Source organism: Aotus nancymaae, unplaced genomic scaffold, assembly GCF_030222135.1.
Source record: "Aotus nancymaae isolate 86718 unplaced genomic scaffold, 86718_ANA_hifiasm-v0.15.2.pri h1tg000032l_0, whole genome shotgun sequence".
NCBI lineage: Eukaryota > Metazoa > Chordata > Mammalia > Primates > Aotidae > Aotus > Aotus nancymaae.
Window position 1 is genome coordinate 16387140 of NW_026988445.1, and position 72089 is coordinate 16459228.

The 72089-nt window shown below is 41.4% G+C and overlaps 1 protein-coding gene, 2 long non-coding RNA genes and 2 pseudogenes across 4 annotated transcripts; 1 reads left to right on the forward strand and 4 right to left on the reverse strand.

Moving 5' to 3' along the window:
* Positions 1-20273: 20273 nt before the first annotated feature.
* LOC135277503 (uncharacterized) lies at positions 20274-34541 on the reverse strand. Of its 2 annotated transcripts, XR_010345108.1 has the most exons (5): positions 34353-34541; positions 33701-34232; positions 31796-31969; positions 24084-24315; positions 20274-20335 (listed from the first exon to the last, which is right to left on the reverse strand). It is a non-coding gene; the product is annotated as an uncharacterized LOC135277503 (long non-coding RNA). The 2 variants fall into 2 exon arrangements; XR_010345107.1 differs by having other exon boundaries at positions 33701-34541.
* Positions 24950-25788, reverse strand: LOC105722355 (methyltransferase N6AMT1). The gene has a single exon (XM_012459856.2). It carries the CDS (start codon positions 25786-25788, stop codon positions 25144-25146), a length of 645 nt encoding a protein of 214 aa, XP_012315279.2. The 3' UTR covers positions 24950-25143.
* Positions 30112-30756, forward strand: LOC105722356 (large ribosomal subunit protein uL22-like; annotated as a pseudogene).
* Positions 34542-54468: 19927 nt separating the features above from the next.
* Positions 54469-54611, reverse strand: LOC135277617 (U1 spliceosomal RNA; annotated as a pseudogene).
* A 5877-nt stretch (positions 54612-60488) lies between these two features.
* LOC105722052 (uncharacterized) lies at positions 60489-65856 on the reverse strand. The gene is made up of 2 exons (XR_001108481.2): positions 65635-65856; positions 60489-60668 (listed from the first exon to the last, which is right to left on the reverse strand). It is a non-coding gene; the product is annotated as an uncharacterized LOC105722052 (long non-coding RNA).
* Positions 65857-72089: the final 6233 nt, after the last annotated feature.

Consider the following 72089-nt stretch of genomic DNA (forward strand, 5'->3'; position numbering starts at 1 on the left):
GCCTCCAAATTTTTAAGGAGATTGATTTGAGTAATAACCCTGTCTCTTGCATAGTGTGGCCAGCCCTATATCAATTAAACTATTTACTGCAAGACCATGGTCTCAGTGAATTGATTTTGTCTGTGCAGAATTCAGGAAGACCTCGTTGGGTGATTATAGGATGTGGAGCAATAGGAATTCTAGAAAATTCTATGTGTTCTTACCATAGGATCTAGCAGTTGGCTCCTTGGTGTTTACCTAAATGGGTGGAAAACTATGTCCACACAAAAACCTGCACACAGATGTGTTGATGAAAAAAGTCAAACTCCGTAAAATATTTGAAAAAGACTTATTCTGAGCCAAATAGGAGGACCATGGCCCATGACACAGCCTCAGGAGATCCTGAGAACATGTGCCCAAGGTGGTTGAGTTACAGTTTGATTTTATACATTTTAGAGAGACAGAAGTTACAGACAAATACATAATATATTATGTACATGTAAGGTATACACTGGTTCAGTCAAGAAAGGTGGGACATCTCAAAGCAGGGGCTTCCAGACCATAGGGGGGATTTAAAGATTTCCTGATTGCTAATTAATTGAAAGAGTTAAGCTTTGTCTGAAGAGTTGAAGTAAGTATAAAGAAATGCTTGAGTTACACTAAGAGGGGTTGTGGAAGCCAAGGTTCTTGTTATGTAGATGAAGCCTCCAGGTAGCAGGCTTCAGATAGAATAAATGATAAATGTCTCACTGAATCTTAAAAGGTGTCAGACTCTTCAGAAAGACCTACTAAGGGAAGGAGATTCTCTACAGAATGCAAATTTCCCCCACAAGAGATGGCTTTGCAGGGCCATCTCAAAATACGTCAAAGAAAATACATTTTTGGGATAAAATACTTTTATTTTCTTCAGAGCCTTCTATCTGCCTTGTGATGCTACACCAGAGTCAGGTTGGAATTGGGTGTCTTATTGCTACAAAGGGTCTGTTTTGTCAGTCTTATTTCTATCTTGATGTTCTTTTGGATCCCTTGGCCGGGGGGAGTCCATTCAGTTGATTGAAGAGCTTAAAATTTTATTTTTGGGGCCGGGCGCGGTGGCTCAAGCCTGTAATCCCAGCACTTTGGGAGGCCGAGGCGGGTGGATCACGAGGTCAAGAGATCGAGACCATCCTGGTCAACATGGTGAAACCCCGTCTCTACTAACACAAAAAATTAGCTGGGCATGGTGGCGCGTGCCTGTAATCCCAGCTACTCAGGAGGCTGAGGCAGGAGAATTGCCTGAACCCAGGAGGCGGAGGTTGCGGTGAGCCGAGATCGCGCCATTGCACTCCAGCCTGGGTAACGAGCGAAACTCCGTCTCAAAAAAAAAAAAAAAAAAAAAAAAAAATTTTATTTTTGGTTTACATATTTTTATGGCAGCTTTTTTCATAATTGCCCAAATTTCTTGGAAGCAACCAAGAAATCCTTAAATAGGTAAATTGATAAACAGTGGCCCATATAGTGAAATATTATTCAGTGCTAAAAAGAAATGAACTATCAAGATGAAAAAAGATAGTCGCACAAAATTTGCACACAGGTTTTGGAGGAGGAGGAGGGGTTATATGAGAAATCTCTGTCATTTCCTTTTTTCTTTTTTTTTTGAGACAGAATTTTGATCTTGTTGCCTAGGCTGAAGTCAGCCTGATCAACATGGAGAAACCCTATCTCTCCTAAAAATACAAAATTAGCTGGGTGTGGTGGTGCATGCCTGTAATCCCAGCTACTCAAGAAGCTGAGGCAAGAGAATCGCTTGAACCCAGAAGGTGGAGGTTGCACTGAGAAATCTCTGTCATTTCTGCTCAATTTTGCTGTGAAACTAAAACTGCTCTATAAAATATATTTTAAAAATTAAAAATAAATTGAGGGAAAGTGGCAGAAGAAACCATGGGTACAGAAAAAATTATAGCCTAGTTATAGTGGGGCTGGGAGATAAGCCAAGTATTCAAGAGCTGGAGCAACAGAGAGACAGCAGGTGCCCCTGCCCAACGGTGAGGGCTGAGAGGGGCAGGCTGGTGGCCTGTCATTGGAGGGACAGGATCCCTGGCAGTAAAGAGATGTTAGAGTGACTTGTTTAGAGGATCACAAAAGAAGAACATGGGGATCTACCCCTAAGTGGATGTGGCACCTTGAAATTCCCTGGGGGTTTTGAGGAGGTAGATGTCCCTGTATGAACAAGGGGGTGCTTAAGCCAGTCAAATACAGGTATTGGAGGAAATGTGACTTTATTCTAAAGTCAGAGATGGCTGGGTCCTGTCATACCACAGATCCTTCTCATCAAAAGAGGGAAAAGAGACAGTGAAGGAAAGAGGAAGAGAATTCAGGAACATAAAAATGAATGGAATTAGGCCCTTAGAATTACAATGGGAAGCAGAGCAGAAGACAAGTAAGAAAAAGTGAGTGAAAAGGTAAGAGAATAACACTGGAAAAAAAATTTCTTTTCTGAGACAGGGTCTCACTCTGTTGCTCAGGCCGGGGTGGAGTGGCACAGTGGCACTATCATGGCTCACTGCAGCTTTGACCTCCTGGGCTCAAGCTAGGACCACAGGTGTGCACCACATCCAGCTAATTTTAAAAATATTTTTGTAGAGACTAGGTCTCCCTTCGTTGTCCTGGCTGGTCTTGAACTTCTGGGCTCAAGCGATCCTCCTACCTTGGCTTCCCAAATTCCTGGGATTACAAGCATGAGGCACTGTGCCCAGCCCAGGCGAAATCTTTTTAAAGTGATAGTGCTAGTCTTGGAACTTTTGAAAATAATAGATTCTATTAGTATAGAGATTTAATTCTCAAAGCAACCCTGTGAAATAAGAAAGTTATTACTGCATTTCATCAAATATAAAGTGCCAATAATTAAAAATGCACATTATTCTCTTGTGTCATAAGGACAGAAAAGTTTGCCAATTAAACTATGCCACTGTTCTGCTTCTCTATTGCTGCAAAGCAAACTATGCCAAAATGTAGTGGTGTAATGCAATCACTATAAGATGGCACCTCCTGGTTCTATGGGTGAACTAGACTCATCTGCGTGGCTCTCACTTGGGTCTCTCCTCTGGTTATAGTCAGATGTTAGCTGGGGTTGTGAGCATCTGAAGGATTGATGGGCTGTACACTCCCTCACATGCCTGGAACTGATGCAGGTTGTCCATGGGCAGCTCAGGTAGGGTTGCTGACCAGAGCAACTACAGATGGTCTCCATGGGTAGATTGGGCTTCCTCACAGCATGGTGGCTGTGTTCCCAGAGGAAGTGACCAAAGAGTGTTTATTTGAAAAGACCCAGGAAGAAGCTATAGGTCTTTTTTTTTTTTTTTGAGACGGAGTCTCGCTCTGTCCCCAGGCTGGAGTGCAATGGCGCGATCTCGGCTCACTACAACCTCCGCCACCTGGGTTCAAGCAATTCTCCTGCCTCAGCCTCCCGAGTAGCTGAGACTACAGGCACCCATCACCATGCCCAGCTAATTTTTGTATTTTTAGTAGAGATGGGGTTTCACTGTGTTGGCCAGGATGGGCTCTATGTCTTGATCTCAAGATCTACCCACCTCGGCCTCCCAAAGTGCTGGGATTACAGGTATAGGTTTATTATAATGTAGCCTCAAATGTCCCAGAGCAATACTTTTGCTGCCTTTTATTGGTCAAGCTCAGACTCAAAGAGAGGAAAGTCAGATTCTACCTCTTGATGTGAGAAGCAGTATGCACACTTAGGGAAGAAGGGGTTAGCCATCTCTGACTACCATAATTACTACCTTAAAAGACTGAGCCATAAAGTACATCCAGCCATCATACCACCTCTCATTGCTTCAAGACAGTTTTCAGCTGTTCAGAGGCATTTGGTAATTTCTCCTAATTTCCATTGCATTTTTTGATATATGAAAGGCAATACTTTTGTATAAGTCTCAGTACCAAATATAAGACAGCTTTATTTGCTTGCGTGTATCTTCATTTCTTAGGATCTGTAAAGTACCCTGTTGTTGCTTTGCAAGAAAATACGGAATTGTGAATAGTCCTCCAATGATGAATATTTGCTACACAGTATTAGTCAGAGGCCCATGAGGGAAGCAGAACCACTAAGTATAGAAGGACACCTCACGTGATTCTGGGAGGAGTTGAGGAAGTAAGGGACCAGAAAAAGGAACTGAGGAATCAGAGGAAATTCACTAAGTGGCCCACCTGAAATGCTAGCGCAGGGGACAAGTTCGAGCTTTTAAGGTGATTATAGATGGGAGCTGGTAGAGAAGCCTGTGGAAGCTATCACCTCTGCATAGGTATTGCTTCCGCAGGTCTGCAGCTAAGTGACTGGTGGTGGACTGGGCTGTTGTTGGTCAGAAAAGGGAACAGAAAGAAATTACAGATGCTTTGAATGAAGCAGCAGGCTGCTGTAAATTCCACAAAACAGGCAAAAAACTATGAGTATCTAAAATGTGAGAAGGGGAATACCTACCTCTGAACACACATTAGCAGTACGGAACCTGAAAAATCCAGATTATAGGAGAAGAATTTAACCTTACATAGAGCTGAAACAGATTTAGCATGAAATATAAAAGTAGAAGTAGCAGCAGGAAGAGCCCTGTAGGCACTCCCATTCTCCAGTTTGAGCCCAGGGAAGCCATCCCTGACAATCTCACAGGGGGCCTTAGGAAAGTCAGCTGGTAGAATTTGGGAGGGGCCACAGGGTGAAAGAAGCTTCCAACTGAACTTTGTAATAGTTTTGACTGGGCAAAAACTCTCTTGAGCAGAATCTGGGGGTAAATGGGAGCTGCTACAGAAAAGAGAGCAGGAGTTGTGCCAACAGTGTGGGCAGATGGGGAGGGGCATGGCCTGAAAGCCGTGCTTGCTTCCTCAGTGGGGAAACTTAACAGTCTGGGGCTAGGTCTGAGTCCATTGCTCAGGTTGTCTGGGGATAAACTCAGTGTTGGGGCACAGTAGAAGCAAGACTGGCTACACCAACTGTGTGGAAGCTGGGTGGGGCCTATTGCTACTGGTTCCCCCCACTTTCCTGGTGGCAGAGGCAGCCACAATTCTCTCTGGAACATAACCCCATTGGCCTGAGAACCACCCTCCACATTGGCAGCAACAAGCTCCATCTAAGGAGAGTCTGAGCTCAGACTTGTCTAACTCTGTCCCCACCTGATGGTATTTCTCTACCTGCCCCAGTTGCCAATCACAAAAGACATAAATTCTTTGGAGCTGTATGACCCCACCTATCACCTGAGAAACCCAAGTACTTATCCTGGCCAACTTAGGGCAGACTTATATCCCCTTTCTGCTATCACTATTGGTGCTCTCTTGAAAGTGCTACCTCCTGGCTGGAAGCCAACCAACTCAGGACATACAGCAACTCATGGCAGAACAACCCTGCTCCAAGGAAGGAGAAAACATCAGCTAATGCCACTGCCTGTCACATCCTGGTTAACCAGAGGACCTGAGTCTGTCCACAAGACAACTTCACTGCTAGCATCACCAGCATTCAAAAAGCCAGCACACTAAACATATCTACAACCAAGGACTCTCACAAGCTACTTCAATCCCCTGCCACCTCCACCAGAGTGGGTGCCAGTATCCACAGCTGGGAGATCTGAAGATGTATCGCTTTACAGGACTTTTTGCAGACATTCCCCAGCACCAACCTAGAGCCTGGTAGCCCTGTTGGGTGGCTAGACCCAGAAGACCAATTACAATTACTCCAGTCTGGCTTGCAGGAAGCCTTGTTTCTAGGGGAAGGGGCAGTGCACTGTATCAAGGGATCATGGGACAAAAAAATCTGAATAGCAGGACTTGAGTTCCAGATCTTTCTGCTGAAATAATTTATGCAAATGAGAAAGAATAAGAACATAATTCTGGTAACATGACAAAACAAGGTGTTATAATACCCCAAAAGACCACACTAGCTCCCCAGCAATAAATCCAAATCAAGAAGAATCTCTGAATTGCCAGATAAAGAATTCAGAAAGTTGATTATTAAGCTACTCAAGGAGATACCAGAGAAAGGTGAAAACCAACTTAAAGATATTTTAAAAATACAAGATATGGATGAAAAATGCTCCAGAGAAATATATAGCATAAAGAAAAAACAATTACAACTTCGGGAAATGAAAGACACACATAGAGAAACAAAATGTACTGGAAAGTTTCAACAATAGAATTGAACAAGTAGAAGAAAGAACTTCAGACCTCAAAGATAAGGCATTCAAATTAACCAAATCAGGCAAAAAAAAAAAAAAAAAAAAAAAGAAAAAGAAAAAGAAAAAAAGAAAACAAATGAACAAATCCTCTATGAAATCTGGGATTATGTTAAATGGCAAAACCTAAGAATAATTAGTGTTCCTGAGGAAGAAGAGAAATCTGAAAGTTTGGAAAACATATTCAAGGACATAATCAAGGACAGCATCCCTGACCTCACCAGAGATCTAGACATCCAAATGGAAGAAGCTTAAAGAACACTTAGGAAATACATCGCAAAAAGATCATCACCCAGGCACATAGTTATCAAGTTACCTAAAGTCAAGACAAAGGAAAGAATATCAAGAGTTGTGAAGCAAAAGCTTCAGGTAACCTATTAAGGAAAATCTAGCAGATTAACAGCAGATCTCTCAGCAGAAACCTGACAAGTTAGAAACAATGGGAGTCTTATCTTTAGCCTCCTCAAGCAAACTAATTGTCAGCCAAGAATTTTGTATCCAGTAAAACTAAGCTTCATAAATGAATGGGAGATGAAATCTTTTCAGACAAACAAATGCTGAGAGAATTCACCTATTCCAAGCCAGCACTACAAGAAATGCTAAAAGGAGTTCTAAATCTTAAAGCAAGATGTCAAAATACACCAAAATAGAACCTCCTTAAAGCATAAATCTCACAGGACCTATAAAACAATGACACAATGAAAAAAAAAAAAACAAAGTATTGAGGCAACAACAAGCATGATGAATACAACACTACCTCACATCTCAATACTAATGTTGAATGTAAATGGCCTAAATGTTTCACTTAAAAGATACAGAATTCCAGAAGGAATAAAAGTCCTCTAACCAAGTGTCTGCTGTCTTCAAAAGACTCACCTAACACATAAGGATTCACATAAACTTAAGGTCAAGAGGTGGACAAAGATATTCTATGCAAAAGGAAACCAAAAGTGAGCAGAAATAGCTATTCTCATATCAGAAAAACAGACTTTAAAGCAACAACAGTTTAAAAAGACAAAGAGGAACATTATACAATGATAAAAGGATTAGTCCAACAGGAAAATAACACAATCCTAAATGTTATGCACCTAACACTGGAGCTCTTAAAGTTATAAAACAATTATTACTAGACATAAGAAATGAGATAGGTGGCAACATAATAATTTTGGGGGATTTCAATACTCCACTGACAGCACTAGGCAGGTCATCAAGACAGAAAGTCAACAAACAATGGACTTAAACTATACCCTAGAACAAATGGACTTAACACATATTTACAGAACAGTCTACCAGCAACTGCAGAATATACATTCTTTTCATCAGCACATGAAAAATTATCCAAGATAGACCACATGATAGGCCATTAAAAAGTCTCAATAAATTTACAAAAATTGAAATTATATCAAGTATTCTCTCAGACCACAGTGGAAGAAAATTGGAAATTAGAACCCTCAAAACTACACAAATATATGGAAATTAAATAATCTGCCCCTGAATGATCTTTGGGTCAACAATAAAATCAAGATGGAAATTAAAAAATTCTTTGAACTGAACAATAATAGTGATACAATTTATCAAAACCTCTGGGACACAGCAAAAGTGGCACTAAGAGGAAAGTTTATGGCATTAAATGCCTACATCAATAAGTCTGAAAGAACACAAATAGACAATCTAAGCTCACATCTCAAGAACTAGAGAAACAAGAACAAAGCAAACCCAATCCCAGCAGAAGAAAAGAAATAATAAAGATCAGAACAAAACTAAATGAAATTGAAAACAAAACAAAATTACAAAAGATAAATGAAACAAAAAGCTGGTTCTTTGAAAAGATAAACAAAATTGATAGACCATTAGTGAGATTAGCCACAGAAAGAAGAGAGAAGATCCGAATAAGCCCATTTAGAAATGAAATGGGAAATATTACAACCAATACCACAGAAATACAAAAAATTATTCAAGGCTACTGTGAATACCTTTATGCACATTAATTAGAAAATCTAGAGGAGATGGATAAATCTTGGAAATATACAAACCACCTAGGTTAAACCAGGAAGAAATAGAAACTTTGAACAGACCCAAACAAGTAGTGAGACTGAAACAGTAATAAAAAAGTTGCCAACAAAAAAATCAGTCCAGGACCAGATGGATTAACAGCTGAACTCTATCAGGCATTCAAAGAAGAATTGGTACCAATCTTAATGAAACTATACCAAAAGATAGAGAAAGAGGGATTTTCCCCTAAATTATTCTATGAAATTAGTATCACCCTAATACCAAAATCAGGAAAGGACACAACAAAAAAAGAAAATGATAGATCAATATCCCTGATGAACACAGATATAAAAATCCTCAAGAAAATACTAGCCAACCAAATCCAACAGCATATCAAAAAGATAATACGCCATGATCAAGTGAGTTTCACACCCAGCATACAGGGATGGTTTAACATATACAAGTCAATAAATGTGATACACCACATAAACAGAATTAAAAAAAAAAAAAACCTATGATTATCTCAATAGATGCAGAAAAAGCATTTGACAAAATCCAGCATGCCTTTATATTAAAACCATTAGCAAAATAGGCATAGAAGGGACATACCTCAAGGTAATAAAAGCCATCTATGAAAAACACACAGCAAATATTACACTGAATGGGGAAAAGTTGAAAGCATTCCCCCTAGAATAAGATCAAGACTCTTTCACCACTTCTGTTCAACACAGTACTGGAAGTCCTAACCAGAACAATCAGACAAGAGAAAGAAAGAAAAGGCATCCAAATTGGTAAAGAGGAAGCCAAACTGTTGCTTTTTGCCAATGATATCATTATATACCTAGAAAACCCGAAAGACTCATCTGAAAAGCTCCTAGATCTGATAAATGAATTCAATGAAGGTTCAGGATACAAAATCAATGTACACAAATCAGTGGCACTGCATTATACCAACAATGACCAAGCTGAGAATCAAATAAAAAACTCAACTCCCTCTACAATAGCTGCAAAACAAACAAACAAAAAAACCAAACCAAACCAAAAATTTAGCAATATACCTAACCAAGGAGGTGAAACAACACAAATGGAAACACATTCCATGCTCATGGATGAGTAGAATCAATATTGTGAAAATGACTCTACTGCCAAAAGCAATCTACAAATCCAACAAGATTTCTATCAAAATACCATCATCATTTGTCACAGAACTAGAAAAAACAATCCTATAATTAATATGGAACCAAAAAAGAGCCCACATAGCCAAAGCAATACTAAGCAAAAAGAACCAATCTAGAGGCATCACATTACCTGACTTCAAACTATACTGCAAGACTGTAATTACCAAAACAGCATAGTACTAGTATAAAAATAGGCATGTAGGCCAATGGAACAGAATAGAGAACCCAGAAATAAAGCCAAACACAGCCAAGTGATCTTCAACAAAGCAAACAAAAACATAAAGTGGGGAAAGGACACCCTATTCAACAAACGGTGTGGGGATAATTGGCTATCCACATGTAGAAAAATGAAGCTGGATCCTCATCTCTTACCTTATACAAAAATCAATTTAAGATGGATCAAAGACTTAAATCTAAGACCCAAGACCATAAAAATCTAGAAGATAACTTTGGAAAAACTCTTCTAGACATTGACATAGACAGAGCTCATGAACAAGAATTTAAAAGCAAAGGCAACAAAAACAAAACTAAATAGATGAAACTTAATTAAACTAAAAAGATTCTGCACAGAAAAAAAAATCAGCAAACAGACAACCCACAGACTGAGAGAAAATAACTGCAAACTATGCATCCAACAAAGGACTAATATCCAGAATCTACAAGGAACTTAAATGAATCAGCAAGAAAAAGCAAATAATCCCATCCAAAAGTGCACAAACGATATGAATGGACAATTCTCCAAAGAAGATAGACAAATGGCCAATAAACAAATGAAAAAATGCTCAACATCACTAATTATCAGGGACATGCAAATCAAAACCACAATGAGATGCCACCTTACTCCTGCAAGAATGGCCATAATTAAAAAATCAAAAATAACAGGTGTTGGCATGAATGTGGTTAAAAGGGAACACTATTACACTGCTGTGGGAATGTAAACTAGTACAACCACTGCAGAAAACAGTATGGAGATTCCTTAAAGAACTAAAAGTAGAACTACCATTTGATCCAGCAATCCCATTACTGGGTATCTACCCAGAAGAAAAGCAGTTATCAGATGAAAAAGACACTCACACACACATGTTTATACCAACACAATTAGCAACTGCAAAAATATAAAACCAGTCTCAATGCCCATCAACCAATTCAACCAATGAGTGGATAAACAAAATGTGGTGCATATGTAGACCACGGACCACTCAACCATAAAAAGGGACGAAATAAAGGCATTCACAGCAACCTGGAGGGAGTTGGAGACCATTATTCTAAGTGAAGTAACTCAGGAATGAAAAATCAAACATTGTTATGTTCTCACTTATAACAGGGAGCTAAGCTATAAAACACAAAGGCATAAGAAAAGGCATAAGAATGATACAATGGTCTTTGGGGACTCCAGGGAAATGTGAGAGGGCAGTGAGGGATAAAACACTACACATTGGGTACAGTGTACACTGTTCAGGTGATGGTTGCACCAAAATCTCAGAAATCACCACTAAATAACTTTTCCATGAAACCAAACACCATCTGTTCCCCCAAAGCTATTGAAACAGAAAAAATAAAGAAAGAAGGGACACTGATACTTTAAAAAAAGAAAAAAGAACAAAGGGCTGATACCCAGAATTTACAACGAACTAAAACAGATTTACAAGAAAAAAACAAACAAGCCCATTCAAAAGTAGGCAAAGGATATGAACAGATACTTTACAAAAGGAGACATACATGAGGCCAACAAACATATGAAAAAATGCTCATCATCACTGGTCATTAGAGAAATGCAAATCAAAACTACATTGAGATACCATCTCATGCCAGTTAGAACAGCGATCATTAAAAAATCTGGAGACAACAGATGCTGGAGAGGATGTGGAGAAATAGGAACATTTTTACACTGTTGGTGGGAGTGTAAATTAGTTCAACCATTGTGGAAGACAGTATGGTGATTCCTCAAGGATCTAGAAATAGAAATTCCATTTGACCCAGCAATCCCATTACTGGGTATATATCCAAAGGATTATAAATCGTTCTACTATAAGGACACATGCACACGAATGTTCATTGCAGCACAGTTTACAATAGCAAAGACCTGGAACCAACACAAATGCCCATCGATGATAGACTAGACAGGGAAAATGTGACACATATACACCATGGAATATTATGCAGCCATCAAAAACGATGAGTTCGCGTCCTTTGTAGGGACATGGATGAACCTGGAAACCATCATTCTTAGCAAACTGACCCAAGAACACAAAATCAAACACTGCATGTTCTCACTCATAGACAGGTGTTGAACAATGAGAACACATGGACACAGGGAGGGGAGCACTACACACTGGGGTCTGTTGGGGGGAAATAGGGGAGGGACAGCGGGGGGTGGGGAGTTGGGGAGAGATAGCATGGGGAGAAATGCCACATATGGGTGAAGGGGAGGAAGGCAACAAATCACACTGCCACGTATGCACCTATGCAACAATCTTGCATGTTCTTCACATGTACCCCAAAACCTAAAATGCAATAAAAAAAAAGAAAAAAGAAAAAAGATGGGAAGGGAGCCATGAAAACAAAGAAGGAGATGGACTCTGCTGGCTCCTCTGCATCTGCCTTTCACTGCATCTGACCACATGGGCCATTTGAGAGTAATTTCATTTTCACCTTTTAAATGTCATAGAGGTACCATTTTTGGTCAGTTCTAACCTGAAACCTCATAGGGTTCAAGATTCTGAAGAAAATTCTTTCACCTTAAGTTAATACAGCCAACTGTGGCAAACACTGATATCAAATTTACATTCTACTACCATTAAACTTTTAGTTTAATGCTAAAGCATAGTGTAATCTTTTTGAAGATATTTTAAGTGGCAACTAATTTTAATATGGGTAATACCAACAATGTACATGACTCAACTGAAGTGATGACAATCTAAACAGCTGTGACCAAGTTTGCACGTCCACAGGTCATGACCACTATTCACAACTGGCTGGCAGTGTTTATAAGACGCCATCACCTGTAAGACACATCCCAACTACAAAGACATCAACATGTGAGAAATATACTTCCTTATTGATAGGGTTTGCATATTTGTCCCCTCCAAATCTCATGCTGAAATGTAAACCCCAGTGTTGGAAGTGGGGCCTACTGGGAGGTGATTGGATCATGGGAGCAGATCCTCGTGGATGGTTTAGCACCACCCTTTTGGTGATGAGTACCCGCTCAGTGAGTTCACGTGCTATCTGGTTGTTTAAAAGTGTGTGGCACCTCCCCCTTTGTTGTGCTCCCACTCTCGCCATGTGAGATGCCTGCTCCCTCTGCACCTTCCTCTGAGGTCCTCCCCAGAAGTGATACTAGCACCACACTCCTTGTACAGCCTGCAGAACCATGAGCCAATCAAACTTTTTTCATTTATAAATTATCCAGCTTCAGGTGTTTCTTTATAGCAATGGAAATAGCCTAACACACTTATGAACTTTTATTATTTCCATTGCTTCTATTTACAGGTAAGGAAAATGAGAAACAGGGAACTTAAGCCAGTTTTACATTTGAGAAGTTGACAGAAAAAAAGATGCAAGGACATCATAAAATATCTTATCAAAATTCTTCAATTTGCAGATAAACTGAGGTCAAAGAGCATAAGTGTCTTAATTATTTTAACATAGCTTAGTAAAGACAGTGTGAGGTTATAAATCCATGTCTTTTGAATTGAGGGGCCATTGCCTTTTCCTGTGTATTATGCTGAATTTAAAGCATAGAGCCTACATTTGGGAATGGTTTAAAGGAGTGAATTTTAAACATTTTTTTGGACCATGATCCATATTAACCATTATATTTTACATCTGCACCCATCCACAAAACAAAAATATATAAATATGTAACTAAAGCAAAAAGCTATATGAAGCAATACTTACTACACATGACACATTCTAATATTTTTATTTGTTTTGTATTCTGTTTAGTTTAAAAATATGCTAGGCACATTTATTTCTGGCAAAGGTAGAGTAGCTTGTTTTGACTAACCCTCCCACTGAGAAAGAACAAAGAAATGGAAAAGAATATTTTTAAGAAATTTATTTGTCAGCATTAGAGATATCAAAGTAATGAAAACTTAGTGGCCAAAATCCAAGAGAGAAGGGAACCTCCCCAAAAAAATGAACCCTATGTTTGCTGCTCCCTTTGAGGCAATATTATAATTATTCTAAAAGTGAAAACAGCAACTAAAAGTCTGAGAAGCTGAGCAGAACTTTCGGCATCTATACGAGGCAGGAGTGAAATCTGATATTCAGTAATCACCAAGGAAATAGGCCCCCAGAAAAACACCCCGGACTTTCAGGTGACATCCTCAAATACTGTACCCTAGAATAAGAGTGAATCAGAAATAGACCAGCTCTCATAAGTGCTAAAGATCAATTTCAAATAAACTCAGTCTCAGATTGTTTGAAAGTAATCTGTCTCCAGCCTGACTGCTTGCCTTAAGCACAAGTAAACTGAAGATAACATATTGAACCTCAGAACGTGTTTTATACAAAATGTGGACATTCAATTAAAAATGATCAGGCATGCAAAAATACATGAATAGACCAGAAACCAAGAAGATTAAAAAAAAATACACAATAGAAACATTCCCAAAGGAGATCCAGATATTGAAATGATCAGAATTGGGCTACAAACTATGATTTGCACATTCAAGAAGTTTAAAAACAGGATGAAAAATAGGTCAGAGAAATGCAAACTATGAAGGATAAAATGAAAATTTTATAACTAAAAGTTATAATAATTAAAATTAAAGACTCAATGAACCCTATCAATGAATAGGTTCAACAGTAGATTAGACAAAATAGAAGAGAGAAATAGTGAACTAGGATACAAACCAGAAGAGATAATCAGATAAAAGTATGATAAGTAGATATTCAAAATGCAGAAACACACACAAAAGTCATATGATGTATGGTACATACCATGGGTATATCTAGTCTCTAAAGAAGATGAAATGGAGCTGTACAAGATATTTGAGGAAATAATGACCCAAAATTTTTCAAACTGATGAATAACATCAAACCACAGAGTCAAGAAATTGTATGTATTCTAAGCAGGATAAATACAAAGAAAACCACACACAGGCACAACAAACTCAAACTGCTGAAAACACTTTGAAGCACATAGAAAAACGTAAGACATTGTTCATTCAAAGAGGCAATAGTAAGACTGACAGCTGATTTATCACAAAAACAGTGGAAGCAAAAGACAATGTCTATCTTCAAATTGCTGAAAGAAAATACTGCCACGCTGGAATTCTATTCCTAGTAAAATTAATCTTTGTAAATGAAGATGAAATAAATATATTTTCAGATACACATTCATAATACAAATATACTGAGACAATTTGTCACCACTAACCTACACTAATGAATACAGTCAGGAGTCTTTAGGCAGAAGTCAAATTATCCCAGATAGAATTTTCCAATAGAAGAAGTATGATTTCCATATAATAATGGGATTTAAGTGTATATATATATGTGTGTGTGTGTGTGTGTGTGTGTGTGTATAGATATATGCAATGTGCATATATATGCTTAATAACAGTATGAAAGGCAGAAAAGGGATAAATGTAGCTAAAATATTCTAAGGTCTTTGCATTGTCCAGGAAGTACCAAAATCATTAACTTATAAGAGATTGTAATAAGTTTAGGGTGCATAGTTTAATCCAGTAGTAAAAATTTGTAAGGTAAGGTATGCCTGAATTATAAAATTATTTAATCACAAAGAAAGTGAGAGTAGAAAAAAACTAAAACTTGAAACAAAAATTATACAATAATAAATTTTACCACAAACATATTAGCAATTATATTAAATATGAAAATACTAGATACTTCAATAAAAATGAGAAAGATCATCAGAGAAAAAAATAAACCCTATATGCTGCTTACAAGGAATCATACTTTAAACAGCCAACTGTATTCCCCCATCTGTAACCTGAGGTGTGGGTCTGCCTGCTTGGCCCTCCAGATCTCTCTCTCTCTCTCTCTTTTCAAAGGGTCTCTCATGTTGCCCAGGCTGGCCTTGAACTTCTGGACTCAAGGAGTCCTCCAACTACAGCCTCCCAAGCAGCTGGAACTATAGGCACTTGCCACCTTGCCCAGCTGAGAACACCTTTCTTCCCAGCCATTTTCCAAGCTTCATCTCTGACCTCACATAGACTGTGTGTTCCTCTCTTATATTTTCAATCTCTCCCCTTTTTGGTTAAGGTAACCAGATTTGATTTCTGTTGGTTGCAATAAAGAATTCATTAATGCATTTCCAGAAGTCTGGCCTTTGAGCCCTAGGCCAATGGATATACTTACACCCTTATCCAGAGAGAAAAGAACATGCTAATTTCCCATTCTCATTCTGAGAATCAGAAAGTTGAAGGAGTAGTGAGTGTGGTCCTTTTATACGAGGAACCTTATTAATAATTGTTGAGACATCTCAGATTTGAGGTTTAGGTTTTAAAAAGTAAAAATGTTTTCATCATTTTATTCCCAAGAGGTTTTGCTTTGCTTCAATACACTCAGCAAAAGCCTGCCACTCCTTTTGCTTATTACCAGAGAAAAGCCTTTCTCTAATTTTGAGGCACTCAGCTCTCCACGTCTCTGCTATGAACACTTTGTTCTGCAGCATCTTTATCTTATTTGATTTTTCCCTGACTTATTTGATTTTGAGCTGAAGAAAACACTTCAACTCCACTTCCAAACCAAAAAGACTCTCCTGCCGAGCAGCAACGCAAACTCAGACCTCTTGTGAGCATGGTCCCTGACTGTCGCACCCAGGGGTTTACTGTTTCATTGACAAGTAGCAAATGGTCTGCAGATAGAAAACAGACAGCCAGTGTGTTTTCTTAGGATGGAACCATGTTTTTTAAAAAATAAAAGTAAAAACTAAGCCACAAAGAACAGGAGATTTCCACATTAAAAATTCAGATTTTTGACATCCTTAGAAAACTACAGGATGTAGTACATTCTACAGGGCACAATGAAGCCTGCCGCTGCCAGCTTGCCTCGGTCCCCAGCTCTCCCTGTTATCATTCTGTCACTCAGGCTGAAAGTCTGCAGTCATTTTCCTACTGCTTCTGCTGTTGTCTGTGAATGAAAGGTAGAAAAGACCATCTGTTTGAAGAAAAATGGAACAGAACATATTTGCAAGACTGCCTAATGGTTGTGTAATTTGTGTCCTGTGCAAACAGCACAAGTCGGGACTGGTATCCAGTGCCCACTTACACCTGGCTTGGGGCGCGGTCAGCCCAGAGGGGACATCATTTTCTAATTTGCCCAAAGTCTTCATATAGGCTAGCATGGGCTGGGTGTATTTTATATGCGACGTGTGTTTGTGTGGAAAGAGCAAAATTTGGCCCGCTTTATTTATTTATGTTGCCTGGTCAACACTGTACACATTTGAAGTTGTAATCTTTGGTTTATTCCTGTTTATCTTAATCTGTTCAAGCTATGCAGTGAATTCCTATACTTCTATGTTGCTTCCGCATCTATTTTGAATACAGGTTGGACCTTCTTATACCGGAAGCAAAGAATAGTCACCCTTGACATAGTTTCCAGTTACCCACATCCTCCCAATTCCTCAAAGTGGTTGACCCAGATATCTGCCTTAAAAAACTGCCTCCTGGTGAAAGCTTCACTGTGGGACAGCTAGATGCAGCCTACTGTTGCCTCTCACCTCACTGACCCCCACACCCGACACGGGCGGCACACGTATGCTGCAATGACTATCTTTCAGGAAGTGTGACTCCATGGAACACATGCCTGCTTGCTCTATACCCATCAGTTAGAACTCCCAGCAGAAAACCTGCTTGGGGAACACCGTGGACCCCAGTGAAGGCCCCAGCCCCTAGGTCCATCCCTCTCAGGTACTCCCCCTGCTGGTTGAGCGCCCTGCCCCTGCAGTCTTCCTTTTGACCTTACTGGCACTCCTCTTGTGGACTTGTAAGTAATCCACTGCTTCTGGTATTTCCTGTGCTTTGTTGCCTTGTCTCATCTGTGTCTCGCCTGACTGATACACCTGAAGCTAACTTCTCTCCAGGTCAGCGTTCTCCCACAGTGGCTATCTCACTAGGAAGAAACTGGACATAGGTCAGACAAGAGCCACAGATGCATTTACCAACAGAAACACATTTCCTGTGATAGGGACCCCTGGTCACAGGCCAGACAGTTAGGCATTCTTTATTAGGATAAAGAAGTATCCTGTGAAGGGCACACAGTAAACGTTCATTCACGACCACCTTCCCTGAAGCCCCGTCAGGGCAGGCCTAGAGTTTACGCCTCCCTCAGGAGAGGACCATAAGACCAAATTAAGAAAAAAATAAAACAGGCTGCTTTAACCAAAATACTATAGCCTGAATAGCTTATAAGAAAACAAAAATGTGCTTCTCACAGTTCTGGAGGTTGGCAAGTCCAAGATCAAGGCATTGGCAGAGTTGGTGTCTGATGAGGGCCCATTTCCTGGTTTATGGACATGCCTTCTGGCTGTGTTCCCATATGGTAGAAGCGGTGAGTGGGCTCTCTGGGGTCTTTTTACTAAGAGGGCTCCACCTGCCTGACCTAATCACTTCTCAAAGGCCATACCTCCAAATACCATCACACTAAGGATTAGGATTTTAACATATGGATTTGGGGAGACATAAACATTTAATCTATAGCACTACTGTTTCATAAGCTATAATTTCACAGGATTTTCAGAACAATCCAGATTAAAAAAAATTTTTTTCCCCAACTAAGCGTGAGTAAGTTGAGACCTTTTCTCTTATCACAAATCCCTAAAATAGACTTGATTTCCCCCGCTCCCTTTCACCCTGTGGGTGACCTGCACATTAGAAGAGTCCCTATTCACTCCCATGGTGAAGCCTTTGCCCCTGCTCTCCCCCCTAATTGAAATAACCTCACCATCCACTACACCTATCCAGATCTTATCCATTCTTTTTTCTTTTATCTGTTGAGACAGAATCTCACTCTGTAGCACAGGCTGGAGTATAATGGCATTAGAATAGCTCATTGCAGCCTCAACCTCCTGAGCTCAAGTGATCCTTCCACCTGGGACTGAAGGGCCTGAGCCACCATGACTGCCTATTTTTCAAATTTTTTTTTTATAGAGACGGGGTCTCACTATGTTGCCCAGGCTAGTCTTGAACTCTTGGGCTTGATTGTCCTGCCTCCCAAGATGCTAGGATATCCATTCTTTAAGGTTAGAGTGGACATCTATTGTTTTGTCTGCCAAGTACCCTTTCATAGAATAGTGGTATGGGGGACACTGGTTTTCATCCCAGATCTCAACTTCAAGGCCTGTGTAATTGTCTATTCCCCAGAGGCCAAGAATGTCAGTGGGGGCAACTCACAGCTGCATCCATCCCAGCCACAGGAAACAGCTTCACCCAGGGTTATGCCCCCTTCTGGCCAACAATCAGCTGATGCAGAACTCCATAAAGGATCACTCACCTGAGGTCTTAGTTGCAACTGCAGGACAGGGTGGCATCTCCCTCTGCCCAGTCATGCCATCTTCAATCCCCTAGGTATGGCTGCTGAGCATACTTGCAGAAAGTCTTCAGCATAAAATCTGGCTCTGAGTCTTTTTCCAGAGAACCCAATCTAGGGCCATTTACTGGTACCAGAAGTGGCCCTAGAAGTAGCCTCTAATTTAGAGTCATTTGAGGGGTATGTTGGGACAGGATCACTTGCTGGGCAGTTGGCCTAAGGATCTCATTACCAGTGGTAGGAGGTGATGCTGTAGGGGTGCAGCTGCTATAATGTTCCACCAGTGATGGATTGGGTTGGCTTTCCAGTAGAAGGGATCACATGGACTGATGCAGTATCTCTGAGGCTTGAGAGAATGAAGACAATCATAGTAAGAGGACTATGGACGTGGGTGGTTGATGCCAAGTGCTCTTAATTTATTGATGAGAGATAAGGTCAATCAGAGCAATTAACCACCAATTCAAGGCAATATTGAAAGTCAAAAGGTTTATCTGCAGCTTTAAAGGAAAACTTGATCTCTTACAACTGGAGGGCAGAGAGAAGGCCCGGGTCCGGACTTAATCCTAAGAGTAGAGGAGTTTCTGGGATAGTTGAACTCCCCACCCCACTAGGTCTCCTATGCCCTGGTCAAGGCCTTCACAAGGAAGGAATAGAACCCTGTAATTTGGAACAGCAGTGTCTGGATATAGGTATTTGAGAACATTGAGTCCCCAGATTCTCCCGAACCAGCTGGTCCTTTAGAATTGGCCCATTTCCCCTCGTTAGAAGATGGCTCTACCCCTTGCTCAAAGATGATGCAGGAGCCTCATCTTTGAGGCTCTCATAAAATGCCAGGAAGGCTGGCATTTTATGAGACACAGTTTGCTTCCCTCACGGTCTACCCCACCTCCCATCTGGCAAATTATAAAAGTCAAATCTCTGTGCAGGCCTATTGATGGGGTATTGGGCTTACTAAGAAAATAGAGGGACCAAGGAGCTGCAGAATCTGGCTAACATTTACGTGCAGGAGCTGGGAGAATACGCATTGAATGGAATCTTGAAGGTGCTAAATCTAGGGAAGCAGGAGATACAGTTGAATGAAAGATGGTTTGTTAGTATAAGGAGCTTCTTCCATGATAAAAGATTTAGCACTGTGGCAAGGGCTAATATGCTGGAAAACAGGGCTAATAAGATCTTAGGCTTTCAAGATCTTGGAAAAAGTGATGCCTCACATTAAGTGAAATAGAAATATCGTAACTTTCTTGGCAGATAGAAGAGAAAAGCCTCAAAGACTCAGAGAAGTGGGCATCCTAAAATGGATCAAGGCCAAGAATGAGAGGCGAGAAATCCACCAGCTGACTCTGTGGGAGGGCCCGGAGGACGTTTGTTTACCAAAGCCAGAAGGAACGCACTGGTGAAGATCCCAGCTTTGCCGAGAAGCTCAGTGGAAGATGTCCTCTGTCAGCCAGGGATGATAATCGCAACAGGAGTGACAGGTTCCTGAAATAATAGAGGTCAGAGGGTGATAATTAAATATCAGAAGCCAGCTGGGCACAATTATCACAATAAGGAGCAAGGCTGAGTGACAGCACAGGGAAGCTGGTCTGCAGAGAGGTAAAGAGATAGTTCATAAAACATGTTCTTCCTAGAGGCAAGACCAATGGGCACCCGAAAAGGATGTTGCTTAAGGTATAAAGTCCAAAGAAATTAAGGAAGGATGATCAGAAGACTGACAGCAGGCCTCCCAATATAAAGGCAAAGTTCCTTGCCTGGTTTTTGAACCTCAGCCACTTCTTAGAAATGGAACCCAGCAACTCAAGAGATCAAGTCCCTGTGAGGAAGGGCCGTGCAATAATGCAGCAGGTGCACTGAATAGTAAATTCCTGGGTATATTAGTCAGTGTTCTTCAGAGAAACAGAACCAATAATATACTATATATATGGCATCATATTATATGATATATATACTACATATCATATATATAGTGTATTATTGTTTTGGTATATATTATTATTATATTTCTCTGAGGAAGCCTGAGTAATACATCCAGGAATTTACTATTTATCTAGGAAATTTCTAGCTCACTAGCTAAAGAGAGAGAGTGTCCGGCAAGTCTGAAATCAATAGGGTGGTCCAGCAGCCTGAAAATTCAGGAGAGTTGGCGTTGCAGTCTTGACTCTGAATTTCACAGGGCAGCAGGCTGAAAACCTGGCAGGGTTTCTATGTTCACAATCTTAAGGAAAATTTCTTTGGGAAACCTTCATCTTTACTCTTAAGGCCTTCAGCTGATTGGATAAGGCCTACCCACAAATGAAAGTAATCTGCTTCACTCAAGTCTAATAGAATGTTGATTAATCTGGAAAATAAATACTCTCACAGCAACATCCAGGCTGGTGTTTAAAGAAACATCTAGGCACCATAGCCAGCCTAGCCATGTTGATGTATGGAATTAACCAGCATACTTACTTAACCTTCCCCCAATGGGATCTATTGCCATTTATTCAGGTAACCATTGTAACCGTTGGCATAACGTTAATTAGACCAGATGAACAAATTATTGCATCTCATACCTGCAATTGAGAAAGTACAGGCAGGGCATAGTGGTTCATGCCTAACACTTTTGGAGGCTGGGGCAGGAGGATCATGTGAGGCCAGGAGTTAGAAACTAGCCTGGTCAAAATAGAAAGACCCATCTCTACAAAAGAAAAATTAAGAAAAAAAATAGCCAGGCATGGTGATGCATGCCTATAGTCCCAGCTACTCAGGAGGTTGAGGCAGAGAATTGCCTGAGCCCAGGAATTTGGCTGCAGTGATCCATGACTGCACCACTGCATTCCAGCCTGGCCTTTCCAGCAAGACCCTGTCGAAAAGAAAAGAAAAAAGAGCCATGTCTGATAGGCCTCTGTGCATTCTGGAAGCCGCATATTGCACCATTAGGAAGGTGCTCTGATGCATTCACTGGGTACTATGGAAGGCTCCAGGGTCTGAGGGGACCCAGAGTGGAGCAGGGCTCTGCAGCAGATCCAGGTGGCAATGCATGCAGCCCTGCTGCTTGGGCCACTTGATTCAATTACTAATGTTATCTGTGGTGGGGAGAAATGCTTTGTGGTGTTTATGGCAGGCCTCAGTAGGAGAATCACAAAGTAGACAGCTAGAATTCTGGAGCAAGGCCAGGCCACCTGTAGCAGAGAACACCACATCATTTCATAGCTGGCCAGCTGGATTCTTTTTGCCCACTACCCAGACGGCCAATGCACTGAGAATAGCAAAGAAAGAGTTTAATTATCGCAGAGCTGGCCAGACACCTGTAATCCAAGTATTTTGGGAAGCAAAGGTGGATGGATCAGTTCAAGTCAGGAGTTCTAGACCAGCCTGGTCAACATGGTGAAACCCTGTCTCTCAAAAAATACAAAAATTAGCTGGGTGTGATGGCACACACCTGTAATCCCAGCTACTTGGAAGGCTGAGGCATGAGAATCACTTGAACCAGGGAGGTGACTGCAGTGAGCTAAGATTGCACACACACAAAATAATAATAAAATAGATCCCAGACTGGAAACCAGGAGACTCAGTTCTGATCCCAGGGCCATGTAGCCTTGGACAAATCTCTCAAAGAGACTGTACCTCAGTTTCCTCTTCTGTAACATTATACCAACTGATGATATGAGCTTCCTGTGTGCCAGGTGCAGTATCTGGGTTATCTTATATACTACAACAATGTGATGTGCATAGGATAAAGACAGCTGGGTTAGAGAATGTCACTGATCTGAGGTCACACACAGTGGTGAAGCTGGGATGAGAGTGTGCATCGTCCACCCCTGGAGCCTGCGCTTAGCTCTGTTGTCCCAGGTTCTCCAACTGCACCCTCTCAGTAGCTCTTCATAGCCAAAGGCCTTAACTGTTTCTCCCAGGCCAGCATGCACCTGCCCTGGCTTCAGACTTTTCTCTGCTCCCTGGCTCTTGCCTAAGAGCCACACATTTGTCTGATGCTTCACCAGAATGCCTTGAGTCCAAAGAGCGTTTGGGACTTTGAGCGAATCACTGGGTCTGGGCATCCCTCCATAAGTCTTAAAGCATGAAAGAGGTTGTGTCTAAGATGGGTTTTGGTGCTCCCATGGGTAACAGAGCAGCAGAGTGTTCAGAATCATCGACTCCTTGCACTAGAGGGAATGTTTAGTTGTGATTTAGTTATTTCCCCTGGCTCCATCTGTTTCAATCAGATGGACATCTACCCAGGGAAGAATATTGGGATTTTCTGGGTTTGGAGGAGGGCTAGATAATTGGAACAGTAGCAGGTAGCTTTCTCGCTCTCAGCCCGGCAGGTGGCAGGTACACAGAGGAGACAGCTGGTGGCACCGAGGAGCTGTCCGGGAGGCCTGTTTTTGGAAGACTCATTGGGAGAGCAACCTCATGAGTCTGTGAGAGGACTTTTCTCCTTGGAAAATATTCTTTAATGTCTCAATGTTCCATTTTCCTGGGAATGGAGCGGCTGCTGCCTTTCAGAGGAGCTATAAATAGTCCTAGCCAGTTTGATTAAATAATGCCACAGAATGAGGGTGAGGAGGGCCAGGTGTTCTGGGAAACCTGTGCAGCTGCCAATAATTGGACTAAAAGATGCAGAGGCCCCAGCTTGGCTGGCAGCATGAACACAGCATAGGGGGAGAAGAGGGCTTCCCAGGCTCAGCTCCCCAAAAGCCAATGGATATCGGGGAGAGGGCTGGGTTGATGCTCCCAGGAGGAAATTCCAATGGAGCCAAGCACTCTGGGATTTGAGTGGCCTCTCTGCTCAAGTGAAAGTGCCAGGCTCAGAAGAGGACCCTGATGGAGCGCACACAGCCTGGCTGGAGGTGCCCGGAGCAGCTGCATTCATAGCTGCTGTCGGAATGCTCTGCTCTGAGCAGGGAAACGGCAGTAGGTGCGTGAGCTCCACACTTTCCCCACTGGGCTGCCGTGTTCTCATGGGCCTCGGTCAGCATTGCCCTTAGCCCTCCAAGTGGTTCATCCAGAGCCATATTTTTGGGCATTTTAAGGCATGGGGGAGGAGTGCTTTCTTGGCAAAGATAAGCAGAATGCAAGAAATAAATAGCTCCCCATGTGCACATAATTATACTGAGGCTCCGTGATTACTTGGGATCCTGACTTGGAATAAAGTCAACAATTCAGCAGTCTCCCAAAGACTTTGTCCAGCTCCACCTCCCTTGTTTTCGAACCTGTGATTCTATTACCATCAGGACACCAAAGTTTTCACCTTTTTCTCCTTCATGATTTGGAGGAGACTTGCTTTGGAAAGCTGGTCTTCCAATCTGAGATGGCCTCAGCCCAGGGGATGTACCAGAAGCCATGTGTCTGGAGGACGTAAGGGGAGTCGTGTTCCCCCGCTTCTTGCTGGATCTCCTTCCACTGCTCCCTCGAAGGGTAAATCCAGGAATGGTCTTCCCTGTGGGCAGATGTGGGGCGCAAAGTAACCCAATTCCTCAGCCCTGAAAGAGAAATGCAGTAGGTATTGTGCTGCTGGCAGCATTTTCCAGGACATATTTGTATTTTTGCTTCTGTTTCCACAGAATGCCCATCCTGGACGTTTGGCCATCTGTGGGGAAAAGAGGCATTTGATTTTCTGCAGATGTCAACTCTTGTAAAAGTCACTGTTCCTCATCCTTCAACAGCGCAGCCACACTTATCATTCCAGGCCCCATTTAAAATCAGAAAACCTGAGTGGGCACAGGAACAAGCTCAGGATTTAAACTGCTTGTTGCTGCTGTAATGTGTGAATAGTGCATCTTTAGTGTAGATTCTAAAACAAAGCTTGGGGAGCAACCCTGGTGACAGTGGTCACAGGCAGAGTCTGCTGTATCTGTCCCCCAAACTTACGCCTTCCTCTACACAGAGCCAGCACCAGCAAAGGGTGCTTGTGAATCAGGATGTTCCTAAGCTGGGAGAAGAGAAACCAGAGTGTCTTTGCGTTTGAATGAATCATCCTATTTCACGTGTCATCCTGTTGATTGTTGACGTCTTCCTTGTGCCATTTTCCAACAGGATCTGGGAAAATGGTGCATTCTAATCAGTGGGCCTGGGATTTCTTTTTTTTTTTCAATACATAACTCTTATATTTAAAATGCAAATTATAAATATACATATTTAATTGTACTTGTGCAAATAATTCTATAGAGAGTGAAAGGGAATGTTTCACCTTTGTACCTTGTTTTAATGAGAAATTTCTGGTAAAATTCCATGTTAACTAATGAATGACGTCAGTTTCAAAATATGCTAAATGCATTCAGTTTCCGGTGGCTCTGGGCACACATTGTATGCTAGGACCTGGTGAGCTTGAGGACTGAAAGAATTTCTTGGCCTGCTTGTCTGGAAAGTGCAGTGGTTCCTTGTAGATCTTTTATCTTCATTATTTTCAAAATTTCTTCTGGGTTGTTTTCTTTAATGGTAACTAAATAGAATAATCCTTTTGGTGAAAGGAGATCTGAAACCAGGGGAAAAAGCCTGTCCATGACTTCCCGACCATTTCTGCCACCAGCCCAAGCTGCCTCTATTCCATGACTTCCTACCTCTTCAGGCAGAGTCCCTACAGAGTGGGGATTAAACACCAGAAGATCAACTTTTTCCTTCAATCTTGGTAGCAAGCCTTTGACCAAATCTATAATAACTGGTTGAATGTGGACTCTGTTACAGCATGCTGTCTCTAGGGTACAAGCCGCTGCCTCAGGGTTGATATCAGTGCACATGTACAAAGCCTGAGGACCTATCACAGAGGCTAGGAATGCAGATACTACACCAGACCCTGTTCCTACTTCCAGGCATATTTCCACTCCCACCAGCTCGGCAGCCGCTGCCTCGAGCATGTCCAAAAGCAGGAGCGTGTCCTCCGCGGGCTCGTACACGTCACTGAAGGCGCCGCGGCCCACGTGTCCGTGCAATGGCGTGGGGAAGCTCAGGGTTGCCATCTTCCTGCAGTGCGTCCTATGAGCTTGCCGGCCTGGGATTTCTTTAATCAGAATGAGCATCTTTCAGGAGGATGGCTGAGGGTGAAGCTACCTCTAGAGAAATCACAGAGGGACTTACTGGCTAAGTCCATGCTAAGGTATGATACCAGATTCTTCTGGCAGAATTTGATGGGTCAGATAAAAATAATAGGAGATTGTGACATAATACATAATAAGAAATATATATGCATATATATATGTGTATATATATATTCATGTATATATTCCTATATGTATATATGAATATATATATGAATCTCAGCACTTTGGGAGGCCAAGAGGAAGATTGCTTGAGGCCAGGAGTAGTTCAAGACCAGCCTGAGCAACAAGCAAAATCCCGTCTTTCTCTACATATATGAAAGAAGAAATAAATATATATTTGGCTTTTGCCCCAGTATTGGTACAGAGCTTCTAAGAAACCCTTATAATTTCCTGAGTGATAGAGGTTCTGGGAGCATCAGGCACATCCAAGCAGTGCCAATGCTAGCAAGATCACTTGGTCCTGAGCAGGGCAATACTGACTTTCACCAAATGCCCAGACAACAGCAGGGCAGCACACAGTGGACTCCAAGGAGGCACACACCTCTTGCCCTGATCCTGTTGCTCTCTGTGTCTGAGTCCATCCTTCCTTCCAGTCCTTTTTCTGCCACTGCTCCTCTTGAAGGAGAACTCTACTACTCCGGCCAAATCTATGCAGTTTTCAGCAGTTGCACACATCCCACTGTACTGTGGCTTCCTCTTTGTCCACGCTCACTCTGGTTGAAATCCCTTTTCTTTCTACCTCTACCTATGTGAATGCCACTTTCCTTCCAAGACCCAACTTGAGCGTCGTTTGACTTACTCATTGTATTGACTTCCATTTCTTCTGCCTTCATTGAGTTCTTAATTTCTGCCAAGAGCTTTGCATATATTCATTCTAGTCCTTTCAACAATCCCATAAGACACAGATTATGATTTCCACTTTATGAATGAGAAAACTGAGTTCAGAGAAGTAAAATAACTTGTCCAAGAACACACATAACTGACAAAGCTGGTACTCAACTACAAGAATGAATTAATAGATTAATAAGAGCTTGCATTACCAAGAAGCAAATAAAAAGATACTCAACATATCCATCAGGGAAATGCAAATCAAAACCACAATGAGAAACCACTCACACTCACTAAAATGGCTCACATAAAAAACACAGACAAGAACGATTGTTGGCGAGGAAGTGGACAAATTAGAACTGTTATACATTGCTTATGGGAGTGCAAGAGTACAGTCATTTGGAAAACAGTCTGACTATTCCTAAAAAAAAAAAGTTAAACTTAGAATTGCCATATAACCCAGCAATTTCACTTCTAGATATACACCCAAGAATTGAAAACACATGTTCACACAAAACTTGTACCTGAATGGTCAAAGCAGTATTATTCATAATTGCCAAGAGGTAGAAAAGAGCCAGATGTCCATCATCAGCTGATGACTAGCTAAACAAAATGGGCCATATCTACGTATGGAATAATATTCAGCCATAAAAATGAATGAAGCACTGACACGTGCTACCGTGTTTTTCATTTAGCTAAGGTTTCTAAAAATAAGAAAATGTCTGTGCTATTGCTAATATGACATGCTGTACCTGGATAAATTTCTCTGGGAACATTGAGACTCAAATACGCAAAATAATAAAACAGGCCACGTGATTACAACAGGTCTCATCTAATTCACCGTAGTCATTTGCTTTACTCAATTGGTTGCCTTTAAGCCTAGATTCATTCCTCAAAACTGTTATGTAAACTGAGGTTATCATATTACTATTACTTTTGATGAACTCTAGAAACCTTAGCTAAAATGAAGAAATACAAAGACGACTACATATTGTGTTGTTAGGATTTAAACAACAGAGAGAGACTCGCTAAAATTAAATGATATTTATTTCAGAGTAAGCGTTGAATAGGAATCCAGTAGGCATATTTGGGAAGGTAAAGGAAGACAAGTGTTTTAAAAGAAAATGAAGAGGATTATACAAGTTATTTTGAAATAATTATCCTTGGCTACAAGGATCTGAACAAGGGTAGCACACGGCCAAGGTTGGACAGGCAGTAGCTGGACAGATGCCATCGCAGCAGCACTTTGTTGTGTAAGATTGTGGTGGCCCTTTTGCAAGGTTGCAGTTTTTGCAGTCTTTTGTGATGGTTCTTGTTACCAGATAGACATGCGTGAGTTTTTTTCCTTTAGGGTCTTCACCGGCTCTATTTGTCAGGATTTTCAGACAAGTGACTTCATTCTGATTTTCAGAACTTTTACATTTCCCCTTTTTGATTGAGATCTTTCTCTGAAAGCATGGCTAATCAATAATCCTGTAGTTTAGGTTTTGGTTATATATTGGTGTCAGAATGGACCTGACACGGGTTGGTCTGGTCCCACATTGGAGGGATCGACAACTAGGAGTCAGTGTCGAAACCCTTATAGCCACATTTGAGCCACAGGGAATTTCTCAGAGTGGCTTTCAGGGTAAGTCTACCTGCAGACCATTGTTATGTTTAATTTTGTCTGTTCCCTAAACATTGATTATCATCTCAAAGTGCTGGGCCAGCATTCTGTTGTTAGGATTTGGATTGTAGAACTTTGACAAGCAACGGTACAAAGTTTAAAAAAAGAGAAAGGAAAAGAAAATACAAAGTAAAAGTAATAGTAATATGATAAAATCAGTTTATATAACAGTTTCGAGGCAATGAATCTAGGCTTAAAGACAACCAGTTGAGTAAATCAAATGACTATGATGAATTAGATGAGACCTGTTGTAACGATGTGGCCTGTTTTATTATTTTGTGTATTTGAGTCTCAGTGTTCTCAGAGAAGGTATCCAGCTACAGAATGTAATTTTAGCAACAGCACAGACATTTCCTTGTTTAACCAATAGATACTACAGAGTATTTCTATCATCTAGTATCTCATGCCTGGGTTGAATTAAAACAGAATGAGCAATAGATTTATTGGGGATATTGTTAATGTTACTCACTGGGTAGACTAAAATATTTTTTAGGTCAGATTCTGCCAAGTTACCCCCAGTAGTATCTGTGAAGCTTTAATTACATGATTATCCTGCCAAGTGAAAGAGGTAGGCATAAATGAGAAAAAAACTAAGAGGAGCTGCAGTGTCTTTATGGTGAGGGCTCTTATTTTGTCATTTTGGGAAAAGCTGTCCACAGCATGAAGCCAGAACGTTATGTCCTGGATTGCAGCTGGAAAGTCTTTGGTTATGGCATCAAGTGGTCTGGTGAACTTTCTGGAACTTTCTGTGTAGCCCATCCTTCAGACATGCAACTTGTCCCTTAAAATTTAATTTCAGTTTATAAGGCTTCAGAAACAGAGAGGTTTCCATTTTTAGTAATTCCATGGGAAAAAAGTGAATTGGAAGAAATCTGAAGCATTCCGGATTTAGCCTGGTCTCTAGGTCGGGAATAAAAACTTGAAAATAATGCGCAGGACTAACAGGTGTATTATATACATTTTTGGAAACATAATTTTTTTCTTTATAGTTTTTTTCCCCATTTTGCCAAAGATAATCAGAGTGAGTGTTTATCAAATTTTGATAAATCAAAATTTGTTTGTAAAATAAGTTTAGTTTCATTGATTTTTGTCTGATCATTTACATAAGTGCAACAAGGATAGTAATTGATGCATAGGAATCTCAGTTTTTTTTTTTTTTTTTTTTGAGACAGAGTTTCGCTCTTTACCCAGGCTGGAGTGCAATGGCGCGATCTCGGCTGACCACAACTTCTGCTTCCTGGGTTCAGGCAATTCTCCTGCCTCAGCCTCCTGAGTAGCTGGGATTACAGGCACGCGCCACCATGCCCAGCTAATTTTTTGTATTTTTAGTAGAGACGGGGTTTCACCATGTTGACCAGGATGGTCTCGATCTCTTGACCTTGTGATCCACCCGCCTTGGCCTCCCAAAGTGCTGGGATTACAGGGGTGAGCCACCACACCCGGCCCAGAATCTCAGATTTTAAAACCTCTTGAGGCTAGGAAGCCAATCCAAGGCAGACTTCAGATTTCACCTTAGTACTTATAAACAATTTAACTATGACCTCCCAGTCCAAACTGTGGTAATATAACAAATCTTTACGGTTGTATCCTGTTATAAATACAGCACATCCTTGTTGAATTTATGCAAACAATTATGTTGTCATAAAAAATAAAAATACTGCTCTTTCCCTAAGCGGCCTGAGGTGAGTGGTTCTCCTGTGTTGCTCCAAGTGCTCAATCCTCCTGCCATTGCCGCCATCTTGGCCTCAGGAGCGGCGGCCTCCAGGACCTGGTAATCTGTGAAAATGGTTCGCTATTCACTTGATCTGGAGAACCCCACAAAGTCATGCAAATCAAGAGGTTCCAATCTTCGTGTTCACTTTAAGAACACACGTGAAACTGCCCAGGCCATCAAGGGTATGCATATACGAAAAGCCACGAAGTATCTGAAAGATGTCACTTTACAGAAACAGTGCGTACCATTCCGACGTTACAATGGTGGAGTTGGCAGGTGTGCCCAGGCCAAGCAGTGGGGCTGGACACAAGGTCGGTGGCCCAAAAAGAGTGCTGAATTTTTGCTGCACATGCTTAAAAATGCAGAGAGTAATGTTGAACTTAAGGGTTTAGATGTAGATTCTCTGGTCATTGAGCATATTTAAGTGAACAAAGCACCCAAGATGCGCCGCCAGACCTACAGGGCTCATGGTCGAATTAACCCATACATGAGTTCTCCCTGCCACATTGAGATGATCCTTACTGAAAAGGAACAGATTGTTCCTAAACCAGAAGAGGAGGTTGCCCAGAAGAAGAAGATATCCCAGAAGAAACTGAAGAAACAGAAACTTATGGCACGGGAGCAAATTCAGCCTTAAAATAAATGCAACTAAAAGGAAAAAAAATAAAAAATAAAAAAATAAAAATACTCATGAATAGCTTCCAAATTTTGGAGGTATCAAGTAGGGGGAAAAAGTAAATATTTACCCTTTTGTTTATAAAAGTTACTTGACCAAATTACTGTAAACTATAGACAGCTTAAGAGAAAAAGTTTCCTTAAGTTTGGAAAACAAAACATTTAAGCAGAGAACCAACAATGTTTCAAATAAAAGTTCCAGGAACATTTTCTTTATTATTTATTCAATTTTATATAATTAGTTTTTGTTCTCTTTGATCTTGATGAGTAGTTTTATGAACTACCAGTTTTATTAGAGTTCAGAAATATTTAGTCCATTGATATAAAAGTTATCAGGAACCTGTATTAAGAGTACTTGTTAATTAGAGTCTTTTCCATGAAAAGCGATTTTGGACTATAGCTGATTATAAATACTTCCAGAGAAAAATCAAAACAATAACGGTGGATGACAAAATCTTAGGTTAGTCATGTTTAAAAATCTAACATGAGGTCCCAATTGCTGAGGAAACTAGTTATGTCTATTGCATTCAGGATAACCAGAATCATGGCCGACAGTATCACATCAGGACCATCACACATTTGTAAATTTCATGTAGTCTTTGGAATACTCACATCAGCTTTTCATTGTCCATCCTGCACCTACTATTCTGAATGTTTTGCTCCCAGAAGATTTTCAGAAATGAACAGGGAGAAAAAAAATGTAAAAAAAGACAAATTATTTACAGACATGAAAAACCAAATCAAAATGAAATAAAAATAATAGTTTTCACAAAACTTTTAAGCCAGGCACACAGATCAAAGAAAATGTTAAACCAGGCCAGAAGACAAAAAAAATAAGTAAATTTACAAGAAAAGACATGACTCACAGACAGAATGTAAAATTTTATAGAAACCAAAGTGCTCAAACTAGAAAGACACTCATATTTATATCAGAAAGGGCTTGCCAGAAAAGACTTCTATAGTCCCAAAAGAAATGCAAGATTTTTAAATTTAAGGTAGCTTTATAACCAAAACAGATACCAAATAAAGTCAAAAGAGCTCACCAAAAAGAGGAGTCCAGGAATCTGAGAGGAGATTCACCAGGGCAGAAAAGGTGAGTCATGGAGGTAGAGCTCAAAAGGGCTCAGTGCAGGCAGTTCACTCTATTTCAGGGGTTGCCAAGCTGTCCAAGGTGAACCAGCTTCAGTCTCACTTCTGACACCAAATTGTGTCAAAACCTAAATAACAGACACACACAGAGAGAGACTCTGAAAAATAAAATATATTTGTTTGGGAGTAAGCATTGCAATGGGAATATGACAGACATATTTGGGGAGATAAAGGAAGACAAGGGTTTTTAAAGAAAAAACTGCAGAGGATTATATAATTTACTTTGAAATCATTATTTTAGGCTACAAGGATCAATAACAAGGGTGGTGCCAGTTCAAGGTTGGATAGGCAGTTTCTAGGAAGATGTCCTTCAAGAAATGCTTTTTATGTGTAAAGCTGTGGTGGCCTTTGTGCAAGGTTGTGGTTTTTGTAGAGTCTTTTGTGATAGTTATTACTATCAGGTATGTGTGTGAGAACCTGCTCTTCCTGGACATCCCTGACTCTATTCCTGAGGGTTTTGATACAAGTGATTCCACTTTGATTTGACAACTTTGACAATATGATTCTATTTATATGAAATGTCCAGAGTAAGCACCCCTCTATATAGAAAAAGTAGACTTAGGCTGCCAGGAGCTGGGGAGAGGAACAAATGGGGAGTGAGTTGGATTGGGTGTGGGATTTCTCTTGGGAGTGAAGGAAATGTTTTGAATTAGATAGTGGTGATGGTTGTTGTACAGCTTCGTAAATATACTAAACACCACTAAATTGGTCACTTTAAAATGATTGATTTTGTGATATATAAATTTTATCTCAGTGAAAAATAGAGTCTATGCTACTTGGATTCACTGAATTATTCATCAAGCATTTATTAAACAACTATTATATATCTAGAATAGTTTTGCCAAGATCAAGCACCTAGCAGGCACTCTAAAATATTTGTTGATCCATTGATTGGGTGGCCATGCTTAGCCCTGGGGGTATAAAGAGATGATTGAGATGCAATTTATTAAGAAACCAAACCAACAAAATGGAGTACAAATCATAATATTCCATTTATATCAAATTCTATAAAATGAAAACAACTATAGTGACACAAAGCAGATCAGCAGTTGTCTTGGGATGGGAGAACAGTCAGGGAGGGGTATAAGGGAGAGATTACAAAGAGGCACAGGAAACTTTTAAGAATATAGATATGCTCATTTATCTTGACTGTGATGGCTCCATGGGGATATGTGTGTGTGTGTTTATGTCAAAATTTATCAAAATGTTCATTTAAAATACAGTTATTCCTCAATACCATGGGGGTTGGTACTAGGACCTCCTGTGGATACTAAAATCTGCAGATGCTTAAGTCTCCCTTATAAAATGGCATAGTATTTGCATAGTATGTGCATATACCTATGCATATACCTATGCACATCCTTTGGTATACTTTAAATCATCTCTAGATTACTTATAATAGTTAATGCAATGTTAACACAATATAAATAGTTGTTATACTGTATTATTTTTAAATTTGTATTGTTATTTATTTAAAAATATTTTTGATCCCTGGTTGGTTGAATCCAGGGATGCAAAGCCCAGAGGGCCAACCATACATGCAGTTCATTGTATGTCAATTACACCTCCATAAAGCTTTAAAAAAAATAAAAGATGTGACTTCTCCAGGAATTTATAATATGGTACAAGTGACAGCTGTGCACTGTCCCCCTGCAACCCTCAAATCCCTACCAGACCTTGAATTGCCTCTACTCCAATATCCTAACTTCCACCATCTCCCCTTGTGTTAGTTTGCAAGGACTGCCATAACAAGGTACCACAAACTGGGTGGATTAAAGAACAGAAATGTATTTTCTCACAGTTCTGGGACTAGAAGTCCAAGATCAAGGTGTCTGCAGGCTCAGTTTCTCCAGAGGCCTCTCTCCTTGGCTTGCAGACGGCCGTCTTCTCCCGTGTCCTCACATGGTCCTCCCTCTGACTGTGTCTGTGTCTTCATCTCTTCTTGTAAGGACACCAGCTGTGTCGGGTTAGGACCCACCCATACAACCTCATTTTAACTTAACTACCTCTTTAAAGACCCTGTGTCCAAATACAGTCACACGCTGAGGTCAGGGGGTTAGGATTTCAGCATGTGAATTTCGGAGGACCTTCTCACACTCTAATCTTCCCATCCTTGCAACCCTTTCACAAGCCTTCTTTCTATAAAGCCTGTCCTTTGGCTTCATCAAGATTTGATTCCCTCTTTACACATCGTGTTTCAGGGTGGGCAAATGCTTCAGCCACTCCTCTTGGGTAAATGGGCTCTCCAGGCCTGTTGTCCCTCTGCCTTGCCTGTCACCTCCATCACTCGACTCCAGGCAGCACTATTCCCTACGGTCCCTGTGAATTCAGCTGGGGAAAATAGAATCACTCCGTAAGTTACAGCTTAACAAACCTTTCAGGTATGACTCTCATGCACAATGGCGAGACTTCCCCAAACAACACCATGCTGTCCCAGCCTCTGCTGCTCACCTCTCCACCTCCATTCAGTGGCTGACCTCTTTTATGGAGGACAAAGGTCATCAGGGCTGGAAACCCCCAGATGTCCACTCTCCTTCAGTCTACAATGGGTCAGAAGACACCGTTAGTTCATTATTTTCTTCATGTTCTGATAGTCCCGAACATCTACTAAGTGTCAACCCAGGATAGAGTCTTCACCAAGGTAGCCTTTTCAGTCCTATCAATTACCTTGTAAAGGAAATGTGGCTACCTCCATATAACAGATTAGAAAAGAAGCGAGGGCCAGTCACAGAATGTGTCCAAGGTTTTGTGGTTAATAACCAGTGGAGACAGGATGAGGACACTACCATTTCTCCCACCATTCATTCATTCATTCATTCACATTCATTGTGGAATGGCTTCTTTGAATAAACCAGGCATTTTGAAGAAGCTGGTGGCCAAAAATGAATAAAATACAGTCCCCCCCCTCACTCAGGTCTAGCTAGGGACAGGCACACATCAAATAATGGTACTGCTGTGTGGACAGGGCCACTGATGAGAAATAGAATCCTGTGATAGGGACTCACAATGCAATAAGGCACTGAACCGGGTGCCAGTTTTAACTATTTGTCTCTGTGGACTTGGAGGGTAATGCCCGTCCATTTTTCTTTTTTTTAGTCATTAAAATTGAGTGTGGTGTTAGGCATTCAATCGATGCTTATTGAATATTTGTGGGAGCGAGTGAATAACCTTGAGCTTACCTCTCTGCCTTACTTACACTCATTTTCATTCCCCCAGTATGTGAGGGAGAAATGCAGGATTATTCATTTTCTAAATAAGGTTTGTACAGGTGTCTCAAGATGTAACACGACATTGACTTCCCAATAAAGAAAATACAAAAATAAAAACTTAAAATAAAAGTGTTTAAAATTTTACAAAGAAAGCCTCCAGTTTTGCTCCACAGTTGACAGAGGAAGACTGGAACAGATTCACTGTAAAGTAAGTCTCCTGTTACCGTAGGTGGGCGCTCACATACAGGTTGGTTCCTGTGATTGCGCCAGAGCAACAAACATGCCTGTGACGTCACTTCTAATAGGTCCTCTGTATCCTTCCTGCTTTGGGGACCGTGACAAAGAGGGATAAAACTATTATTTCAGAACTATTACTTAGGCTGGGTGTGGTGGCAAGCACCTACAATCCCAGCTGCTTGAGAGGCTGAGGTTGGAGGATCACTTGAGCCCTGAAGTTCAAGACCAGCTTGGGCAGAATAGAAAGACCTTGTATCTCAAAACAAACAAACAAAAACAGGAAAAAGAAAGTAGCTACTTCATGCAACAATATGGCTGAAACTTGAAGCATGATAAGCAAAAGAGGCTAGACACAGGATTACCTAGAGTATTATGATTCCATTTCTATGGAGTTCAAGAATAGAGAAAACTTGTCTTTGGTGATAGAAGTGAGGGAAGTGCATAGAAGCATTGACTAGAAGGGACATGGGGAAGCTTTCTGAGAAGATGGGAATGTTCTATATCTTGATCTGGGTAGTGGTACAGAGATGTTCTACCTAGGAGTAAAATCCATCCAGTTGTACATTGTACAGCACATAAATTATACAAATAATAATAGTATGTATAATATATTGTATATAATGATGGAAATCATAGTCATAATATGTAGGACTAGGAACTGGACACTGTGAGACACTTACACACACACATGCTATATTCTTGGGTCAAATATACTAGAAACTTTGCATACTATGGCTCCCTGGCATATTTGCAATCTATGAGTGTATTAAAGACTCTGAAACCTTATTTCAGAAATAAGGAAGTCCGTTCGACACACTATATCCCAAAGGCTTTTGAGCCTGAATTCTCTTTTCAGTGTACCTACCATTCTGCAGAGCGTGAGTTGGAGAAGTGCTGGCATAGAGAATTCTTCACTTCACAGTTGGAGAGATCCCCACAGCCTTTCTTCCTTTACAACTTAAAGCCCTGATAAGTATCATGCCTTTGAGGAGACTTGCATCCTCATCACACAACAAGTAACTAAATCTGGAACGTAACACATGCTGGGGCTGTGGGTATACACATCCTTGCAAGTGGTGAACAAAGTCTCTAAAACAGAACTCTGCAAGAAGCAGGTCACCATAAATACCAAGAGTGATTTTTCATGAAGTGCTCTGGAATTGTGAACTCTTCTGGAGTCTGTGTGGGGCACCCAGAGTGAAGACTTTTGTTCTGCGAATGTTGAATGAGGAACATCTTGTTATTTTAGGATTGGTCTACTGAACAGGGTGTAACTCAGAGCCTCCTAGGCTCACGCTTTCTAGAAAGAGTGCGATGTGACAGTCAAAGTCTTTAACAACTGGTATTCACGTCCCAAACAGAGGGACGCTGACCAGCTCACCATACCAGTGTGCAGAACGTCACCTCTGCATAGTGCTAACCTGCAGCCCTACTTAGAGGCTGAAAATGTGAAGCAATTTTAGATACCAGAAAGTCTTAATGCAGAGACTCCTACAACTGAAGCCGTTTGTGTGATTGACATTGTATCTCTAGAAGGCTTTACCTGAAAGAGAAGATTTTTAAAAAATGGCAAACTCATAGGCACTTTTATTTGTAACTGAAAATTATCTCACCGGTAAGTGGACTCTGACAATAATAACATGCATGACAGGAATGTTTGGTGAAATGGGGAGTGGGGAAGAAGAAATGGTGAAAATTGCTTTTTATTTTGTTTAACACCCATTTTGTTTTCTTAAAATATATTTAAAACATTCACAGGGAAATAATTGTCCTCTTTGCTCAGTTGCCTTAAAGAAGTTGCAAGTGGAAGCAGGTTAATAAAATGCTGAGGCCCGTAATTAATAAAGAAAACTTTCTCAATGCTAAAATAAGCATTATTTGGTGCTGGTGGTGGTGACGGGGGTTGGAGGGTATGCTGCAAGTGGAGGGGAGACAGTGAGCAGCCCGGTTTCAAAGCAACTGCAAAGGTGGGGGATAAAATATCTTGCACACACCATCTGCAAGCTGTGTACAGCAAGTGCTGGAATGAACCCTGGGAGCAACCCACAGATTTCCGTATGCCTTGTTGCAGAGCCAGCCCAGTGTCATAGTGACTACAAAGTGGGGATAACATATCTAATCACGGCTGATTTGATTCCTCCTTCTCCTCCCCAATGCAGCCCAATTCCGGTGAGGCGACGGGCACAGAAGGAGGAAGGATCTGGCAAGAGTAACATGGAAGCTGGGGTTGGCCTTTCAGAAACAGTGGGGAATCAGGATTCAAGGGTAAGGCAAAACAGAATTTTGCAAAGGATGATAATTATCAAAAGCACATTTTCTCTTTCTGTGTTAGTTGTTCCTCTCAAATACCTTGCACTGGCCATAGTCAGCATTCATGTTTGTGCAGTAAAGGGTTAGTGCAACAGGTCTGGGTTGTCCCAACCCTGCAGATTCCAAAGAAACTGGCCCTTGACTGCAGCTTGGGAGACAAGCTCCAAGGCCTGGAATATCCTGCCTGGTAACAGTGTCTTTGAACACCGGAGGCCTTGGCCCATGCCGGATAGTGTATGTTAACAATCCAATTTTTGGGGGGGGCCTCAGGCTATGCTCTCTCAGTGGGACTTCTGGAAGGACTGGAGATTGAATAGCTGAGATCAGCCACATGAACATTCCATGCCTACATGGCCAATTGTCAATAAAAACCCTGAACACAAGGCTTGAGGGAGCTTCCCTGACTGGCGACGCTTCATATATATGGTGCTGTATCACTGCTGGGAGAAGTAAGTGCTGTCATGTAGCTCCAGTGGGAGAGGACATCTGGAAGCTTCTGCCTGGTCTCTCCAGGACTTCCGTCCCGTGTCTTTTCCCTTTGCTGATTTGAATATGCATCCTTCCACTGTAATAAACTGTAACCATAAGCATAACCAGAGTTTCGTGAGCACTTCCGGTGAATCCCTGGGAGACTTTCTATCTGAGGGTGGTCTTTCTATGTAACCTGGTGATGGTCTTGGGGCCTTCTGGCCACAATGCTGTTCTAGCCCCAACCTATACTGTCACCTCCAGAAAGACTTCAGCGATAAATGCATTGCCATACCTCCTCTTTTGTCAAATTCTATTTCTGCGTGCTGGTCTCTGACTTCTGAGAGCTCAATGATGAGCTTCTTCCAGGACAGGGTCAGCCTTCACTAAGCCACCAGAGTGGCTATGGCCACTTTTGGCCCCCATAGCCAAGAGGTGCTAAGATAAAACACATTTTTTTGTTGTTGTTTTTGTGATCTTACACCAAAATATAATATTGTGAGACCAGAACATCCATGTCCCCAACATTTCCTCCCAGATTTGGAGGCAGATGGCTTCTACTTTGATTTTTTTACTTATACTGAAGCTCCACACACCCCCACCCAAGAAATGGCATGTAGTCCTAAGCACCAGCTGATGACTAAAGCCCAGATTGTGCTTTTACTTCTTGGCTCCCATCTTTCCCTAAAGCTGGGCCCTCTATTCCATGATGGCGAGTCATATACATCCTGATCCCCGGCCCCCAATTCAGGCTCCGACCTCGCCTGCTTCCTCAACTCTAGGTAACTGACATGGTTAAGACCAGTCTAGAATCCTGCCTCTGAAACATATTGTCCCAGGGAAGGAACAGACCAAACCTCAAAAAAGGTATTTTCCAGCTCAGTGTTATTCCTACCTTGGTCTCTACCTGCCAAAGGGCAAGGTACATCGTCCTGTGTTTCTAGAGGAAGCAGGGAGTTGCTGGACCATGCTAGGAAGCAGACAAATGTCATATCTGCTCTGACACCATGCTGAACACTTTCTCAGTTATATCCAGCTTCCTCTGTCTCTTCCCAAACTGCTCGCTTAAATCTCACTCATTTTTCAGGTCTCTGTTCATGTGTTATTTCTTTGAGGACACCTTTCCTATGTCATAGTCTAGGCAGGGGCCTTTGGACTATGGTTTGTAAAAACGTGGTCTTTTTTCCAAGCTGCTGAGCCGTGTTTGTGATTACTGGATCAATGTCTGTCCCCCTGGAGCCTGCAGCTTCAATGTGTGCTGCATCTGTCTTGCTCACCACTGTATCTCACACTTAGCACAGTGCCTGGTCAGGTGCTCAAACATATTTCTCGAATTGAGTATGAAATGTACAAAACACATCAGGACCATTTTGTATTTTGTAAAATCATTACAATGTCCCCTTCCATACACGTATGCTCAATCTTCACCATCTTTTGCCCTTGTAATTTGGTCATCTGTTCACAACCTTAAAAAGAATTAGAGAAGCGATTTGTTGCCAAGGTAACCCTCATAATTGGAAAGAAAGGCAGCTCGGAGGGACACAGACGTGAAGGCCTGGGTGGATCAGTCACGCTCCTTCCGTCTGCCTCTTCCCGACAGTGAAAGGGAACAAAGGACTAATGGCGCAAAGCAGCATGAACAACCGCAACGGAGAGCAAGCTTCTCTTTGCAAAAATGGACGAAGAAAATTCTGATATGTGCTACAACAGATGAGCCTTGAAGACGTTATCCTAAGTGAAATACACCAGACACAAAAGGGCAAATATATTCCACTTATCTGAGGGACCTAGAGGAGTCAAATGCATAGAGACGGAAAATAGAATGGTTGTTGCCCAGGGCTGGGCGAGGGGCACTGGAGAGGGAGCGTTTAATGCGTACAGTTCCAGTTTGGGAAGATGAAAAAGATTAGGAGATGAACAGTGGTGAGGGTCACACAGCCACGTGAATGCCACCAAACTTAATGCCACTGAACTACATATGTGTTGAAAACTGGCTAAAATGGAAAATTTTATGTTGTATTGATATGGTTTGGCTGTGCCCCTACTCAAATCTCATTTTGAATTGTAGTTCCCATAATCCCCACGTGTTGTGGGAGGGCAGTTCTCCGATGCTGTTCTCCTGATAGTGAGTTCTCACGAAGTCTGATGGTTTTATAAAGGGCTTTCCCCCCTTCACTCTGCATTTCTCTCCCTTGCCACCCTATGAGTAGGTGTCTTCTGCCATGATTGTAAGGTTCTTGAGGCATCATCAGGTGTGCAGAGCTGTGAGTCAATTAAACCTCTTTATAAATTACCCAGTCTCAGGTATTTCTTCATAGCGCTGTGAGAAAAGACTAATACGTATGTATGATTAACACCATAAAACAAAATTTTCAAAAGCAGATGGAGAGATCATTCCAGTTAATCAGGAATTCAAAGGAAGCAAATTGATGTTTTCCCTTCTAAACACCATAAATGAAGAATGTGAAATTTTATAAAGATACAATACGGCACATAGAAAATGGAGTACATGGAAAATGGAGCATCAGAGCCACAGTTAGGGAGTCTTCTTGTGACAAGGGGGAGGACACCTTGACCCGATTTAGCCGCAGCTGGAGACTGAATATATTTCTATTTATTTTATCTTGTCTCATGGATGTGTGAGGAAAAATTCTCTTCTTCTTTGGGAGCTTACATGTCAGTTTCATGCATGTCTACAGGTCTTATAGTGGAAAAACATCATCAGCAATTTGGAGAGTGACTTTCCGGATGGCAAGAGTAGGGGGCTGACTCTCCGCTAGGGTGTTGAGTACCTGCAATGAACCAGCAGGCACCTGGCTCTCCATTAATCCTCAAACACTCCGGAAGTGCACCCACAGCCCGTCTCAAGAAGTAAAGAAACTGAGGTTAGGAGAGAAAAACAGAAACTGTCTGGGGAGATTATATGGCTTCTAAGAGGCAGAGAGGAAACAGAAACGTATCCAATGTCAAGGAGCGTGGCTCCATCAGAAACGGAGGTGGTACACCCTAGTACATGTCTCCTCTGAGGCAGCAGAAGCCTGGTGTTACAGCTGTTGCTACCACCATGTCGACTCTACTTCCTCCTGCTGGAACGGAGACCAGCTGTAGGCACTCCCTCTGTATAGGACGCCGGTCATTCCCCTGGTTGATAATGTGGGATCTGTGTGACTTTGGAGATTTCCCGCGAGAGGGACTCAAATGCCAAGATGTCAAGCAGAGTATCCCCAGAAAACAAGAGCTCACTGGGAGAAGCTGGGAGAAAATCTCCTAAAACAAACATTTTTATGTGAAATGAAAGGTCTTGAGCTCAGATCAATGCCTCTCACCCTGCTACACTCGCTGTGCTCTGCCAAGCAATGCAGGTTGTTATGGTGTTTGAAGTGAGCTGATATTTGGAAAGGAAAAAAAACATGAAAAATTGGAGAAAAGGATTTCCTCTTTCACACATAACCTACTTTAGATTGCCTCTGTGTCACCCAAACCCTAGGTCTGATGATGCCCATTCCAACAAGTGACACCCTATAATCTCTCATACTTAGAGCCAGATTGGCCATTGCTTCTGTAAGTTGCTCCGATACCTCAAAGAGCCACGTTTCTGATTAGAGGGCTTGTGGTATCAAAGCTCTGAAAGCTGTATGTTTTCCACTATTACTGTCCAGAAATGCCTAAGCTAATGATGTTTTCACCCAAGCAGGAGAAAGGTGCTGTTAACCAATTTGACCAGACCTGGGGGGAGAGGTTGTCAAAAGAAGTCAGGCAGACAACCCTATGCAGCAGAATGAAACTAGACCCCCTATCTCTTACCATGCACAGAAATCAAATCAAAATGGCATAAAGACTTTAAGACAATAAACTATGAAATTACTAAAAGAAAACGTTGGAGAAATGTTCCAGGGCATTGTTCTGGGTAAAGATTTTTTTGGTGTAAAACCTCAAAGGCACAGACAAGTAAAACGAAAATAGACAAGTGGGATTACATCAAGCTAAAAAGCTTCTGCACAGCAAAAGAAACGATCAACAAAGTGAAGAGACAACAACCCACAGGAGGGGAGAAAATATTTGCAAACTACTCATATGACAAGGGATCAAAAATCAGAGTACATAAGGAGCTCAAATAACTTAATAGCAGTGTGTGTGTGTGTGTGTGTGTAATTTAAAAATGGGCTAAAGATCTGAAGGGACATTTCTCAAAATGCCCAACAAATATATGAAAAATGCCTACCAAAACTGATCATCAGAGAAACGTAAATTAAAATCACAATGAGATATCCTCTTACTCCAGTTAAAATGTTCTTATCCAAGAGACAGGCAATGACAGATGCTGGTGAGGATGCAGAGAAAGGGGAACCCTCCTATGCTGTTGGTGGGAATGTAAATTAGCACAGCCACTACGGAGAATGGTAAGGGAGTTCAGCAAAAAACTAAAAATAGAACTACCATTTTGTTCCCAGACCAAGCCGAGGGTCGGGCTGCCATTTCTCATGGCCCGATAATGAGATACAGATGAACCGGGGAGGAAGAGAGTTTTTATTTCTGTAACCAGTTACAGGGAGAAGGCCTGGAAATTATCAACAGACCAACTCAAAATTACAAAGTTTCCCAGAGCTTATATATCTTCTAAGCTATGTGGCCGTGTAAGTGTGCATTCATCCAAAGACGTAAGTGATTAACTTATTTTCATCTATAACGAAGGTCTGAGTCCTGAAGACTGTCCTCTGGAGCCTCAGTACATTTACTTAATCTAAATGGGTCCAGGTACTGGGGTGATTACTCTTTTCTTGTCTCCTGCTAAATTATGGAGGTTTGGGGAGTTCCTTCAGATTCCCAATAAACCTGTTTGTGGAGGCCTGAGGAGTTTCTTCAGACCCCCAGTAAAACTTGTTTAATCATGCTGCAAGGTTCAGGAAAGGCCTAGTCAAGACACTTGGTGGGCTTTTGTGACATTCCAGCCTTTGTATAAAGGTGCTGGCTTTTTTTAGCTTTTAATATTTAACTTAACCCCTCAGTCAGTACTGAAACAGCTGTCACAGAGGCCTGCGTTCGTGAAACCTGGCCTGCCACAATATGATCCAGCAATTCTACTACTGGATATTACAGCCAAAAGAAAGGAAATCAGAATATCAAAGAGACAGCTGCATTCTCACATTTATTGCAGCACTGTTCACAATAGCCAAAATGTGAAATCAACCTAGGTGCCTGTCAAGGGACAAATGGATAAAGAATATGTGGTACAGATACCCAGTGGAATACTCTTCAGTCATAAAATAATGAAATCCTGTCATTTGCAGCAACATGGATAGAACTGGGGGCCATCACGTTGAATGAAGCCAAGCACAGAAAGACAAACACTGCATGCTCTCACTCGTATGTGGGAGCTAAAAACGTGGATGTCCTAAAGATAGAGAGTACTTCGGTGGTTTCAAGAGGCCTGAAAGGGGAGAGAGGGTGATGAAGAGAAGTTGATTAACAGGTATAAAAATACAGCTAGAGAGAAGGAATAAGATCTAGTGTCTGACAGATCAGTGGGGTGACTACAGTTAATACTAATCTATTTTACGTTTCAAAATACCTAGAAGAGAATAATTCAAGTGTTCCTAGCATAAAGAAAAGAAATGTTTAAGGTGATGGATATCTCGATTTGCCCAATTTAATCTTCGCACTTTATATGAATGTATAAAATTATGATATGTACCCTGAAAAGATGTGCATCTATTATGTATCAATTTTAAGTAGGTAACTTTCTGTAATGCAGAGCCGGCCTGCCCACCAGAGGCTGAAGAGGTGTGATGGTGGCAGCTGCTGCAGCTCCTGCTGCCAGTGGCAGGAGCAAGCACAGGAAGAAGCTGGGAGAGGGGCCAGAGACCCAGAGACACGCAGGTGTGCTGCATCAGCCTGTGTGTGCGCTCCAGTGGAGTGAGTCACCAGTGAAGGACTGAGATGAATCAGGAGCTGGGGGCCAAGTCTAGGGGCACAAGGGTCTGCAGGGCCTGGTAGCATGGCTGTGGTGAGGTGGGGTGATGTGGGCTCACGCACACCTGGAAAGGTCTTGTGTTCTAATAAAATCACAAAAGTAATCGATGTTCAGTCTCAAAAATTCAAACAAAGCAGAGGCATGAGAGTGAAACTAAAGGTTTCGGGCCGGGCGCGGTGGCTCAAGCCTGTAATCCCAGCACTTTGGGAGGCCGAGGCGGGTGGATCACGAGGTCAAGAGATCGAGACCATCCTGGTCAACATGGTGAAACCCCGTCTCTACTAAAAATACAAAAAAAGTTAGCTGGGCATGGTGGCACGTGCCTGTAATCCCAGCTACTCAGGAGGCTGAGGCAGGAGAATTGCCTGAACCCAGGAGGCGGAGGTTGCGATGAGCCAAGATCACGCCATTGCACTCCAGCCTGGGTAACAAGAGCGAAATTCCTTCTCAAAAAAAAAAAAAAAAAAAAAAAGAGAGTGAAACTAAAGGTTTCTGCCCTTCCCTGCAAGCAGTTTCTCCTTCTCCCAGGGATAAACCATGAGCTATCTGCTGTCTACACTTTTTTTCTAGGAAATCTGTAGACTTCATTCCCCCAAGTCAGATGTCACATGAAATGTTACATTCCTTTTTTCCTGTGTCTTTTTTTTTGATAGTGATAAAAATACATAACTTAAAATGTAGTTTTTACCTTAAGCACACAGCTCAGTGGTGTTAAGTATAGATGCTCCTTGACTTACCATGGAGTTACTTCCTGATAAACCCATGGTAAGCTGAAAATATCGTAAGTTGGCCGGGCGCGGTGGCTCATGCCTATAATCCCAGCACTTTGGGAGGCCGAGACGGGTGGATCACGAGGTCAAGAGATTGAGACCATCCTGGTCAACAAGGTGAAACCCCGTCTCTACTAAAAATACAAAAATTAGCTGGGCATGGTGGCACGCACCTGTAGTCCCAGCTACTCGGGAGGCTGAGGCAGGAGAATTGCTTGAACCCAGAAGGCAGAGGTTGCGGTGAGCCGAGATGGTGCCATTGCACTCCAGACTGGGTAACAAGAGCGAAACTCCGTCTCAAAAAAAAGAAAATATCATAAGTTAAAGATGCATTTGATGTATCTCGACCAGTCATGTTGACTCACATCTGTAATCCCAGCACTTTGGGAGGCCAAGGAGGAAGGATCTCTTGAGCCCAGGAGTTCCAGACCAGCCTGGACAACATAGCAAGGCTCATATCTCTACAAAAAATTTAAAAATTAGCCAGGCATGGTGGCATGCACCTGTAGTCGTAGCTACTCGGAAGGCTAAGGCAGGCGGATTGCTTGAGCCCGGGAGTTTGAGCCTGCAGTGAACTGTTATTGCACCACTGCACTCCAGCCTGGGGAACAGAGAAACCTACCATATTTCATACACACACACACACACACGTTAGATGTGCGTGTATCTATATATAGTAGATAACACACACACATATACATGCCCCTAACATACTGAACATCATAGCTTAGCCTTGCCTACCTTAAACATGCTCAGAACACTTACATTAGCCTGTAGTTGGGCAAAATCATACCCAAAAAAAGCTGGCAACACCGTGCACTGCAGAGTATCAGTTATTTACCTTCGTGATTGAGCACCTGACGGGTGCTGTGGCTTGCTGTCACTCTGTGGCATCATGAGAGAGTACAGCACTGCACATGCTCACCCAGGATAAGATCAAATTCAAAATCCGAAGTATGGTTTCTACTGAATATCACTTTTGCACCATCATAAAGTTGAAAAATCATAAGTCAGACCATTGTCAATTGGAGACTGTTCATTTACCTTGTCTTGCAATCATATCCACCATCCATCTTCCTAACTTTTCCATCTTCCCAAAGTGAAACATTGTTAAAACAATAACTACTCATTTCCCCACCTCTGCCAGTTCCTGGAAAGAAACCACCAATATGCTTTGTCTCTATGAATTTGACTACTCCTATATTTCACATAAATAGAATCATACAATATTTGTCCTTTTGTGACTGGCTTATTTCACTCAACATATGTCGTTAAGGTCCATCCATGTCATAGCATGTTTCAGAATTTCCTTCCCTTTTTTTTTCGAGATGGAGTTTTGCTCTGTCACCAGGCTGGAGTGCAGTGGCACCATCTCGGCTCATAGCAACCTCTTCCTCCCAGGTTCAAGCAATTCTCCTGCCCTAGTCTCCTGAGGAGCTGGGATTACAGGTGCCCACCACCGTGTCTGGCTAATTTTTGTATTTTTAGTAGAGATGGAGTTTCACCATGTTGGCCAGGCTGGTCTCAAACTCCTGACCTCAGGTGATCTGCCTGCCTCGGCCTCTCAAAGTGCTAGGATTACAGGTGTCAGCCACCGTGCCTGGCCAAGTCTTCTTAATTAAGGAAAATTATAAAGAGAATGTCTCATGATGTTTTTACAAGGCTGAAATGAGATAATGTATATTAAAACTTTAGCATAACACTCGGCACATGGTGTTAAACACGGAATGAATGACAACTTATTTTATTCAAAATAATGGCATAAACATATTTGTAGATAAATTTTTGTGCACATTATGATGTTTTTGTTCAGCTAGGACTATAGGCATGCGCCACCATGCCCAGTTAATTTTGGTATTTTTAGTAGAGACGGGGTTCCACCATGCTGGCCAGGATGATCTCCATCTCTTGACCTCATGATTCACCCACCTCTGCCTCCCAAAATGGTGGGATTACAGGCATGAGCCACTGCGCCCGGCCTTCCCTCCCTTTTAAGATAGCATAACATCCCATTGTATGGTTTATTTTGGACATATGGGTTGCTTCTACCTTTCGGCTATTGTGAATAATGCTGCTCTGTGAACATGAGTATACAGACACCTGTCTGAGTCCCTGCATTCAGTTCTTTTGGGTGTAGACTCAGTGGAACTGCTGGATCATATGGTAATTCTATGTTTAATTTTTTGAGCAACTGCCATACTGTTTTTCACAGCTGCACAATTTTACATTCCCACAAAAAAAATGCACAAGGGTTTCAATTTCTCTTCATGTCCTTATCAATATTCATGTTTTTATAATAACCATTCTAATGATTGTGATGTGACATCTCATTGTGGTTTTAATTTGCATTTCTCTAATGATTAGTGAAGCCAGGCATCTCTTCATGTGCCTTTTGGCTGTTTTCATATCTTCTTTGGAGATGTTATGTCTATTCAAGTCCTTCGCCCATTTTTTAATTGGGTTAGTTTTGTTGAGTTGTAGGAGTTCTTTATACATCCTAGCTATCAACCCCTTATCAGATATACGATTTGCAAATATATTTTCCCAATCCGTGGGTTGCCTTTTCACTGTGTTGATTTTGTCTTGTGATTTTTGTCTTGTGATGCAGAAAAGTCTTAAGTTTTGATGAAGTCTAACTTATCTATATTTTCTTTTGTTACCTCTACTAGTGGGGCCATACTCAAGAAAGCACTGCCAAATCCAATGTCATGAAGCTTTTCTCATATATTCTCTTCTAAGAGTTTTATAGTTTCTTGTCTTCATTTCAATCTTTAATCCATCAAATTTATTTTTATATATGGTATAAGGTAAGGATCCAACTTCATTCTCTTGTATGTGGATATCCACTTTTCCTAGGACCACCGTTGAAAAGACTATCCTTTCCCCATTGCATGGTCTTAGCCCGGGTTACTTAAAAAAAAGTCTAATTACATCTGAATCCAAGCCCACATTTCCTTCTCTGAGGCTTCCCCAATCCCAGAGTGGCACAAAGATCCCTGGATATATACCAGTCAAGGAGGTCATCTGTGTGTGAGCCCACAAGGTCCCTTCAGGTCAGGTGGCTTTGTTTGCTATCCTCCACCTTTCAATCACAGGTTTATTGTAATTTTGGTTAAATCATTTTAATTGTCTTTATAAATATTATTAATCATACATCTAATATAGTTCCTTTCTTTCATAATTAATTGCTAATTCTGGATGTAATCATTGTTGAAATTTAAGTGCTTAAATCACTTTCCTCTTTTTAGGCATTTATGTGCCTCTAGCCAGTTCTTCCCATCTTCTCCATAGGTTCTCAATATAATTTTTCATGCGCTCAAGTAAATTTTAATTTTCTTATGATTCTATGTAGGTGTAGAGAATTTTTCCCAGGCCCTCTGCAGCCTTTCAGTTAACTTTTCAATGAGATAAGAAAAGCTATCAGTTGTCATTTTCTTCCAGAGACATCCCCTCTTGGAACCGTCTGGCTTCATGTTCTAATTGGAACTGATTGACAGATGGGCGAGCTGCTGAGCTGACATTCTGGGGCTTCTTTTCGTTATCATCTTGCATATCAGTGTGGGTCCAATGAGGAGACAGAAAAAGGGGAAGCTTAATATAAACAATTATTAAACTATTATAGGAGAATAACTATAAAGATGTAAAGAAAACAAAAACAGGTACCTGAGGGTTGAGGGAAAGGCCCTAAGGAGGGGCCACCTAGAGGGGAGCTTCTTCCCCAGGCTGCATCCTTGCTAAGAAGGTGCACTTGCAGACTTCTGGCGGGCAAGGGAGTTTCCGGGCTGCTGGAGCCTGAGCTTGTCCACAGTCACCTGGTAAGCAGGAAACCGGCCTCTTGAGTGTGAGCCAGCCAAGGCTGGTGGGGGCATGCAGAGGGAGCAGAGGCCACACTGCAGTCGAAGGCCTGAGGCACAGTGTCTGCCGGGGCTGGGGAGGGCGTGGAGGATAGGGGCACAGCAACATGGTCCGTCGGCCTCAACCAGGACTGCAAAGCCTTACTCATGCTCTGGGCATGTGGCTGGAGCAGAGCACCATCGATGTCTCCAGACAGAACACACTGAGAATGATCAGAGCGGTAGGGGCAGGAAAGGCAAAGCACAGCTCCTGCAGCCAGAAAGGACTCTCCCTAAGTGCCCCTCCACTGCCCTCTGCTGACGAAGCTTAACATCGTGTTCGCTATAAAAGAGGCAAGCCAGAAAGTTGAGTTCATGATTGCACAGCAGGTACTGAAGGGTGATTTTAGAGCTGATAGGCCACAAATGGACCCCTGGCACAGACTACCCCTTCAACTACCCAGCTTTCATATGCACTCTTCAACACACATTTGACTGTCATACAAAACCAAACAAGTGTTTCTACCTAACAAGTCATGACCCTCCTTCTTACAAGGGAGGAGCTCTCACCTTTCCCCAAGATAAAAAGAAGCAAAATGCCCCAAAGATGCAAAATCCCAAAACATGCAAAACCCAATGACCGTATCCATCACTGCCTCTTCAAATGTAGTCATGGTCCCATGGAATATTCTATTACCTAACTACTAAACTGTAAAGTTGACCTCCAACAACTTGGATAAAAATTTAAAATAGGAAGGAGATTTAAAAAATGGTTTGCATATGTCAGTAAACACACACATACAGAAAGCAAAGAGAAAATATGCAAAGCTTCTGTGGTCCTCACTTGCGTAGTCAGTCATGAGCTCATGGTTGGTATCTGTGGTTTCTTTCTTCCATGGTCCAGTCTAACTTTCTTGTCCTCCTGGCCCAAATCTCAGCAACCCAGGATGTTCTACCTGGTAGAATGACGAACTTTCATTCCTTAAGGGTCTGAGTCCCCAGCTATGCTGCTTTTGTTTTGCTCTTGTTGTTACAGAGTTGTCCATTAATTTCTACTGCTGCACAGGGGAGTACTAAGCGATGGCTTGGTGGCCTCCCTTGGGTTCCAGACACAGTCCTCCTTGCCTCCATTGTATAGCAGCAGCCCAATCGACCCGGGCAATTGGGATGAATCACTTCAGCCAACCAGCATAGTGTCATCAGTGTGATGGACCCAGTGGGATGTTTTGTGGAACATCAAGATGATCGAGATCTCTGCAGACTACATGATGGCAGAGAGCGGGGAGTTGATGTCGCTCTGAGGCAGCACCGTGAAGATATACCATTGGACCAGACAGGTAAAAGCAAACTGCTCTGGTAGCCCTTGAATGTTGGTATGGAGAAAGGGCATCAGCCAGGTCAGTGGTGTCATACCAAGTGCCAGGAGCTGTGTTGATTTGTTCCAGTAAAGACACTGCCTGGGGACAGCAGCTTCAAGCAGTGTCTCACGACTTGATTTAGTCTAAGATGGTTCACAGTCATCCTCCAGGATCCATCTGGCTCTGCACAGGCCAAACAGGTACATTAAATGGGGGCATGATAGACAGTGCCCTTCCATTTCTTTCAAGTCTTCGATGGTGGCATTAATCTCTGCAGTTCCCCCAGGAGTGCAGTACTGTTTCTGTTTTACTATTTTGGTAGGAAAAAGACATTCCAGGGGCTTCAACTCAGCATTTCCTATTAGCATGTCCCTTGTTACCAAGTACTCAAGAACTGGAGAAATAGCCACAGGGGGACCCACTGGGAGTTAGACTCCATTTATCACCTGACCACCATTACCCTCTGAATTGACTGGTGGGCCACAGTGTCACTTTTTTTTTTTTTTGAGATGGAGTCTTGCTCTGTCACCTAGGCTGGAGTGCAGTGGCACAATCTTGGCTCACTGCAACCTCCCCTTCCCAGGTTCAAGTGACTTTTATGCCTCAGCCTCCTGAGTAGCTGAGATTACCGGCATTTGTCACCATGCCTGGCTAATTTTTATATTTTTAGTAGAGACAAGGTTTTGCCATGTTGGCCAGGTTGGTCTTGAACTCCATACCTCAAGCGATCTGCCCACCTCAGCCTCCCAAAGTGCTGGGATTACAGGCATGAGCCACCACCCCCGGCCCACTGTGTTTTTTGAGTGAGCTGACATTTGGCACTGCTTTTCACCTGGAGTCATTTGCTGATTCTAAAGCTGCACCTAAGAGGCTGAGAAGCTGAAAGAAAAAGCAGCTGAAAGTCTGAGAAACAGTAAAACTATCAGCACTCCTATGGGGCAGGGAGAAAATATTAAAACCCACCAAGGAGGAGAGGCCCCAATAAATCCCAAGGCTTGCAGTTGGGACCCCCAAAAGGGTATACCATTGAAGGAAGAGCAAACTGGAAATAAACTTTCCTTCATGAGATTGAAGACATCTAGCATCCAATCATTTCAATCCCTGATTGCTACCATCTGCCCCAAATTGTCTGCAGAAACAAAAGCTAATTCTTTCTGGGAGAAGATAACACTATTCAATGCCTCAAATTATCACCCAATTTTTATTACTCAATTAAATGTAAAGGCATGCAATAATGCAAGTATTAGGGAAAGGTATGGCTTTTTTCAGTATGGTGTTGGGCTGGTTGCAATCCACACGGTAAAAAAAAGAAAGTAAATCACACCACATAAAAACATCAATTTCAGGCTGGGTGTGGTGGCTGACACCTGTGATCCCAGCACTTTGGGAGGCCTAGGCGGGTATATCACAAGGTCAGGAATTTGAGACCAGCCTGGCCAATATGGTGAAAACTCGCCTCTACTAAAAATACAAAAATTAGCTGGCTGTGGTGGTGTGTGCCTGTAGTCCCAGCTACTTGGGAGGCTGAGGCAGGAGAATCACTTGAACCCAGGAGGCGGAGGTTGCAGTGAGTCAAGATCACGCCATTGCACTCCAGCCTGGGCAACAGAGCGAGACTCTGTCTCAAAAAAAATAAAAACTAAATCTTAGTTTTTACTTTTTTTTAGCCTTATTATTTTCCTTTCCACGTTACATCACAGACTATAGATGTAACGTGGAAAGGAAAACAATCAGGCTATCGGAGGATAACATGGAAAGCAATTTTAAGACACTGATTTTGCAAAGATTTCTTAGATCATAAACATGACCCATAAAGAAAAAGACTGACAAACCATATCACATTAAATTAGAACTTCTGTTCATCACAAAAAGATGATGAAGAGAATAGAAAATATAATATACAGAGAGGGAGAAAATATTTGTGATACAACTGATAAAAAGATTGTATCCAGAATATATATATATATATACTTAAAGTTCTGATATATCAAAAAGAGAAGCTCAAACACTCTAAAATAAAAACGAATAAAAGGCCTAAATAGGAACTTCACAATAGAGGACTTTCAAATAGTTAACAGGCCTATCAAAATGTGCATAGTAATCAGAAAAATGCAAATTAAAATCGCAGTGAATTCCTACAGCAAACACACCAAAATGGCTCAAATTAAGAAGACTGACACTACCAAGTGAAAAAGTGGAGTAACCAAAATATTCACCTGTGGCTTGTGGGAAGCCAAGTTGACACAACTTGGAAAAACTATTGGACAATATATTCTAAAGCTGAACATATGAATGGTCATGACCCAGCAATTCAATTTTAAAGTATATATCTGTGGTAGGCAGAAAAATGTTTCTCAACGATTTTAACATCCTAACCCCGGCACTTGTGAATATATGTTCACCTTACCTGGCAAAATGAACTTTGCAGACCTGATTAGGAAGAGGATCAAGAGATAGGCAGGTTATCCTGGATGATTCTCCTGGACTCTAAATGTGATCACGAAGTTCCTTATAAGGGAAAGAGGAAGGCAGGAGAGTCAGTGTGGGTGAGAGCCAGGCGACAATGGAAGCAGGATTTGGAGCGATGCCATTGCTTTCTGAAATGGGCCACAAGTCATGGAATGTGGGCAGCCTCTGGCAGGAGGAAAAAGCACAGGAACGAATCCTCCCCAGAATCTCCAGAGGGAATGCAGTCATGTCAACACCTTGATTTCAGCCCAATGAGACCCATTTTTGGACTTCCGACTTCCAGAATTATAATAAATTTGTATTGTTCTCAGCCACTAAATTTGCAGTAATTTGTTACAGCAGCAATAGGTAACTAATACAGTATCTAGCTGAAATGAGTACATATATGTACTGAAATACATTCTGAAGAGTGTTTCAAGAGCATTATTTGTTAAATATGAAACTGTAAATCATCCAAACTTCATTCACAGTCAAATGGATAAATATATTGTAGTACAATCATTCAATAGAATACCATATAGTAATGTAAATGAATAACTACTGTTGCACACAACAATATACAATGTGGATGAATCTAGTGGTGTACACAAATTTTTAATGACTGTCTCTGGGCAGGGGTTATATACAAACATATATGTTTGCGTAAACACATGTATGCATATATATATGCTTTTTATAAATGTTACTGATACAAAGGATGTATGACACGATTTATAAAAAATAAAATATATAATACTTCTTATTGTAAATTCCACATCGCCAATTGATTCTCAATCAATCTTGTTCATTTTTGCCAAACTCTTGAACCTGTAGTTCTGTCATGAATGTTAGTTGATAGTTTTATTTATGTTAAAGATTAAGACAAAAGACAATAAAGATTTATGTCAAAACTTCTCTCATTTGTTGGCCAGGCATGGTGGCTCATGCCTGTAATACTAGCACTTTGGGAAGCCTAGGCATTTGGATCACCTGAGGTCAGGAGTTCAAGACCAGCCTGGCCAACATGGCGAAACCCCGTCTCTACTAAAAATACAAAAATTAGCCAGGCATGGTAGCGGGCGCCTGTAATCCCAAATACTCAGGAGACTGAGGCAGGAGAATTGCTTGAAACTGGGAGGCACAGAGGTTGCAGTGACCTGAGATTCTGCAACTGAACTCCAGCCTGGGCAAAAGAGCAAGACTTCATCTCAAAAAAAAAAAAAAAAAAAAAAAAACCCAAGGAAATAAAAAAAGCTTCTCTCATTTGTCAATGACTTCAGCAAAAAGAGAAAAACTTCTCTCATTTGTCAAACTATCATCCTGAACTGGATAATAGTTTTGAATACTGGACAAATAATTCCTCAATTTTTTTGTGTACTTCAGCGTAATGGCCACAGGCACAACACACTTTAAGTTTAATCTTGGTGGCTCACGCTTGTAATCTAAGCACTTTGGAGGCCAAGGCGGGCGGATCACCTGAGGTTGGGAGTTCAAGACCAGCCTGACCAACATGGTGAAACCCCGTCTTTAAAAAAAAAAAAAAAAAAGTTTAATCTGCAATATTAACATTTTCTCACCACTTTCTTAAGTCTAGACAATCAAAAAACTCAGTAAATCCAGCCTTTTTTATTTATAGCATTTGCCAATTTCTATGATGTCAATATTCCTACTGTGGTCAATTTTAAGCTATCATGGTGACATGATTGTAAACAAGGTCAGGAAGAAACACACAATGGCAGGTCATCATATAATGTTCCATGCAATTACAATAGGTAGAAACATCCTCAAAAGCACAGGTCATAGTAAAATGTAGTTCGATAAATAGAAAATAATCTGTTTGAGTATTTATTGCCTGTGTTTTTTATTGTGATTTAATTATATATTTATAATTTAATTTTTCTAATAATCATGTTTAACAAATAAATTTTTTTCTTTTTTTAATTTTACTTTTTTTTTTTAACACCAGGAGAAAGCATGAATGCAGTCCCCCACACCACAAACATTTGGGGAAATCGCAGGGGTCAGCACATCCGGAGTACAATGGATAAGCCTCGCCCTGAGAAAACCACCTTCGTGATCATGGTATCTCCCCTGCCAGGTAACAGATAAATTTCAAAATTTCTGAAAATGTAACAATCAACTCTTGTGAGCTGGTACAAAACATACTCCTGAACACATTGGACAAAACTTAAAAAATAACACTGAGTGAAATTAGCTAGATGTAGAAAAATACTGTATGAGTTCATTTATATAAAATCCTGACAGAAGTGAAGCTTAACTCTTATGTTACATGTCACAATAGTGGCCCAGCTAAGCCCCATTTAGATCAGCTGACCGCCAGGCACACAGGTGAGCCCACGGTAGCAAAGCCAATGGGCTGAGCCCAGTCTCGATCACTGACTCTCTTGCTAATTGACATATCTATGACAGTAAGTGATTGCTCATCTATGATTCTAAGTGATTGCTCTTTTAAGCCATTGAATATCGGGCTGGTTTGTCATATGGCATTTTTCTGGCAATAGCTAGCTAACAGAGAAATTGTATGAAGGTTGGGGAGAAAGGTGAGGAAAGGGTGGCCAGAAGGGAATGCACAGGAGACTCCTAGGTGCTGCTAATATTCTACTTTCTAACCTGTGTCTGTTACATGCACATATTCCTCTTGTGATAATTCACTGAGCTATACTTAGAATTTGTACTCTTTTCTTTACTTGCGTTTTGCCTCAATAAAAAGATTTATTTAAAAAATACAATTGCTGATTAATTCATGAAGAAGTGCTCAATTTCTCTAGTCATCAAAGATATTGAAACTGAAATATTTAAATACCATTTTCCACCTAACTGGTTGGCAGAGATTTTTAACTTTGTTACTCAGTGTTGAGAGATTGCAGGAAAATGAGCATTTTAGCATATTGGTAGAGTGATAACATATTGGAGGGGTGATTACATATTAGTACAAACTTTTTGGAGTGTTATTTGGCAAATTTATAAAATACTTAGCAGTCATAAAATACTGCAATCTTTTGACTTGCAGTTGTACAGCTGGAAGTTCATACTAAGGAAATGATTACAATTATTTGCATAGATCTAGTTATTAGTAAGTGCATCACAACATGGCTTTTGATAGTGAAAATACAAAAATATGAAATGTTATAAAATTGGGTTTGGTACATAAATAAGGTATATTCCCATAAACGTGTCATTTTTATATGATGAAAAAAATGTGTAGTAAATTTCACAAAAAGTTGTTTGTGATCTGTTACTTAATGAAAAAGAAAGCAGTTCATAAAACAATGTGCTGTATACAATGGTATACCTTGGCCTTTGTAAAAATAGCTGCATATTGTATAGGTATTAGAGATAGATGGATGGTAGCCATGTAGGTAGACAGGTAGGTGTGCAGGTAGGTAGGTAGCTGTGTGGATAAGTAGGTCGGTGGGCAGGTAAGTAGGTAGGTGGGTGGATAAGTAGATAGGTGGGCAGGTAAGTAGGTAGCTGTGTGGATAAGTAGATAGGTGGGCAGGTAAGTAGGTAGCTGTGTGGATAAGTAGGTAGGTGGGTGGATAAGTAGGTCGGTGGGCAGGTAAGTAGGTAGGTGGGTGGATAAGTAGATAGGTGGGCAGGTAAGTAGGTAGCTGTGTGGATAAGTAGATAGGTGGGCAGGTAAGTAGGTAGCTGTGTGGATAAGTAGGTCGGTGGGCAGGTAAGTAGGTAGCTGTGTGGATAAGTAGGTCGGTGGGCAGGTAAGTAGGTAGGTGGGTGGATAAGTAGATAGGTGGGCAGGTAAGTAGGTAGCTGTGTGGATAAGTAGGTCGGTGGGCAGGTAAGTAGGTAGCTGTGTGGATAAGTAGATAGGTGGGCAGGTAAGTAGGTAGCTGTGTGGATAAGTAGGTCGGTGGGCAGGTAAGTAGGTAGGTGGGTGGATAAGTAGGTCGGTGGGCAGGTAAGTAGGTAGCTGTGTGGATAAGTAGATAGGTGGGCAGGTAAGTAGGTAGCTGTGTGGATAAGTAGGTCGGTGGGCAGGTAAGTAGGTAGGTGGGTGGATAAGTAGGTCAGTGGGCAGGTAAGTAGGTAGGTGGGTGGATAAGTAGATAGGTGGGCAGGTAAGTAGGTAGCTGTGTGGATAAGTAGATAGGTGGGTGGATAAGTAGATAGGTGGGCAGGTAAGTAGGTAGGTGGGTGGATAAGTAGGTCAGTGGGCAGGTAAGTAGGTAGCTGTGTGGATAAGTAGGTCGGTGGGCAGGTAAGTAGGCAGGTGAAAAACTATGAAAGTCTGGCAGGAGACACACCAAAGCATGAATCGTCTTTATAACTGAAGAGTGGAACCATAGGTGATTTTCATTTTCTACTCTTATCTGTATTTCCTAATGTCTTCTCCCATATGTGTGCACTGCGTTTAATTAAAAGTTACAGAAACAAGCACCATCACCAACAAAAAAGACTCTAAACAGTTTCATATCAGGTCAAATTTTGCTGCCAAATGATTCATTTTAAAAAAAAAACCCTTTTAGAGCTTTCTGGATATTGTAATTTCAGCCTTGGAACTTTATTACCTATTTCCTCTAACAGATCAGGTGGCCTATAGCATATGCCCACAAGGGTGTTGTTTTTATCATTTTTTCTTCAATCCTTACTGCTATGCTCCACCAAGATTTCTGCTGACAGGTTTGTGGATATCCAGACATATTATAGACCCCAACCTTTCGGCTTAACTGCCTGCTTCTTTTGTATAGAACAAGCTTCTCCATCCCTGTGTTCCATTTTAAGCAATATCTTCCAAATCTATTTCCCATTCTAGCTTATAACTCAGATTCACTTTATTTACTCTGCATATTCTATACAACAGAGTATAAATGTCCAAGGTCATGTCTTATGCCTAGCTACCTTCCTGACCGCATGCTCTTGTGAACACTGGATTCCCCTACCCCTCTCCTTACCAGAACTGCTGTCTTCAATAATAATTGCGTTCATCTAGGTTTCCCCTTTCTTGTTCATATTTGCTTTAAATCTCTCTTAATCAGATTCACTAGATTTTAGGGAAATAACAATACAACTGTTATCAAAAGGGATATCGAATATTTATATCACATCATAGGGTTTGTTTTGTTTTGTTTTGTTTCAGAAAGACAGAGTCTCACTATGTTGCCCAGGTTGGACTCAAACCCCTGAGCTCAAAGGATCCACCCATATCAGCCTCCCAGGCATCTGGGACTTCAGGTGTGAGCCACTGTCTCCAGCTACTACCACTTGTTTTTTAAATAAAAGAGCTCCCTCAGTACTCTCATATGGATTATAATTATTAATAAACTCATAAATTCAGACAATTTGGTTTTCAAATATCTGTTTAAATAAACGGAGGATACTGTTACAATTCCTGAACGTTAGAACTGGTGCACGAAAAGAAAGTGATAGTTTAATTGTCCACGTCAAGGCACTGAGGGCGCCAGGATGGAAAAGGAGGTTCACGGGTGAATGCTCATTCATTCTCCTTCAGACCATAGCAGCGTTGCTGCAATTACCTTCCCTGGGCACAATTCTGCATAATGGTGCTTTCCATTACAAAGCCACTCTCCTGAATCATTTAAATATTGCAAAAAGTATACAATTTACCTATTTACCTATGTAATAATGTTATTTATAGCATACCTTTCATCCATGGATATGCAAGAGCTTTAAAACCTGCATTTAATACAGACTTACACGTGCTTCCAATCTGACCCATGCAAGTAGACTAATATTGCTGAGGTCATTGAGTCTATAGATAAAAAATGTGAGAGTATCTTCATACATTAATATATTCCATGTCTTCATATTCTTAATGTATGCCAGCCTGTCCTAAACTCTTTCCCAAGATCACACACCTCATTCTTTAAATACATTTTAACCCACTTTTGATCTATTTGACATTCAAACCTTTGGAAGCAATGTCAGTATATGGCATTTCAAATTATTTTATGTGAGGACTTTTTTGTGAGCTGAAGACCTGTGGATTAGGGAAAAAATACGAAAAGATTTAGGTGCGTTCTTAACATTTCTATGATTAAAAAGTCAGCCTTGAGATGGGAGGACTACTTGAACCCAGGAGTTTAAGGCTTCAGTGAGCTATGATTGCATCACTGTACTCTGCGCTGGGCCACAAGCAAGACCTCATTTCTAAAAACAAAAGAAAAATTTAAAAAGTCAGTCTTGTATTAATGGATATTCTTTTTTAGTTTTAACTTGGAAATCTCTTTAAGAAATTGACACCTTTTAGGCATGCTTGGTAGGCTTCATAAGTTTCAGTTGCAGCATCATAATTTTCAAAAGATCTGTGCTTTGAAGATATAATAGTTACTCCTTGTTACAGTTTAGAGGAAGATAGGTGGAAGTCATGGGTCGGGTGGACAGAGCCTAAGGGTTACCAACTGGTCAGGGGCTGCCCAGGTTTTAAAGTTTCAAATTTTACGTGGACAACGTGTCCTATTCTAGAATGTAGAGGGCAGAGAATGGGAAGGTAACTATATAAATAAACACCTTAGTTACTAAAAGTGAACATTAAGTAAATTAAAACAAGTAGTTTTAAAGATAATATCTATAGGTCAAATGAGAATTTAGGACAGTGCGGGAGAATCCCCACCATGATCGCCATGATCCTTTCTCCACCTTTTAGTCTATCCTGGTGGAGCTTCAGTTTTATTGTGCTCTCCAGCAGTCGTTCAAGAAATTTGCAGGAAGTCATTACAGAAATGGGATGGAAGCCAGCTATGTTCTCTCTCCAAACTTCCCCAGTGTGACTTTGATTTTATCTGTAGCCAATTTTAAACATTCCTTTCTTTCCTCATTCTATCTACTCATCATAAGCTGCCCCTGATCTGCACTCCAGTTATCATCATGGGTGGCTAAACTTTATTGCATAATTGGTCCTGGCCGTAAAACTAGAAGCACAGCCACATCTTCAGGATCAGAGCAATGCCAAAGTGAGCATTCTTGTGCAAATACCCTGTTGAACATGTGCAAGTGTGTGTAGAATGGGTTTCTTCAGCTCTACTTTCAACCAAGGGGTGATGATAAGTACTACCAAGAGGGTTAAAACGGAGGACGGAAGATCTGGGTCCAAGATCCTGCTCTATGGCAGCAGCACTGAGCTGGCAGAAAGCAGAAGGCAAAACCTCCTTCACATTCTTATTAGGAGATGTGGAGAGGCACCGTGCCGGGAAGTGAGGCAAACCAAGGGAAAGTGAGCAGCTTCCCTGACAGCAGCAACCAAATCACACTGCAGATGGTTGCATAGGCAGGCCTGCATTCAAGATCCAGTTAACATTGAGCAGAGGCTGCCTTCCACCTGCAAATCAGAGAAAGGAAAGGAAATGAGCTTTGTTCTTACTGGCCTCATTGACCAGTGATTCTCCCTTTTTTTTTGGAGACGGAGTTTCGCTCTTGTTACCCAGGCTGGAGTGCAATGGCACGATCTCAGCTTACCGCAAACTTCGCCTCCTGGGTTCAGGCAATTCTCCTGCCTCAGCCTCCTGAGTAGCTGGGATTACAGGCAAGCACCACCATGCCCAGCTAATTTCTTGTATTTTTAGTAGACGGGGTTTCACCATGTTGACCAGGATGGTCTCGATTTCTTGACCTCGTGATCTACCCACCTTGGCCTCCCAAAGTGCTGGGATTACAGGCGTGAGCCACCGCGCCCGGCGATTCTCCCTTTTTTATCTCCAGAACTCATTTGTTGTCCAGACATCCTCCATCTGCCTCTAATTGAAGCCAAAGGTAGAAGCTTGGAAGACTGACAGCTTAGGGACATGAGCAGCAGGGCTTTTGCCTGGATATGGTGCCAGAGACTTGCTGTCTGCTCTTCCTTCTACCATCCTGCCCCACTCTCTAAGGGCTCTACAACAGTAGGCTCTTAACAGGCTAAAGAAGCCTTAGAACCATCCAACTCCATCCTAAACTGTAAGTGTATTAGTCAGGGTTCTCCAGAGAAACACCACCAGTAGAAGATACATAAAAAGAGATTTTTATAACATATTGGCTCATGCAATTATGGAGACCGAGAAGTTCCATGATCTGCTGTCTGCAAGCTGGAGACCTAGGAAAGCCAGTCATGTGGTTTGAAGGCCTAAAAGCCAGAGACCTGGTGACATAGATTCCATTCCAGTTCTAAAAGCCTGAGAACCAGGATAGCTGAGGGCAGGAGAAAATAGATGTTCCAGCTCAAGCAGTCAGGCAGAATTAATTCAACCTGCTTCTGTCTTTTTGTTCTATTGAGACTCTCAATGGTTTAGATGATGCCGTCTGCTTTTCTCAGCTCATCAACTCAAATGCTAACCTCTTCCAGAAATAACGTTTGGACAGCTATCTGGGCATCCTATGGCTCAGTCAAGTTGATGGATAAAATGAACCATCATAGTTGGTAGAACAAATACGACTCCCAAGAGGGAGACAGGGGCAATCTTTAAGGACAGTGCTTTCTCTGGAGCAAACTCTGTACTAAGTTTGTTCAGTACAGGGAGGTTCTTGACTTGGTTGCACCAAAAGCAGACCTTGAGTCAAGGATTCATATGCAAGTGATGTGTTATGGAAGTGCTGATGAATGAGTAGGGCAGCCAGAAAGGGAAGAGAAGTCAAGGGAGAGTGTACTTTTAGGCAAAATCCCAGCTTTAGCTTAATGGTGCAGAGGAGCTTTGAAATGCACATGCACCTGTAAGTGTGTCCCAACTCAAGGGAAAGAGCTGGGCTTTCATAACCTGTCCTACCTGTCATCTGCTAAGGCCCCCCCCAAAGGAGCCTAAATTCCCAGGCAATACTGGCTGTCTGCTGGTGTGGGCAAAGTGGCTCAGGACTGTAGTCCCAAGAGAGCCACAGGTGTGGCCATCAGGAAAAAAGCACACAGAAGTCAAGGGATGGCCACAGACACAGCAAGAATCCAAGGGAATCTGGGCAGGAGGTGGGAGGGAGCGCCACCTTCAAGAAGCGTATGATGTGCACCAGGAACAAAGGAATCTATTCCACACACATATTTGCATGTTCAAAAGGGTACATGCCCAAGAATGTTCATTTCAGCACTGTTTTTAAATAGGAAAAAAAAAAATTGGAAATCACCTAAATATCCACTAATGGTGGGCTGAATAAATCAATTGCAACATACCCAGATTATATTATTCAATGAATACAAAAAAATATGAGATTTGTATGCTCTTCAAGCTATATTATTAAATGAAAAAAACCTCAAATTGCAGATTAATGATCTTACCATGCAAAATATTTTTTAAAATTTAAAAGTAGATATGTAAATAAATTTAATTTACACATATCCATGCACCAAAATGTCCAGAAAAAGGTCTAGAAAAGTATACGCTGAAGTGAGGAAACAGTAGGGTTGCTGTGTCAAAGGGGATTCATAACGTTTTATTCGATAGGTTTGATTATTGGAATGTTTTCCAGTGGCTCATACCTGTAATCTTGGCACTTTGGGAGGCTGAGGCAGGTGGATCACGAGGTCAGGAGTTCAAGACCAGCCTGGCCAAGATGGTGAAACCTCATCTCTACTAAAAATACAAGAAAATTAGCTGGGAGTAGTGGTGGGCGCCTATAATCCCAGCTACTCAGGAGGCTGAGAATTGCTTGAACCCATGAGGTGGAGTTTGCAGTGAGCTGAGATTGAGCCGCTGCATTCCAGCCTGGGGACAGAGCGAGACTGTCTGAATTTTTTTAAAAAAGAATATTTTCCGAGAGAGAGATCCAAGATGGCTGATGATTAGCAGCTCGGGCACGTACCTCCCAGTGAAAGCGCAAAGAACGAGAGGACGCCACACTTTCAGACGAATATTAGTTGCTCACGGATTACGAGATTCCCAGTGGAGGAGCTCCACGGGTCGCCAGGGCGACTCTTGTGGCCGGCGTGGCGGTTTTGCTGGTGCCTTAGCACGCCAGTTCTTGGTGCAGAGTCCGGATATTCCCGGGCAGAAAAGCACCATCAATCTTAACACCGCTGTTTTGGCCGGCTCAGTGGATTGCTCAGATTTCGGCGCAGGGAATCAACAAGTTGGACGTCAGAGACCCAGTTAGAAAGCCGGTAATTATAAAGACGACAGACGGACAAATATATAATGAAGGGAAGAAACCAGCGTAAAAAGGTAGAGAATACTCAAAATCAGAATGCCTCTCCCTCTACAGGGGATTGCAATTCCTCATCAGTAACGGAACAAGGCTTAATAGATTACACGGGTGTTCCAATAACAGAAGCAGGTTTCCAAACGTGGGTGATAAGAAACTTCTGTGAATTAAAAGAACTTATTCTAACCCAATGCAAAGAAACTAAGAACCTTGAAAAAAGGTTTGACGAAATGTTAATGAGAATGGACAATTTAGAGAAGAATATAAGTGAATTGATGGAGCTGAAAAACACAACACGAGAACTTCGCGAAGCATGCACAAGTTTAAACAGTCGAATTGATCAAGCAGAAGGAAGGATATCAGAAGTCGAGGACCAGCTCAGTGAAATGAAACGAGAAGACAAGAATGCAGAAAAAAGGATGAAAAGGAATGAGCAAAGTCTCCAGGAAATATGGGACTATGTGAAAAGACCTAATTTACGTTTGATAGGTGTACCTGAATGTGATGAAGAGAATGAATCCAAGTTGGAAAATACTCTTCAGGATATCATTCAGGAAAATTTTCCCAACCTGGCAAGGCAGGGTAATATTCAACTCCAGGTAATACAGAGAACACCACAAAGATATTCTTCAAGAAGACCAACCCCAAGGCACATAATTGCCAGATTTATTAGGGTTGAAATGAAGGAGAAAATACTAAGGGCAGCTAGAGAGAAAGTTCAGGTTACCCATAAAGGGAAACCTATCAGACTTACAGCAGATCTCTCAGCAGAAACCCTACAAGCCAGAAAAGAGTGGGGACCAATATTTAACATCCTTAAAGAAAAGAACTTTCAACCCAGAATTTCCTATCCAGCCAAACTAAGCTTTATGTGCGAAGGAAAAATTAAATCTTTTGCGAACAAACAAGTACTTAGAGAGTTCACCACCACCAGGCCTGCTTTACAAGAGCTTCTGAAAGAAGCACTATACATATAAAGGAACAACCAATAACAGCCTTTCCAAAAATATATCAAAAAGCAAAGAACTTTAACACAATAAAAAATTCACATCAACTAATGGGCAAAACAGCCAGCTAGCATCAAATGCTGGTATTAAACTTATATATATTTTAATTGGATAAAAAGCCAAAACCCATCGGTATGCTGCATCCGGGCCCATCTTACATGAAACAATACACAAAGACTCAGCGAGAAGGAGGAAGATTTACCAATTGAACAGAGAGTAAAAATAAACTAATAAACAAAAAGCAGGAGATGCAATTCTCACCTCTGATAAAGTAGACTTTAAAGCAACAAAGATCAAAAGAGGCGAGGAATGACATTACATAATGGCAAAAGGATCAATGCAACAAGAAGAGCTAACGATTCTATAGATCAACGAGATAGAAAATTAACAAGGATATTCAGAACTTGAACTCAGACCCGGAACAAGTAAACTTAATAAATATTTATAGTACTCTCCACTTCAAATACACAAAACATACATTACCACCTCACACCTATTCCAAAGGTGACTATATAATTGGAAGTAAATCACTCCTCAGTAATCGCATAGCATTTCATAGGTTTAAATTAAATATTGGTTGGCTGTTTGTTTGTTATCTTCTTCCCTTATTCCTTCCTGACTACATCATTAAGTATAATTACCAGTATAAAAGAGGTTTTCAATACCCATTACTAAATTGCATTCTAGCCTGGGCAAGAAAGCAATACTCCCATTCTCTCTCCCTCTTTCTTTTCCTTCTCCCTCCTCCCCATTCTCTCTCTTTCTCTTCCTTTTTTCTCCTTCCTATTCTCTCTCTCTCTTTCTCTATTAAAAAAAAAAAAAAAAAAAAAAAAGAATATATAGATGATTGGATGTCATTTGAATCATATTTAAAATGTTTTTCTTATTTTATTTTTATATCCACATTGGCTGAAGTGATATGTTTCAAAACAGTGTTCTAGAAGAAGTGAGGGAGAGAGGAAAACTAGGAAAACTATGGTTCTCTTTTGGACCATACAGTATAAAAAAAAAAAAAAAAAAAAAAAAGAATATTTTCCAGTAACTGTGTGTTTATGTATTATTCATGTAGTTACAAACAAAACTGCCTTTGTAAATGCAGGTTTGACATTTCAAAATGTGAAGCTGTAACTGATCTATGAACCATAGGAAAAAAATCAAAATTTCTCCTTTCTGTCCTTACCTTTTTGTTGTACAATGCCCTTGACAAAAAGTGGAGGTAATTTCCAAAGATACCCTGACCCCCAGGCATCAAGATGGGCCAAAGGGCATAATAATTTTCTGTGTTCAGTTGACATTTTGTTATGCAACTAAATGGACTCATTTTTCAATTCTTTTAAGTTTTAAAGGCCTTCCATAAACCTGTTTTAGCAGAAAACATCAAGCTTTGCAAGATGCATATTATATGACCCTCAAGGACGGAGCCTAGCACACTGTTTCACATTTGGGGTCTCCTCGCCGCCTCTGGTCCATGTTTTCCTCTTGATGGAGGCTGACTCAGTGTTGGCTGGCAGGCTCCCAAAGACTCTTCAGGCACATCTGTACTTTGGTTCCTTAGAATGCTAGAATACTTACATAAATAAAGAGCTTACTTCTCAAATATATGTAAATCTTAGGGTACTTTGATTTGGATGTAGCTTGACTTAGTTTAATGTATTCATGGGTTTTTAGGTCTTAAGATTTATATTGAGAAGACAGTGGCAAAGCATAGAGTATATAATAATTTTGAAACTGGAGACAAGGAAGGGTAATGAAGTGAAATAACAGAACCAAGTAAGAGAAACCACAAGATCAAAAAGAGGGGATGAACAGTAGGTAAGTAATTTTGGAGAAACTGAGAGAGGGTTCTCCCATAGAGGAAGTTACTGTATTTCTTTTTTATTCCTTTCTACTGCCTCCTTTGCTAAAATGCTCCCACCTCCCAACTTAATAAAGAAATCCACAACCCTGTCTCATTCATAAGTAGCTATGACCCATCTCTCTCCTTTCATTCTCAATCAGCAGTTGTGAATGGTTTCCCATGTCATCACCTTCACAGCTATTCAGCTCTTCCACTTGGCTCCACCCCACCTCACTTGCTAAGGTCATCAGTATCTTTACAGTTTCAGAATCAGATGGACATTTTTTAATCTCTTCTCACTTGAGAGGCAGTCTGGTGTCATGAAATGACCCTCAGCATGCTCCTCTTTCGAGATTTGACTTAAATGTCACCTGTTTCAGCAAGGTACATGCTGACATGTCTTAGAAGAGTTGGGTACAGTTTTCTCTTTGTCTTTTTAGTAGCTACACATACATTCCATTTAGAACTTCTCTCATTGTCTTATCATGACTTACTTACTTCTTGAGGGCAAAGACTGTACCCACGTTAATCCTGTCCCAATGTCTGGCCAATATAAAGTATTCAGTAATAGCTATTGAGTGAATGCATTAATGAATGACTGAATGAATTAGTAAATGAATATTCATATGTAAGTCTGGAAAACAGAGACACAAAAGATAGTAATTCTTCAGATAGCTAAGAAAGACATACCCATAATTTGAATTGAGAGGAAATAAAGGAGAGTACAGAAAAAAAGGACTGAAGAACCCCAAGTTTGGGTCTAAAAACATAACCTTAGGAAATAAAATACAGAAAAACAATCGATCTGGATAAAGATTAACAAGGTCAAATCTTTTGAGCTAGGCTCAATAATAATAAAAAGATTTTCCTTTAGCCTGTCTACTTGTACAAGGTACACGACTCCAGGCATCATCACCTTGTAGTAAAATAGTTTAACTCCACTCAGCTGACACAGTCTGTGTCAATGACTACCAGACAGTAGGACAGGCAAAGGTCTTGGTTCCAGTGACTCAATATGTAAAGGAAAAATTCTGCCAGATTCCTTGAGTGCCAGGCAAGAGGCTGGTAGGCAATAATGTTGGGGAACCAATGTTTTAGGGCCAGTTTCATCAGAAACAACAAAATAAGTATTTGAAGGTGTCAGAACATATTTAAACTTGTATTTCAGACAGAAATATGTCTTGGCTATAAGCCCTTAGAAAGAGGCCCACATCTTTCTCTGGTTCTCACATGCTTCCCCAAGGACAGCGATGAAGAAGTCATTCTTGGAACAACATCGACCATCCAGTGCCAATTAGGTCAGTGTCTTGGCAAGAGATTAGACCCAGCTTGGGTCTGTGTCTGGCCTCGGTGTCGATGTGCCTATCACAGGTCTGCTCAAGTGAAAGCACCTAGAACTCCACTGACCGTTTCTGGATAGGCCTGTCCCAAAATTGGCAGAGAGCGCCAAAGCCTGAGGAGATGGTGCTGGTACAATATTAGCATTATGTTATATCAAGATTAGATATCAGTGACCAGGTACGTGGCCTTCTTCCCCACTTTGCACCAGCAGATAAAGCCATGAAGAAAAAGGGAAAGAGATTTATCACTTCTTGGCCAGGTACAGTGGCTCACGCCTGTAATCTTAGCTACTGTAGGAGGCTGAAGTGGGAGAATTGCTAGAGGCCAGGAGTTCGAGATCAGCTTGGGCAATATAGTGAGACCCTGTCTCTTAAAAAAAAAAAAAAAAAGGTTTGACACCTCTTGCTCCTATGAAGAGTCTCACTGGAGACAGCCAAGTCCTATTGCTCCCATTCTCAACCTGCTCAGCCCCATGACTGTCTTACCCACGTTCCGGGCAGGCAGTAGGGACCTGGACTTCAGACAGCCTGGGCAGTTTGTGTGAGTTAATGATCTAACTCAACCAAACCTTAGCGTCCTCATCTGTGACATGGAGACAGTATTAGGAAATACCTCACAGGCCATTTAGGAGATCGGTCACAATAATGGATGTAAAGGGCTTAGTACTCTGCCTCTGCCTTAGTGTTAGTTATTATTTTCGGTTGTGAGGATCACAAGATAGTCTGTCCAATCCATACTTCCAATGGATTGGGAGAGGGGGTTTGTTTATAGTTTGATTCACTATACACTCATCTAAGCAACAATGACTCATGCATTTTGCAATTTTCCAACAGCTTTTCATCTACTATATTCAAGATGGAAACTGTGTCCCAGCCTCACACAGGCTGCCCGTGCCCCTTGATACGTTAAACTCCCATACAAAACCTCACTCACCCGCAGTTGTATTCCCCGTTATTCTTAAGCCTAATGTAGGGGCTGAAATAAAAGTCTGGCTTAGCCAGTTAGGGTCAATCAGAGAGGCAGAACCACTGGGATATGTGTGCACACATGTGTGTGTATTTATGTGTATGAATATGGATTTGTTACATAGATTGCCCCTTGCACAATTGTGGGATGGGTCATGCAGTCTCTATAAAGCCTGAAAAACATTGCTGTTATAAAACAATAGTTTCATGAGGCCATTAAAAATATATTTACACACATAATTTTACTTTCTTTCTTCTTTATTCCTTGCATCTCTAAATTCCTGTCTAGTATCACCTTCCTCTTACTTAAAGAGCATCCCTTAGAATGTCCCTTAATTCTCTAAAGTGGTGAACAATTTTTGTGGTCTAAAAATGTCTTTATTTAGCCTTCACCTTTTGAGAATAGGAAAAACAAACTCTTTTCCTCTAAACTCATACCCAACACTTCTGCAACCAGGTATGTGGGGTTTATTTTCCCACACCAACCAGTTCTCCAGTTCTCTGGATACCAACTGAGTGTCCTATAATTCAATTGAATTCTGACACTGTCTACCAGGAATTAGTGTCAGACCCCATAAGTTAAAAGTCCTACAAGACTACCTCCACTTCAGACGCCAATCAAAAGTCCTGGTGGTTGCCATCCACTCATCTGTGCTCCTGACCAACTGGCTATAAATTGGAGGTTCCCAAGACCCCCTCCTTAGAGTCAATTATTTGCTAAATTGGCTCACAGAACTTAAGAAACACCTATGCTTGCCAGTTAATTTAATCTTATTTATTTATTTGTTTTCCAGATGGAGTCTCACTCTATCACCAGGCTGGAGCACAGTGGCACAATCTTGGCTCACTGCAGCCTCTTCCTCCCAGGTTAAAGTAATTCTCCTGGCAGGAGAGCCATGTGGCTCACACAAAGCCTGTTTGGAAGGTCTCTTCGTTCAAAGCGCACGTTTTTCAACATTAGCTAGATAATTTGAATCTGTGCTGAAAGTGAGACAGGAATTCAGCAGGACTTGTTTTACAGGACCCTGCCTGGAAGGCTGGAGACCACTAGGTGGGCTCAATGCCTTATTGCAATGCTACAGTGTGGTAATGGGGAGAGGTGGGTATTGTTGCTGGAATGAAAGCCAAACTCTGGACGATATTTAAAGAGGTTTATTCTGAGCCAAATATGAGTGAGCATGGCCTATAGCACAGCCTCAAAAGGTCCTGAGAACACATGCTCAAGGAGGTTGGGTTATAGCTTGGTTTCATACATTTCAGGTAGATGGAAGTTATAGGCAAAGACATAAATTAATACACGTAAGGTAAACATTGGTTTGACCCAGAAAGGTGGGACATGTCAAAGTGGGAACTCACGGGTGGATTCAACGATTCTCTGATTGGCAATTGATTGAAAGAGCTAAGCTCTGCCTAAATAATTGAAGTCAGAAGTCAGCAGAAAGAAATGCTTGAGTTAAGATAAGGAGGGTGATGCAGGCAAAGGTTCTTGTTATGTAGATGAAGCCTCCAGGTAGCAGGCTTCAGAGAGAATAGATGGTAAATGTCACCTTTTGGATCTTAAAAGGTGTCAGATCCTCAGTTAAATCTCTCTTTGATCAGGAAAAGACCTAGAAAGGGAAGGAGATTCTCTACAAAATGCAGATTTCCCTCACAAGAGAAAGCTTTGCAGGACCGTTTCAAAATATGTCAAAGAAAAATGCTTTGGAGCAAAATACTTTCATTTTCTTCCTTTTTTTTTTTTAATATAAAGACGGGGTTTCACCATGTTGGTCAGGCTGGTCTTGAACTCCCGACCTCAGGTGATCCGCCCGCCTCGGCCTCCAAAGTGCTTGGATTACAGGTGTGAGCCACCACGCCCGGCCTACTTTCATTTTCTTTAGGGCCTGTTGTCATGTGATGCTATACCAGAGTCAGGTTGGAATTTGGTATCTTAGTGCCACAAAAAGTCTGTTTTGTCTGTCTTTTGATCTCTACTTTAATGCTAATTCTGGTCAGTTGTGCCTAAACTCCAAAGGGAAGGGTATAAGCATCTGATTTCCCTTCCCGTCATAGCCTGAACTAGTTTTTCAGGTTTCTTTGGGATTCCCTTGTTCAAGAGTGGGGGGTTCATTCATTCAGTCAGTTGAGGGGCTTAGAATTTTTTTTGGTTTGCAATATGTTTCCAGGCCAAGCCTACACTAAGGGTGGGGTTCTTCAGGGTACCGTCTTTGAGGGAAAGTCTCCCAGCATGTCCCATTTTGGCTGTCCCATGCTTTGCCTCCTGCCTCTGGTGCTCCCAGAAGCAATGAAAGCTAAAGCTCAGTCACCCAGCTTGGAAATGTCCGCGGGCTGAAAGCTGACTCTGCTTGCCTTCTCAGTTCCCACTTGCCCTTAGATTTTGCCCTGTGTATTTCTTGGTTTCTTACCAGCTCATCAGTGCTTTTAAGAATCCTTAAGAGATTCTACCCATAAAAAAAAAAAATTCTCTGATTTTCAAATTTTTGAGTTATTTTCAGCAGAAAGGATGATTTGTGTAATTAGATTGCCATATTGCCAAAAGAGATCCCTGCAGAGCTTGTCTTTGTGAAACATAAAGAGAAGAAAATGATGTCTAATAAAATGCACAGGTTGGTAAACAATGCTCTGCTATTAATCTTGTGAACAGGTATTTCAATCATTTTATGTGAGTCAAGCACAAAGTGACTTTTCCTTTCTTCTCAGGTAGCATGAAGTATTACAAGTCAACCTTGTGACTTTCTAAAAAAGAGATAAAAAGACATGTGAAGAAGGAAATGGATTACAGAAATGAAAGAAGGGTTCTTTCCCTTTGGTTGGAATTATAAAATTTCCAAGTGAAGGTGTGAAAGTCTATACTAGTGTTAGTACAGGAACAAGTATAGGAGTAAAAACAAATAATCATGAATAAACAACATGAATCCTTTGACGCTCTCAAATTGGTCTTATTTAAAAAAACAGGTAGAGTTTATCTGCTAACTTTTCCCTAAGTACAGACACAAGGAAACTAAACAGGTGTTTTCTCTTTCACCCAGATATAAAAAGAAAACTAAACAGGAATCTTTTCTCTTTCATCCAGATATAACAATGATTTTTGTCTAGTGAAAGTGGTAGGCACCAGAACGAAGTTCTCTTAACTTACCAAAAACTAAGCAAAACCCCCCAAGTGGGCATCTCCTTGCCAAAGAACCATATGCTAAGTCACTCCCCCGTGTGTGGATGGCTCCCTCCAGAGACAGGTAGAGACTGAGCTGCTTTCCTCTGAGGAGAACAGGAGGTAAACAGGAGGTGCTGCCAGCCTGGCCTAGGAGGCTGGAGACCACCAAGGGGGCTCAATGCCTTATTTGCAAAATTATAAATTGAATTTGATGACCGTGAGGGTTTCTCAGCTTATTAGATGAATAAACAATAGGGAGCTTTTGTTTCTTTTGTTCTTGCAAGTCCCAGGCTCGCATCTAAGCATCAGCTGTTCTGAAGCTCCTTGCACACACTGGGGAAAGCTGCCCTGTCTGTCCTTCCTCTGCAAGGTCTCTGCACACACCTTAGCCTCTCCCACAGTCCAGCACCCCTTTGGCCCTGTCCTCAGTGAGACAGAAGGGAAGGAAAAGTCATTTGGGAGAAATTCAGACTGCAGAAGTGGCCTGCCTGAAAAGTCACCACCACAGTCAAAAATAAAATAAGCTGGGAAAAAACTCAGGCTGCACCTGCAAACAGGGTCCAGCACAAAAGCTCTTTCTTCTTCATACAATTAGCAAGCTCCCAGGAAAAGGTTTCCTCCCCTTTACAGGCATATACATGGTGGGAACTTGCACAGGGAGGTAGGGGGCTTACCTAAAACAAAGTCATAGTTATACAAACAAGAGAAGTAGCGCTTTGTGCTTGCCTAGAGACATACCCACAGCTGCATAAGAGAAGGAGAGGTGCACAGACAGTTTTACTCACTCAAACAGTTACAGGGAAGAGAGCAGTTTTTTATAAAAAGCTTCTGAATTCAGCTATAACCCACCAATCCACTCGGACTCACCTCTCTGCTGCAGAGTTTTCTTTTTTCGCTTATTAAACTTTGGCTCCAACGCTACCCTTTGTGTCTGCGTTCCTTGATTTTCTTGGACGTGTAGGACAAAGAACCTCAGGGAAACTGCTACATTAAGGTACGTTGGTGAGACTGCAGCATCAGCATGGTGGCACAGTATTAGCTCAGATAGACTCCAGCCTCAAGGATATTTCTATAGAAGAAATGTTATGCAAGAGTGAGTGAATATGGGAAGAGGGTTTTCTAAATGAAGTGGGGCTTGGGAATGGATATGATAGGCTCACCTTTGACCCTGAGTGAGGCAAGTGGCCA

Bases quoted from the DNA above. Each gene is read 5' to 3' on its own strand.
- LOC105722355 (XM_012459856.2), bottom strand. From the start codon at position 25,788: ATGGCAACCCTGAGCTTCCCCACGCCATTGCACGGACACGTGGGCCGC.